The sequence below is a fragment of the Cricetulus griseus genome, chromosome 9 (genome assembly GCF_003668045.3).
Source record: "Cricetulus griseus strain 17A/GY chromosome 9, alternate assembly CriGri-PICRH-1.0, whole genome shotgun sequence".
Lineage (NCBI taxonomy): Eukaryota > Metazoa > Chordata > Mammalia > Rodentia > Cricetidae > Cricetulus > Cricetulus griseus.
In genome coordinates, this window is record NC_048602.1 from 26,156,687 (window position 1) to 26,228,775 (window position 72,089).

General features: G+C 38.5%; 1 protein-coding gene and 1 non-coding gene across 2 annotated transcripts; both read left to right on the forward strand.

Annotated features, from left to right (window-relative positions):
• Nucleotides 1-5,353: 5,353 nt before the first annotated feature.
• LOC100751913 (alcohol sulfotransferase A) lies at nt 5,354-29,882 on the forward strand. The gene is given in 6 exon segments (XM_027434005.1): nt 5,354-5,486; nt 6,948-7,156; nt 8,781-8,907; nt 20,932-21,026; nt 23,501-23,678; nt 29,770-29,882. Coding segments are annotated over 6 exon segments (855 nt in total).
• Nucleotides 29,883-57,792: 27,910 nt separating this feature from the next.
• LOC113831463 lies at nt 57,793-57,921 on the forward strand. Its single transcript, XR_003488636.1, has one exon. It is a non-coding gene; the product is annotated as a small nucleolar RNA SNORA61 (small nucleolar RNA).
• Nucleotides 57,922-72,089: the final 14,168 nt, after the last annotated feature.

Here is a 72,089-nt window from a genome sequence, read left to right on the forward strand (position 1 = left end):
ATACACTTCTGTTGACAGATAACCTCCTTTGTGCCAGACTGTGTGGAGACAGAGTTATCTTCATTAGAATTGATGGTCTCACTAGGAAGAGCAGTTGCTCATTTTTGGATTTCCTGTAATGAATCAGAAATTGACAGAATTAAAAAAGTATGTATTAATAAAAGGCTGTAATGAAATGCTAAAATGACTGAAGTGACTTGTTTAATAGGAAATATATGGAAAGTAAGAAGCAAAAGTTTTATCAGAGACATACAGAAGCAGATGGGACAGAATTTAGGTCATGGTTCCACAAGGGCAACTCTCATTATTTTCCAGCTAGATTCTTCCAGGATGAGACCACAATGGGATTTTAGTTTAATGTCTTTGAAAACATAGTATTTTTCATGTGCCATATATGATAAGAGGAAATATATATATATATATATATATATATATATATGTATGTATAAAATATGTATATACATAAATGTATATAATAGTTATGTCAAAAAGTTTGATCCGATTACATAAGTCATACATACATGATTTACTTATCATAGTGATTGTATATTGCATGCCTTTCTTTTGTAATTGAAGGTAACTTATATGTTAGAGGATTATTTTCATTGTACTAAAACTCCTAAGTCATGAGTCTGACTGGAAACCAGGTCATTGAAGGGAGAGGTCAACTTCATTACCCACCCAAACCTGTTTCATAAATTTAGGATAGAGTATGCTGATATGGACATGTTGTGTAACACTTTTGAAAAATAAAATGCTTGGGATACTTTTGGTCTTTTAAAATCCTACATATGATTGGTTCCTTCTTTTCAGTCTTGAAGGTATGACAAGATTAATGTTTCATTCATTTCTTACCATTACATACATAATTGTGTAAATCATAATTCATGAAAATCTGTATTATGTGTTCTGCTGGACTTATGTAGGAGGCATTCTCTATTTTAATTGTGTTTTAGTTGTGCTTCTTAGTGAACAAGAAAAATGTCTTGCCTTCCCTCTGAAGAGTTACTTTTTATATGGGAGACTTAGACATCTGGCTAGTTAGGATGAATATGGTTTCCAGCTTAAAGCAATAATTTTCACAAACAAATTTCATCATTATGATTCCATATTTAGATACTGCAGAAAATTCAGACCAGAGAGATGTTCATCACAATTCAGCCACTGTTTAGTTTACAGAGCTTTTATGATGACGTTGTCATGATCAAGACATGTGATAGGAAATGTATTCTGACAAACTTCAAATGTAGTGAACCTCATTAGTTCACAGTGCAGTTTCCTAGACAGAATGTTTGAGATATTAAGCATTTATACTGGTTTCCTGAGAAAACATTAATCTGAGACACAGAGGAAACAAGACCTAGGTAGAAGTCCACTATTTTGATAACAAAAAAAGAAAAACTAGAGAAGATCAGCACAACAAACTTTTGTGGGAACTAATGCCTCCCAAACTATGAGGCAGTTACTACCAAACAAAATTTAAGCCACCATGAATTGGGGTTATTCTGTCCCTTGAAACACCAGAATTTGAGATTTATAAAGAAGGAATGACGAGAAATGCACACTTGCAACCTGGCATACTTGGGCATAGAACTAAATATGTGTCTCTGTAAAGACATGTTTTTCCTACATGGACTGATTTATTTCAGTGGGAAGTCATATTGAATTTGCTGAGATTCTGGTGGCTTGGCTTCCGATCTGTTTTTTCAGGAGCCAGGCATGCTGTGAGAAACAATACCAAAATTTTTTCTCATAATGAAGATAAATAATGAAGCTAAGATTAGTCATGTATATTAAAGTTACTCTTCTTAATAGATAACAATCAAGTAGTCATATCAAATTATGGTATTCTATTTGAAAATGCTGTATTAATAGTTACTATCTAATTATAAATAATTTATATTTTCTTCTATAATACCATGGGGGATTTGAAATTAACTTTGATGACACAAAAGAAATGTAATGTGATAAGGAAAACATGATTTCCTGTATCAGTCTATTTGGCTTCACATCCACCTCCATCACTATCATTATGGGTAACATCTAAAGGATGATATTTCTATTCCTCAAATAGAAAAATCTCCCATGCTCTTGGATAGGTAGAATCAACATAGTAAAAATGGCAATCTTGCCAAAAGTAATCTACAGAGTCAACACAATCCCCATCAGAATCCTAACACAGTTCTTCACAGACCTTGAAAGAACAATACTCAACTCTTTATGGAAATACAAAAAAAACAGGATAGCCAAAACAATGCTGTACAATAAAGGATCTCCTGTAGGCATCACCATCCATGACTTCAAGCTCTATTATAGAGCCATAGTTCTGAAAACAGCTTGGTATTGGCACAAAAATAGACAGACCAATGGAATTGAATTGAAACCCTGATATTATCCCACACACCTATGAACACCTTATTTTCTGACAAAGGTGCTAAATACCATGGAAGAAAGACAGCATCTTCAACAAATGATGCTGGCACAGCTGGATTCAGACAAGCAGAAGGTTGCAGATAGATCCATATCTGTCACCATGCACAAAACTTAAGTGCAAATGGATCAAAGATCTCACCATAAATCCAGACATTCTGAATCTTCTAGAAGAGAAAGTGGGAGATACCCTTGAACGAATTGGCACAGGAGACCACTTCCTGAACATTACACCAGTAGCACAGATATTGAGATCTACAATTAATAAATGGGACTTTCTGAAACTGAGAAGCTTCTGTAAGGCAAAGGACACTGTCAGTAAGACAGAACGACAGCCCACAGAATGGGAAAAGATGTTCACCAACCCCACATCTGACAGAGGCTGATTTCCAAAATATACAATGAACTCAAGAAGCTAGCCACCAAAACACCAAACAATGAAATTAAAAAGTGGGGTGCAGAACTAAATTGAGAATTCTCAACAGAGGAATCTGAAATGGTTGAAAGACATTTAAGAAAGTGCTCAAAATCCTTGGTCATCAGAGAAATTCAACTCAAAACAACTCTGAGATACCACCTCACACCTGTCAGAATGGCTAAAATAAAAAATACCAATGACAATCTATGCTGGAGATGATTGCAGAAAAAAGAACACTCCTCCATTGCTGGTGGGAGTGTGAACTTGTAAGACCACTTTGGAAATCAGTATGGCGGTTGCTTAGAAAAATGGGAATCAGTCTACCTCAAGATCCAGCAATTCCTCTCTTGGGCATATACTCAAATAATGCACGTTCATGCAACAAGGACATATGTTCAACCATTTTCATAGCGGCATTGTTTGTAATAGCCAGAAACTGGAAGCAACCTAGATGCCCCTCAACTGAAGAATGGACAGAGAAAATATGGTACATTCATACAATGGAGTACTACTCAGCAGAAAAAATCAATGGAATCTTGAAACTCACAGGCAAATGGATGGAACTAGAAGAAACCATCCTGAGTGAGGTAACCCAGTCACAAAAAAGACAAACATGGTATGTACTCACTCATATATGTATTTTAGACATAGAGCAAAGGATTACCAGCCTACAATCCTCTTGTGATTGTGGACAGGAGGACAATTGAATCAACATTCCTGTGTTGCTTGGGCCAACAGTAGGTGAGCCTTCCTATAGTCTGTAATCCACAGGTCACATGCTATCAGCAAGAAGGCAGGTGTCCTGCAGCCCACTACTATGGATGGAGGACCTTGGGGCTGGCTGTCCATGCAACATCCTGTCATTCTCTATTATTCTTTAATCATTAATTCAGGTAAAATTTTATCCTTCTCAAGAACTCTGATGCTTTTGATGACTGGTAGTCTTGCCAGCTTAAAGCAAAACAGATTTCACAAACAGGTATTTTGGGATTTATCTATGTGAAGATAGGAAAGTGTAAGATGTATGAAGGTCTGGGAATGTAGTTACGAAGGTCTGATGATGGAAAGGTCTAACACGGTGGACAAATGCAAGTCATGAAGGTTTGTGAATGCAAGGTATAAATGTCTGAAAATGGAAGGTCTAAGATGATAACATAAGGTGTATGAATTAAAGTTATGAAGGTCTGAGGATAAAAAGACTTAAGTGATGATAAAGCGAGTTGAGACATTAAAAAAATGAAATGTGTTCCTGATTTCCCTATTTCTTATGCTACTCTTCATAGTGTGTTCTACAATACCACTGTACAATCATAACTACTAGGTCAAGATTAAGATGCTTTTCATTGTCCTAAAAAAATATGTCAATTTTAAAATGGTAATGCTTTCAGCCAAGTTGCTTCTAACAAGAATATGCTGCTAATGTGTCTAATACTTATGTTTCCACAAACTAAGGATTCTTGTAAGTTCCAGGGAGCTGAATTGGATCCAAACAAACAGGTCTAAAGGGTGGCAGGGAGTTCCATACAGCCTGGACTGCAATGAAACAACCAGCTACCCCAGGATGTGGCAGCACCCCAACCTTCTCACGTCCCCCAAAGATGGACAACGCAGCCCCCCCCCCGTCAGCATGAATCAGTCTTGAGAATTCAATGCCCTAATTCCTTAACCTGTCATGTCTAACAACCCACCTTTTTAAATAATAAGTAAAGGTGGGAATGAAAGGTTCAGGATTTAATGCTGATCAGCAATATCTCTATAAGAGACAGACTCCACCCCCTGACAACACTCAGGGCACACACAGGGACATGCCATCACCATATCACCCACCACACATGTGTGAGGACTCTGGGCATGCGTGGAACCTCAGTGTGCATGCACAGTTTTCCCTTTAAAAGTTCCAGCTTCCCTACTGGTTTCTTTCTACTCTCTCTCCCTGCTTCTGCTTCACTCTCTCTTCTCCAATCTATGAGCTTTCTCTGTCTCTCTATGGTGACCAGCCATGGCGGTCAGCCATTATTCCTGTTTCTCTACTCTCTTAGTCTCCCTACTCTGTTAGACCCTATAGTAAACTGGATAACATGTCTAAAAAAACAAGTAGTACTCTTATAAATAATTTGCATATGTTAAAATTTTGCATGATCTCTGATGTGTTTATACACATTTCAAGCCATTCTGAAAGCTAAATCACATTAGAAAACATTTAAAATTATGCCCCATTTCTATGTCTTTGTAATTGTTACTGAGTTTCTAGTTTGAGGTCATGAACTTAGGCTGGCAAATACTGTAGAATGATATTGGAATGAGTTCACAATTGCCTAATACCAGCCTTTGTCTGTTTGTTACAAAAATCTATTTCTCCCTGTCAATAGCTAGTTTTATGGTGAACTATGGACAGTTAATGATTTCTTTTGTCTGCACTATAAATTTTATCCCTTAAGGCTTGTGATAAGCTAAGCAGTTAGCTATAGCTGGAATCCTAAGAAAACCCACAAAGAGCTCTTTGGCATGTCAGACTACATTTGGTTTGAAGGAATACCTTTCCCTTCTATAGTGAATCGAAAAGAAACATTTGAAGAAATTCGACACAAGTTTGTGATCAGAGATGAAGACACAATCATACTGGCTTACCCCAAATCAGGTAAAGAACCATCAGTAAAAGAGATCCTACATTGTATGAGAAAGGGTAAGACTTTGATCCTCATTCATTTGAACGATAAATGAAGTGCTTTCTATCTATGGTGTTTAAAATGCTTTGTGAATATGGAAGGGTGTTTGTGAGTTCACTACTATTCAAACTAAGATGTCTAGACAGGTCTCTGTTGGTGAAGGATAAGTTAAGGCAAATTAGCAATGACAGTGGATCCGAAGGCAAACTGACATTTTGTTTCTCTGTGTGGAAGTAAGAGTGGATGATAAGTATAAATAGAAGAAATACCATCAAGAGAAATGGCGTGGATGAAATAATATGTGGAGAAGATACTGTCAGGCAGAAGAACTACCAGGAACCTTGTCCAGGTAGTGGAAACAGTCTCAAAACACAAGGAACCAAAAAGAGGCATTATGGGTGTTTTGGGGAGAGGTATTAGAAGGATGAGAGGAGCACTGAAAATTAGATAAGTATTAGGTTGTTGTATAGCATGAATAATAAAAACCCAGAGACAGAGGTCCAAGCTGAAGACCAGAAAAGCAAAACAACTATCCAGCAGCACTTACCTCTACGAAGGCTGAAATGAGATCCTGTCTTCCCTTTGACTGGAAACTGATTCTCTCATAATACCCTTTCCTTTTTACATATAAACCTCTCTAGTGCTGTGTTTAAACATGTGGGCTCTGTTACTCTTTTAGGCTGTTTCACTCTAGTCTGGCACAGGGTGGTCTTGGGATCACAGAGATCCATTTACCTCTGGCTCATGGGTCCTGGAATTAAAACTTTTTACATCTGTGGTTAACAAGTATGGCAGATTTATTTTCTCATCACCAGTCATGCTTTACATAGTTATAAACAATATATCGCAAAATTGATGTCACCAAAATTTAAATAACATGGAAAAGCCAAGGGTGTTGGAATGCATGAAAAAGATTCAGATGTAAGCCCAGAGAAAGAAGCTAGAGAAATACCCTTTGATAAATGAGCTTATAAAGACAAATACGAGATGGTGTGGTACCTAGACTCAAAAAAGATTTATTTAACTTAAATAGAAGCAATACTTATAGTTTCAGTGCATCACAGAAGTATCTCAACAGCATTTTATTTAATAAAACGAGCCAGTCTGAAGGACAGAAGCCATGACTGCACTACTTGGAAATATGTGAGACTGTCAAATTCCCTGCACCAGAATGTAGAAAGGTGTTGCTGCAGGATGGAGGGGTGTCCAATAGGCAGGTGGAGTTTATTGAGTATAGAGTCTCAGATTTCCAATTAAAATATTGAGAATGTAAAGGATGAACATAATTTGTACTTATACCATGTGGACACTGTGAACACGTGTTTGTGTCTGTGAAAGCAGCTGCACTATAAATTGTATGTGCATGTATTTTCCTTGAGGCTTTTTAAAAGTACTGTTGAAGTGAGTTACCACAACTTTTCTTTTTTGTTCAGGAAGTCACTGGCTGGTTGAGATTGTCTGCTTGATTCAGACCAAGGGGAATCCAGAGTGGGTCCAATCTGTGTCTGTCTGGGATCGCTCACCCTGGATAGAAACAGAATCAGGAAGGCAAAATTTAATAAATAAGAAAGGACCACATCTGATGGCCTCCCACCTCCCTTTCCATCTTTTCCCCAAGTCATTCTTCAGTTCCAAGGCCAAGGTGAGTGTCCAGTGGTTGAGAAATCTTGACCAAATGCTCATTGAACTTATTCTACTCTAGTGGACCTGGAGTTCTTCCTGACCTGCAGTCTGATTTTGTAGGGTGTGGGAGGGAATCTGGGATTCTCAGGCACTGGGTAATACTGATGTTTCTCCTCTTCAAAATACATCAGAGTACCAGGATGTCAACTGCCACACAGTGATCCTGGCCTGGTATATGAGATGAAGTTAAGTATCAACAAGAGCATTCAGGGAACTATATATACAAATCAAACAGATTTCAAACTCTCCTGTACAGTGAATACTACTCTTTTGCAATCATCAAAGTCAGTTAGCTAATTTTGGTTTTACATAAACACCGTGCCTATTGGTCGAATCACCCAAGGCATCCTTGCTCATAGGGGAACCATCCAGAGCAGGGGCCACTTGCTTAGTCATGGATATTGCTCAAAGGACAAGGCTCATCTGTACTCACTCTGAACTGTTTTGTCTAGCTGTCCATTGAGAACTGTTGCCACAAGAATCACCCATGTCACTAATAGAGGATTCCCCAGAAGGAATGAGAGACAGCCAGGTTCTGATATATCATAACATAATGTTAGTAGGAAGTTTCTTTGGAAATTCTTCCACCACAGAACCTAAAAATATTTTATGCTTAAACTACAAAGGTAAACCTGGAGAAATTATCTCTGTTGAAAATATCACAATCGAGTTGTGTCCTGTATTTCTGTCTTATCTGAATTTGGCAAAGAACATTTGGCAAAGATTGAGGCCTAAGAACATGAATTCTAGAATAACGTCACAAATTGCATTGGTACAAAAGGCAGATCTTATTTTATTAAAATTATTAGTTATTTTCAATTCACTTAATTTTTGATATGATAATCACAAACATGATTTATCCTTCCCCTTCCTCCCGCCAAGCTTACCCATATGCCTCTCCTTTGTGTCTTTCAAATATATGATCTCGTTTTATTAAATGCTGTTATCTGTCCATGTATCTTCCTATTTCTCAATATTTAAATACAACATACTCAGTCTGTACAAGGTTACTTGTATGTACGTTTCCATGGGTTAGAATTTAACATTTTATAGCCCATTGCTATGCTCTTCAAATGGGAGGTTAAACGCTCTGGCTCTCCATGTCTTCATTGCCTGAACATCTTGCTGTTCACTATTTGGCAATGATACATTGGCTTTATGATCTGCAATGTTCTTTTTTGAGAGTTACACTTACAGAAACCAATTGGCTTGTCATATTGCAGATAGATTTAGGACATTGTTCATCCTGTGTAAGCAAGGTATTCTTTCACCATGTATTCATGGTCTTTTACTCGTTAAGATATTGATCTTTACAAGTATAGAATCAATCTTGGATTTTTGTTATAATTGTTAATACAGTAATAGTGATATTAATCTTTTTCTTCTCCCACATTTTAAACCAAATATAATTGTATAACAATTTTCTGAGTACAAATATTTTGTACTATTATATGTATTTTGTACTAATAAAAATAACAGTTTGAGAAACCTCATGGAAATTTGATTGACATTTGATATAACATGTTCTAGTTAAAATGTGGGGAATGACATCATTGACTTTATTTACATGTTTTCCATTTAAGGTGATATATGTCATCAGAAATCCCTGAGATGTTCTTGTGTCTGGTTATTTTTTCTGGTGTAAGACAAAACTTGTCAAGAAGGCAGAGTCACTGAGAACTTATTTTGAATGGTTCCTCAAAGGACATGGTGAGTGTCCTATTTAATATAGGTGTTGGGGTGTCTCAGGTATATTTTTAAGACAAGGTGAGATATAGCTTGGACTGGCCTTGAACACTCCAGATAGTCAGGGATGACCTGGAGGCTCTTCTTATTCTGAATCTCCCTCTTGAGTTTTGGATTACAATCACCTACTATCGTGTCCTGTTAACTGAATGTTGGGGTTCAAGCTCATAATATCAAGAATATTATCTAACTTGGGTACATTCCTAGATGTTAATGTATTCTGTGAACTTAACTTGGTTCTCTGTTGTCTCTCTATGTTCAACCAGTATGCAGCTCCAAGGCTCATCACCATTTTGAAAGTAATGCTGAATTCATCCTTCTCTCACACATCATTGCATAACAGGGCTCAGCCACATCTTAACCAATGACACAGCATCCTGGCAACAGTAGGACATATTGTCTCCCCAGTACTCATTTGTGGGTATTAAATGAGAAAGTCTCAGAATAATCACTAGATTTTGAACACTTGCTTCATGCATGATGGGACTGTTTCAGAAGATGTATGAGGCACAACCCTGTAGGAAGAAGTTTATCATTGAATGTGGGAAAGGGAAGGATTTTAAATTTTAATTAAATTTATGCATTTATTCTATATCCTCACCACAGTTTTCCCTCCTCCTCTCATCTTTTTCCTTCCTTCCACCTCCTTCTGCACCCCTCTTCAAATTTATTCATCTGTTTCTGTTCGAAAAGGTTCAAAAAGGCCTTATCATTGGTGTCAACAATGCATGGCATAGCAAGTTTAGGTAGGACTAATCTTCTCTTCTTCTATTAAGGCTGGTCAATGCAACCTATTATGAGTAACAGGTTCCCAAAAGTCAACCAAAGCAATAAAGTCAAGGCCTGTTTCCACCACCAGGAGTCCCAGAAATATATCAAGATACACAATAGCCACTCATATACAGAGACCCTAAGTCAGTTCTATGCAGGCTCGTTAGCTGCCATTCCAGAGGCTTTGAACTTATACAAGCCCATGTAAGTTGTTTCTGTGGTTTCTAATGAGATGACCTTGACCCATGTGAATCATCCAATCTTTAGTATCTCTCTTCAATAGCTGTCCTTGATCTAGGCCCAGTGCTTGGCTGTGGGCCTCTGTCTCTTTTTCTGTAAGTCCCTGGATGAAGGCTCACTGATGACAATGTGGGTATTTCCAACCTGATTACAAGATATGGCCATTTAAGTCTAATTATCAAGCATTGGTAACATTCTTTGCTTGAACCATGCTTGTACATTCAGGGGAGTTTCCCTTCCACCAAGTTTCTATGTGACCCTAAAATGCCACCCTATGAAGATATCTCATCCATTTCTCTCTCCCTCCATCCATACCCCCAAACTGTTATGACCCCATCTACACCATCACCCATCAAGCCCATGAGATCTGCTCCAGGTTCCTTTCCCGGACATAACCATGAATCCCCGTCCTCCTTTGCATAATCCTTGTTATCTAACTCTCTGAGGATGTGGATTATAGCACAGTTATACATTACTGTACATCCAGTATAGACTTATGAGTGAGTACATATCATGTTTTTCTTTCTGCAACTGGGTTACCCTCATTCAGGATATTTTTTTTTCTATTTCCACCCATTTTCCTTAAAACTTTTCTGATGCCATTGTTTTTAACATTTGAGTAATACTCCATTGTGTAAATTACCTCCTTTTCTTTATCATTTCTTTGGTTGAGGGGCCCATAAGTTGTTTTCATATTCTAGATATTATGAAAAACACTGGTATGAACATAGTCCAACAATTGTCCTTGTGGAAAGATTGAACATCCTTTGAGTATATGCCCAAGAGTTGTATACCTGGGTTTTGCAGTAGATTGGTTCTCAGTTGTCAGTGAAGTTCTTAATTGGCCTAAGCAATAAAAACAGAAGTCATATATATAGGGAAATTCTGAGAGATTAGAGACAAGGAGCAAGCCACCACCACAACTTGCCTCATTAGCATCTCAGTAGATTAGAGGGCAAATTATTTTTCTAATGCTTATATCCTGTTTCTTCTGGCTGGCTCACTTCCTGTTCACATGTACAGACCTCCAGACCTCTATGGTTAGCTAGTAGCAGGATCCATTCTGTAACCTTCAGACAGACTTTATTTGTACAAGTAAGATATCACCACACTCAGTTTTGTGAGAAAACACCATGTTGATTTCTAAGTGGCTGTAAAAGTTTTCAGTACCACCATTAGTGGACGAATGTCCCCCTGTATCCACATCAAAAGGTTAAATTCTTATGTCATTTCCAGTTTCTTCTCTGCTTCCTACATGTAGTTAAAGTGATGAACTTTCAGATTCCTGCTGGGGAACCCTGCCTACCACTTGTTGTCATTGCCCTCTTTCCCATTATTTCTTCTCATCCTCTAGAATAAGAAGAAAAAATTAAGCTCTCTCTCGATGACTTATGTTACCTTTTCTCATGATGTTTTATCTCAACAACAAAAAATAACAAATGTAATTTTCAATCTAACACACTACTTATTTGTGTACTTTTTTGGTCTTCTTTTTTCACTTCTTTTTCACCCATATATTACCCTCACTGTCCACAATTTTGCTAAGATGCATCTTTCCAAATATTGTAAATATTATTTTCTTCATTGTCAAAAATATTTTCATAGGAAGTTATTCTTTTCACTTCATAATTAGTTTATTTTTACTGAGAGATAATAAGTACATATAATACAATGTTTCACTCTGTCATATTTATACATATGTGCAGGTATTTTATCACATTAATGGTCCACTATCCTCTCTTTTCCTGTTGCCATTCTTGCTGATCCTTTTCCTCTTCCTAACTAGCTCTTCATTATTCTTCCATGTCCCATTACTTCATGTGTGTGTTTGCAAACCAGTGAGTTCCATTGATATTGCTTACTAGATGACAGGGAAGGAGTCATTTACAGGAACATGGGTACCTTATTAGTAGCTATTCTACTGAAAAAAATCTCTTCCTCCAGCAGCAACCACTAACTACTTATAAACTCTGGAAGAAGGGATCTCATTAGCCCTGCACCCTAACTACTGTTAACTGCTTATAAAGCCCCAGGAAAGGTGTGGTTGTTTGTAGGTGACTCCTATCAATTTGATAGAGTATTTTAGGACACACTATTGTGTAGGTCTTGTGCACAGGTACTATTAGTTAAAGAGTGCCATGTCCATGTAATGTCTAGAAGACAATCTTCCACATCATTCTACCCAATATTTAGGATATTACATAATTTCTCTGCTTTTTCCCTCTGTGCTTTTAAATCTATATGGAATTCTAGATGTCTCATGAACACTGAAAAGGCATTTATTCTCAGCATTTTGGCCAGTTTTGATATTCTGAAATTACCTCTTCTCACTTCAAGAAGTATCTTCTTTGACCAAGAAGACTTTAGTGATATATAAGGATAAAAAATAGGTATTTAGAAGAAAATATGATGCTCACACCAAGTTCATTTAGCAGAATAACAATGATATTTTCAACACTAGCATCCATTCCTTCCCCATCATGTGGACTTGACCATGTTGACTGTATCAGCTTTGAACTTTTCTAAATCAGAAAATGATTCGTTACCCTGATGCCGCAATTCCTATTACTTCACTGTTTATCATGTCTTGTAAGGCTCTATAAAGTATAGGTCTGAGTTGCCACAGCTGAGTAATATTGTTGATGACAATCTCTAATTATCAGACTGCATAACACTTTCTGGTACTATGAGAGCTACTCAGCAGAATGGAATATTTCAGCCCATTCTCAGTTTGTTCCATTAGATACTGTGACAATTGTATGAAGATGTCCTTAGAAATAGGGTCACAACAACTAGTTTGTGGGGTATGTGACAACACTGACAATTGGATCCTCAGGCCATGTCTAGGCAACAACTCCTAGGGAGGTATTTCAGCACTAGCAATGAAGTTTTCATGTAATATTCTATGATTTCTGGGAGCTGTACTGTACTATGACTTAAATTTTTCAGTATTTTTAATGAGCTTACAAACTAATGACTTTCCATAGGCATTTTCATATAGTATTGTTTTTAATAATTTTATTTCTCATCATCTGACCACAGCTTCATATTACTCCATTCAGTCTTAAATTCCTTCCCTTCAAATTCATAATATAGGACTTCTGGAAACCTTAGCTTTGAGGAGGACTGGACTAGGGCTGGGCTATGGGGGAGAGGGGATGATGGAAGGAAGCAAGAGGGATAGGAGGAGGTGAAGGTTGGGAGGGGTGACAGGGAGAACTGAAGACTAATTGTAAAATGAAATAAAAAAATTAAAAAATGAGCAAAAGAACTCATTAGCTGTGATTCCATTTCAAAATGGACTTCCTACTTTTTTCTCTACTATTTTCAGGGATTTGGATCTTTTATTAAGAATATTCATGCATATGGGATTAGAGTGAATGCCAGTACCTCTCTCTCTCTCTCTCTCTCTCTCTCTCTCTCTCTCTCTCTCCCTCTATCTTTTTCTCCATCTCTCTCCCCTCTCTCTGTTATAAAGAATTAAGTTGTAAATTAAGTCTATAAAATGTAGTTGTCCCATTTATTTAAGAACTTTTCTTACTTCAAATGTATAATTTTGGCATTTTGTAAAAATTCAGGTGCCTGCAGTTATATGAACTTATGTCTTATGTCTTGGTTTTCAATTCCATGAATATACATATTTTTGTATCAGTGCTGGTTTTTATTACTATTTCTCTGCACTATAACTTCAAATAGGGTACTGCTTTTTTTCAAAGATTGGTTTGATTATCTGGGAGGTGTTCTTTCATTTGAATTTATTATTGAATTTGTTCTTTGGAAATTTCAAACCTTGTGTATATTATATTGCGATTATTGAAACCCTTTCCCCACTTTAATCACCCACTCATCTTTTTAACCCCATTCTCTACAATTTCCTTTTAAAATTTTATGTATGTTTATTTGTGACCATTTAATTGATGAAGATTAGGAACACCTGTGGGATTGTGGGTTTTGTGCTACCCATTGAAACCTAGTTGGCACTTGTAGGGAGTAGTAGATTCCCATGAGTGTTCTACCCAAGGCATCATGCACTATTGTTGGGCCAATCTTCTGCAGGTCCATTGCATGCAGACTCAGTCACTGTGAGATTATGCTACACTTGCTCCTATTGTGTGCACAAGTCAGGATTCTTCATCTCTTTTTTGCTATTTCTGGCTTTATTTTCTTTCCATTCCATCTTCTGAAATGGCACCTGTGCCTTAGAGATAGTTACTTAATGTTCCACTCAGCAGGCACATCCAACCATTCTGTATCCATTTTAAGATTTTTAAAAAAAATTGATAATGACATTAAAACCATGATTGGGATTCTGTTGAATCTGAACATTGCTTTTGGTATGATGACCATTTTCACAAAAATAATTGTTTTAGTCTGTGAGCAGGAGACATTTTCCATATGCTGCATCAGTTTCTGTCTTCAGTATGCTGAGCTTTTCATTACAGAGAACTTTGAATCCTGGTGTGTTTGTTTCTTTTCTATTGCTGTGATAAAACACCACTAATAAGGCAACTTATTGAAGGAATTGTTCGTTTGGGACATATTGTTTTAGATAGATAAGAGTCCATCATCACTCTGACAGGAAGCATAGCACCAGATGGGCAGGTATAGCAGGGGCAAAGCACTTAAGATCTTACACCTCTTTTCTCAAATAGGAAGCAAATTTCAAGAATCAGAAGCCAGTTTTTTGAAATCTTAAATCACACCCAGTGACATTGACAGTGTTCAGTCATCTGTACTGACCTGACCTTGGGTTTCTAGCAGGATACCTCCTCTGCTGCAGCCACTAAAACACCACCTGTATACATTCAATATGTTTCCCTTTAAAGTGGACCTACCCACCTTTTATCTTTCTCTCTTTGTCATTCTCTCTGTTTGACTGTTCCCTGCTCTCTCTACTTTGCTGTCTGTCTCTCTGTCTCTCCCCGTCTCTGACTCTCATTTCTCTTTTGTTGCTCCTGTCCCCAGAGGCTGGTCTCCCCACTACCTTCCATGTTTTCCCATCATCTTTCCCCCAATTAAATAAAACCTTCTGAATTTGCTGTGTTGCATGTTATCATTCTCTCTTGAGATGCATTTTAAATTACAACAAACAATGTGTGAACATAGGTGTTCTTCTGACTAACATGGACAATAATATCAGGTGTTGAGCCTTAATTTCTACCTTTTGTGACAGTGTCTTCCTTCTTCTTCATCCTTATGTGATCCAGATCAGCAGGTTCATAGCTCCTGTGTATTCTCCTGTCTCCACATCCAATATCGTATAAGAAACAGAAGGGAAACAGAAAGAGGCTGAGTTACCATCTTTTAATGATTCCTGAGTATTCAAACTCAGGTCATTACACATGCAAGGCAAATGCTTTCCACTGAGCCACCACCTGAGCCAAGCATTGAAAATTTTAAGTGACTTAATTTTGCCATGCTCTGATCAATTCTCTTCCTCTCTGTAAATATGTACCCCAGATTTCAATCAAATCTTAGATTCCTTGAATCATGTATCCTACTGCTGTCTCCATGGCTCATATCTCATCTTCTCTCCTCACTTAATTCAGCTGGTTTTTCATACACCAGGAAACAAAGCAAGTGTTCAATGGAGGCTGGGACAGATAGAGAAAACACAAGTCCAGGAACAGGGAAGATACTGTAACAGTTAAAATCATCTCACAGTAGCACTAGGAATATAAATAAAGCTCTGGGGTGAATGTGAAAGGCTATGTCTGCAAAGTCTCCTGTTTTCTGTGATTTGGAGCCTTGGATCTTCAGAAGTCACTATTTGAGAAGGAGTGCAACCTAACATCTGAATACCTGTGGGAGAGGAAAGTGTTAAGATAATTCTCCAGACAGGATTGTAATAAAAAGTTCAAACATGCCCATTGCCACACCCTTCTGGCTATCTTTACTGTTTTGGCCACTATTCAACAACTGCTGCCCTGTCACTGCAACCTGCTAGGAAGATGTCTTCTCATGGCATCAGAGGTAAGGCTATACGGAGAAGGGTTTTCTATTGAACTTGTTTTATAAACTCAGCAACTGTGTGTGTGTGTGTGTGTGTGTGTGTGTGTGTGTGTGTGTGTGTGTATGTGTGTGTGAAATGTCACTGCCACGAGAACAGTCATTCAGCATCTCAGTGATGGGGGGAAACCACTGAGTCTTTGAAATTGTCACTCAACTTGAATTTTCTTTCTCTGTGAGTAAAACTTTGTTCTCTAGAGTCAGTGAGATGGGCTCAAGTTAACTCTCTTGGACAGTAATAAATGGAAATAAACTTATACACACATTTAGTGTCTTCATATCATCTTCTCTCTCTGTTCTTTATCTTTTATATCTTATATACCCCATCAAAATCTTTCTGGCAACAAAAAATTATAATGTGGTATAATTATATTTTTCAAGGGAGTGGTTATAATATAATAAATATGTATAAGGCACATGCTTCCCATTTCCCTTATATGAATAAATATCCTATTATAAATAAGAAACAAATTATCCCAAGAATCCAGATGTGACAATGTCTAAACAACTTATCATAGATTAATAGATTATATTGCAAACAAAGTGTTTTACAGCCAGTTCTCTTACTAGCAGGCTGAATTTTGTAGTTACAAAGAAAGTACAAATAACTTTACCTCTTATATCAAAAGATAATCTTTGAAGGAAAATTGAAAGAACCACGAATCCAAATTTAAATATATATATATATATATATATATATATATATATATGTATATGTTTATGTATATGTTAAATATATATATTTAAGTTTACAAATATATTCAATTATCTATATTGTAATTCCTCATGATGCATACCCACACACCCTGTTCATTGGCAAAATTTTATATCAGGAATCTGATGACAGAAATATGTACCAGGAATTAATCAACATATTTGAACATCAACCCATCCTAACAAGAAAGGCACAACAAGTTATAATAACTCGGCTATTTCCTTGGCTATTGTTCCTTCATATCAATGACTCCCTCACACAATTATGTGACTTTCTAAGCTTTGGGATATTTCTCCAGGTTCTTCAACTCAAAGCTATTAACAATAACATCTTAACCTAAACTTAAGGTTTATGTATAGTTTAATTTTGGCTATGACACACACTGAAAGCCATGATCACAATTCTCAACATTCATATTTAAAACTCTTAGCTAACATAGCTTCTGGGTCACAATTATTTTCACAATCATTAACTTAAACCATAGTCTATATGTCTCTTCTAGAGCAAGAACTCTGTGTTATTTCCTTTTTCTTATTTTCTATCTTCTTCAGCTCCAGCTGTATCACAGGCAAGACAAAACCGTATCTTGCTTTTTCATATATTAGTTTTTCCTTAATCTTTGCTTCTTCCTGGTGGTCCATTCTTCTGAATTTTTTTCCTTGTTGAACCAGAGATAATTACTTTTTTATTTTTTTATTAGTTCATGTTAGGGAACAAGCTTGTTTCACATGTAAGTCCCTTCTCCCTCTCCCTCCCCTCACCCTCATCCCTCTTCCCCCACCCCAGACCTACCCCCCACACAATCCACCCTCCACTCCCCAGGCAGGGTAGGGCCCTCAACATGGGCTCTGTAAAGTCCACCAAATCTTCCTGTGCTGGTCCTGGGCCCTTCCCCATGTGTCCAGGGCCAGAGTGTATCCCTTCACGTGGGATGGGCTCTCAAAGTCCCTTCTTGCACCATAGAAAAATACTGATCCACCACCCGAGGCTCCCTGGAGTGCAGAGGCCGCAGGGGTCTGAATCAGTTTTGTATTGGTCTCACAGACAGCATCTGGGATCGATGTGCTCTCCCTTGTTCAGGCCAACTGTTTCTGTGGGTTTCTCCAACCTGGTACAGACCCCCCTCGATCTTCATTCCTTCCTTTCTTCAACTAAATTCCATATTTCAGCTCAGTGTATATCTGTGGATGTCTGTCTCTGCTTCCTTCAGCCACTGGATAAGGGCTGTAGGATGGTATAAAGAGTAGTCATCAATCTCATTTTAAGGGAAGGGCTTTTAGGTTATCCTCTCCACCATTGCCTGGATTGTCAGATTGTGTCATCCTTGTAGGTCTCTGGAGATCTCCCTAGTTCCAGATCTCTTCTCGGACCTATAGTGGCTCCCTCTGATATGGTATCTCTCATCCTGCTCTCTCTCCTCTATTCTTCCCCTGACTCAATATTTATGCTCCTCCATTTCCTCTCCTGTACTCCTCTTCTCCTGCTCTTATTGGGTCAGCTCCCTCTCCCCTACCCTCATGCTCCCAATTAGTTCAGGAGTTCATGCCCCTTCCCATTCCTGGGGTCCATTTATCCCTTAGAGTCCTTCATGTTTCCCAGTTTCTTTGGTGAAGAGGATTGTAGGCTGGTAATCCTTTGCTCTATGTCTAAAATTCATATATGAGTGAGTACTTACCATGTTTGTCTTTTTGTGACTGGGTTACCTCACTCAGGATGGTTTCTTCCAGTTCCATCCATTTGTCTGTGAATTTCAAGATTCCATTGCTTTTTTTCTGCTGAGTAGTACTCCATTGTATAAATGTACCACATTTTCTCTTTCCATTCTTCAGTTGAGGGCATCTAGGTTGTTTCCAGGTTTTGGCTGTTACAAACAATGCTGCTATGAACATGGTTGAACATATGTCCTTGTTGTATGAACATGCACTATTTGGGTATATACCCAAGAAAGGAATGGCTGGATCTTGAGGTAGACTGATTCCCATTTTTCCAAGCAACTGCCATACTGATTTCCAGAGTGGTCTTACAATTCGCACTCCCACCAGCAATGGAGGAGTGTTCCTTTTTCTCCACATCCTCTCAGCATAGATTGCCATTGGTATTTTTGATTTAGCCATTCTGACAGGAGTAAGATGGTATCTCAGAGTTGTTTTGAGTTGCATTTCTCTGATGGCCAAAGATTTTGAGCACTTTCTTAAGAGTCTTTCAGCCATTTCAGATTCCTCTGTTGAGAATTCTCTATTTAGTTCTGCACCCCACTTTTTAATTTCATTGTTTGGTGTTTTGGTGGCTAGCTTCTTGAGCTCATTATGTATTTTGGAAATCAGCCCTCTGCCAGAAGTGGGGTCAGTGAAGATCTCTCCCCATTCTGTGGGCAGTCATTTTTTCTTACTGACTGTGTCCTTTGCCTTGCAGAAGCTTCTCAGTTTCAGGAGGTCCCATTTATTAATTGCAAACCGCAATGTCTATGCTACTGACATAATGTTCAGGAGGCAGTCTCCTTTGCCAATTTGTTCAAGGGTAATTCCCACTTTCTTTTCTAGAAGATTCAGTGTGGCTGGATTTATGGTGAGATCTTTGATCCATTTGCACTTAAGTTTTGTGCATGGTGACAGGTATGGATCTATCTGCAGTCTTCTGCTTGTCCGAATCCAGTTGTGCCAGCACCATTTGTTGAAGATGCTTTCTTTCTTCCATGGTATAGATTTAGCATCTCTTTTTGTCATGGAATATCTTGTTTTCTCCATCTATAGTGATTGAAAGTTTTGCTGGGTACAGTAGTCTGGGTTGACATCCATGCTCCCTTAGTGCTTGTAGGGTATCTATCCAAGACCTTCTGGCTTTCAGTTTCCATTGAGAAGTCGGGTGTGATTCTGATTGGTTTGCCTTTATATGTTACTTGGCCTTTTTCCTTTGCTTCTCTTAATATTTTCTCTTTATTCTATAGATTTGGTGTTTTGATTATTATGTGTCAGGGGACTTTTTTGTGGTCCAGTCTGTTTGGTGTTCTGTAAGCTTCTTGTACTTTCATAGGCATATCCTTCTGCAGGTTGGGGAAGTTTTCTTCTATGATTTTGTTGAATATGTTTTCTGTACCCTTGAGCAGTGTTTCTGTCACCTTCTTACATACCTATTATTCTTAGGTTTGGTCTTTTCACGGTGTCCCATATTTCCTGGATATTTTGTGTTAGGGATTTATTGGATTTGAGGTTTTCTTTGGTTGATGAATGTATATCCTCTAGCCAGTCTTCAATAACTGAGATTCTCTCTTCCATCTCTTGAATTCTATTGGTTATACTCACATCTTTAGTTCATGATCCTTTATCCAGCCTTTCCATTTCCATCATCGCCTCATTCTGTGTTTTCTTTATTGTGTCTATTTCAGCTTTCATACTTTGAACTGTTTCAAGAGCTTCCTTCACTTGTTTGGTTGATTTTTCTTGGGTTTCTTTAGATTCTTTAAGAGATTTGTTTCTTTCTTGAATTTTTTGGTTTGTCTTTTCCTCCATTTCGTGTAATTTTTTGCTTGCTTTTTCTTCTATTTCTTTAAGGGATTTTCTTGTTTCCTCTTTAAAGGTCTTTATCATCTTGCTGAGATAATTTTTGAGGTCCATCTCTTCTTCATGCTCTGTGTTGGGCTTTTCAGGTCTTGCTGGTGTGGAGTCCCTAGATTCTGGTGATGTCATATTGGTCTTTCTGTTGTTGAGTGAAATCTTATTCTGTCTTCTTCCCATATCTTCTTCCAGTGAGTGCAGGTGGGGTCTTTCTATCTCCTCTTGTGACCCAGTGGTGTGTGCGGGCCAGGGATTCAATGTCAGCAACTCTGGATAGTCTCACCTCTCCTGGTAGTCTCCTCACTCTGAAGGAGTCATGCCTCTAGATGGGTCAGGTCAGCGGAACAAGATGGAAGAGTGGGGTGTTTCCAGATTCAGGGAACTCCTCCCTGCCTATGTGTGTCTACCCCAAACAGGTACAGGACCAGAGAGATCGGGGTGAATGGGGTTTTGGATGTGATTTGGGTAAGACAGAGGGTCACTCACCTTGTTATGGATCAGCTAGGCGGAACCCATTCTTCTGGATTTTATTGCTACCTGATGATACAGAAATGTGGCCATCTGCAAATGTCACACTGAATACTCTAAATACTGGTTTGAGTTTTCATTGTAAAACTATGTGACATATGCAGAAAAGTGATGACTATCAGCCAGATCTTACTTTCATTGTTTATAATCAACACTTTTTCTCCCATCACACAGTGCCATTTGGATCATGGTTTGAGCACACTCGTGGCTGGCTGTCCATGAGAGGAAGTGAAAATTTCCTTCTGCTGAGCTATGAAGACATGAAAAAGGTAACTGTCATTCTTATAACAACCTCATAGCTTCGCACCAACTCACCCTATGCAGGACCCCACATTCGTCCATACCCCCATTCCACATACTTTGTCAGAGGTAGGCTCAGGAGGAGTTTGTAAAAGTGACATTATGCCCGATGTCCTTTTTTGACCTGCATCTGGCATTTCCTATCCAGCCCACTTGTCTATCACCCTCATCTTCTATACCCTACTCAACACTGAGTTAGGGTGGAATAGCTCACACTTGCACAACAGATTTTTAAACTCTCTTTAGGCAACACTTCCATATATCTGTTAACCAAGTGGTGAGTGAGAAATGGGTCAATCAGGGTAATTCCACACTTGTTCCCAAATATATGCCATCATCTTTGATCACAAGAAGAAGTACAAAGGGATGAAATCCATCTCTGAATCCTGGGAGAGTACAAGTGCTGGAGTCACATGAGCCATAATGAGTGAGACCAGGTGTGACAGGGTGTGTCCAATCAGGGTGGATGGTGTCCTGTGCTGTTCATTACAGAGGTTCTGTGAGGTGGGCTAGAATACCCTGGACATTTCAAAATTACATAAAGAATATAAAGTATGTTTCAATATTATATAAGTGCATATGTCTAAATAGACTGATAGGCTATACATTTATCTGATCATGGAAAGTTTCATTTAATTGAAATGCCACACAGAAGGTTAGAAATATGGTTAAATACTATGTGAGAGACTCAAGTGTCTCTTACTTTAAAAATTTAAAAAGTATATATCTTTGCAGGGAGCTATATGACAGTAAACCTCGCACTGGGAGATAGATACTGATTCGGGAGTTCTAGGTTGTACTTAGTTGTATGGTGAACTTGAGATCAACCTTGGATATAAGAGACATAATTTCAAAAGACCATAAGAATAATAGTTTATAAGTACATTTTATTTTCATTTAGTTAAAAATTCTTCATCTAATGATGGAAATGTAATAACACCAAATATATAAGATCCAAATTATTCTTATCTGATCAGCAGCTCAAAAGTTTAAGTAGTTTGGAAGTTTTGGGGTAAGGCAACCATCATTATATATCACAGATAAAGGTATCAATTTTACTTTTAACTGTGAAAGAAAAGATGCACTAAGTGCAAATCTGTCAGAGAAAATACTAGCTCATCTTTAAAACTGTTCAAAAATTTAGTAAAGGAGGATAAGATACAGTCTTACAGGTTTTGTTTCCCTTATAGAAGTAGACTCAGGTGATGATGAAGGTTACTGATAATTGTGCCCTCTTTGGTTTGGCTTTTATTTTTTCTTATAATATTTTTATTGTTAAAACATATTTCAATTTAAACTTATTGTGCTCATATTATTTCCCTCCTGTATTTCCTGTCACATGTTAACACCCTGCTTACCCACACAACCTTAAATTCTTTCTCAAATAAAACAGAAAAAACAGTAAAGCATTCCTGCCCAAAATAATAAAACCCTGAAACAGAAAAAGTTAAGACACTGAACTGTAACCAAATAAAAGAACACATGCACACAAAACTGTGGAGTCTGTTATATGTTGGTCAACTGACCCTGACAATGAAGACTGCCCTGGAATTGTTAATATATCCAGGGTTACTCCATTGGAGAAAACTGATATTTTCCTCTCCTACCAGGTATAAATGACAGTTCACTTGTTAACCTTTACCCTAGTGGCTATATTTTCATTCATTCATTTTAAAAATTATAACAAAATAAGGTAAAATATGATGAAACAATAGTATCACTTCAAAGTTGGACAAGACAAACCAACAGCAATATAACAGCACAAGAAAAGGTACAAGTAGACAACCACATGTTCACACATTTAAGAAGCCCATAAAACACTAAGCTGGAAGCCTTAATTTATAGGCAGAGAAGCCATACAGGCTGGTGTGGCACTATGCATACTGCACCAGACTATGGGTTCATACAAGCTTTCCTCATGGAGATGTGGAGGACCTTGTTTCTTTGTTGTCCTTCCTACTATCTCACCCTTAAACTTTTTCTTTTTTGTCTAAATAGTTCTGTGTGCTCTAATGGGAGGGATTTGTTGGAGACACACCTTTTGGGACTGATTGTTCAAAAGCATCTCACTGTGTGTACTGTCTTCCTGTGAGTTCTTAGGCAGTGTATATGTGGAATTCAGTTTTAAGGGAAAAGAAACTTTGGAGGTTAAGATATATGCGAGACTTTTAGAGGAATTTGGATGAGGTACTCTGTAGCAGATATTCTATTCAGAACCATAGATGAAACTAGAAGTCTGGATTTGGATGAGCAAATTGAGAAGTGAAGATCTCCATTTACCCTACCTGCTTCCCTGCACAGCTTTACCTATGCTTTCATGTTTCATGGTGCCATTTCTTTCTTCATGTCCCTTTTCTCATCATCCATCAAAAGTCCCCATCTCCACATTTGTTCTCTCAGATATTTCTTTTCTTGTCCCCATTTTTGTTTCTTCTTTATTTAGGACACAAGGAGAGCAATAGAAAAAATTTGTGACTTCCTAGGAAAGAAATTAGAGCCACAAGAGCTGGATATGGTCCTCAAGTACAGTTCCTTCCAAGCCATGAAAGAAAATAAAATGTCCAATTTTAGTCTCATGCCAAAAGATTTGATTACTGAAGGTTTTGACTTCATGAGAAAAGGTAAAGAATTATTCTGGCTTCAAAATATGTCAGAACATTTGGTGGTGTTCTTGTTCCAAGGAGAGTCCAAGAAAGAGTTGGGAATGTTTCATAATTCATTGCACCTCAAATCATAGTTTCTCAAAGACCTTATAGGGGAAATGGTGATGATGTGGGCTTCAAGAACTGTGAAAAATGATTTGTTCTGGGAGAGAACTTAAGGAATGTTTAGGGTCATGTCCAATACTTTTAATGGTAAACAAAAGGGTAGACATATTGCAGTGAGGCTTTATAAGGATCCCTGTATCTCAGACCTCAACTGTATAGAGAATATTTAATGCATGGGACCAATATATATTTGGGATGATAACCACAGAAAACACTTCCATTAACACCTGGAAAAGATGATGAACATGTCAAAGATTGTTGACCCACACAATAAAGTATAATAAAAATTTTCACCAGTGTTAGAATCTGATGCTATTTGCCAACCTAAATTTGAATTGCTTCAGGCTCAGTACCATTTTTCTGAATTGTCTCTCCGGGGATGGGAATATCCATCTTATCTAAGTCTGTGCTCCCTCTCTATTCTGGGAACAGATTGTGGTTGTGATTTCATAGCTGTAATATTGAGGAAGTATTTCGCTAGAAAGAATCACACCAGGAGTCTCACCTACACTTAATTAGTGAATAGGTGTTGGCATAGGGCTCAGGATTGAAGAAGAAATGAGTCAGATGTCATGTATGTTTGGATGAGTAAAGAAGTTGGCCATAAAGACAGGATGCGGAGAGCTATGGGTTTACTTTTCTTCTGCCAATAATTTACATGTTCCAGGCTTAACACTCACTCTTCCTCCACCATAGAGTGTGAAGATCAGGTCTTAGGATTTAAAGACATGAAGAGCATAAATTGAAATAAGTAATTTAAAGTTGTCAACAGGTTACTTTCAAAAGAATATGTCTGATGTCATCATAAGAGGAAGTTTGGAGTCAGATTTGAGCATACATATACGTCGCCTCAAGAATACGATCATCTATACACTAAGGACTAAGGCCTCTGGAAGAATCCACTGCTGTTGACAGATAACCTTCTGTGTTCCAGACTCTGTAGAGACAGAGTTATCTCCACTAGATCTTCAGGACCCACAATGAAAAGTAGTTGCCAATTATTGGATATCCTGTAATGAATCAGAAATTTACAGAAATAAAAAAGTGTTTACTCATAAAAGGCTGTAATGAAATGCCAAAAGGAATGAAGTGACTTGTTTAATAGGAAATTCTATGGAAAGTAACAAGCAAAAGATTTATCAGAGACATAGAGAAACAGATGCAATAGAATTTAGGACACAAGTCTATGAGGACAACCACTCATGTTTTTTCCAGCTAGATTCTTCCAAGACAAGACCATAATGGGATTTTAGTTCAACCTCTTTGAAAAACACAGTATTTTTTATATATCATATATGCCAGGAGAAAATATATATATACATATATTTTTTTTCATATATATATATATATATATATATATATATATTAGTTCTGTCAAAAAGGTTGTTGAGACTCCATAAGTCAAATAGAATTGAATTATCATAGTGGTTATATGAGACTTTCTTTTGCATTTTAATGTAACTTATATTTTAGAAGATTATTTTCATTGTACTAAAACTCATAAGCTATGAGTCTCACTGGAAACAAGGTCACTGAAAACAGAGGCCAACTTAAATCCCCACATCTCCTTGATTCATGACTTTAGGATAGAAGATGCTGGCATGGATATGAAACACTTTTGAAAAATAAAATGCTTGAGGATATTTTTGGTCTTTTCAAATCCTACATATAATTGGTTCCTTCATATAAGTCTTCAAGGTATGATAAGATCAAAGTTTAATTGATTTATTACCATTACATATCTAATTCCCTAAATCATAATGCATGAAAAGCTATGTTATATGTTATTCTGAACTTAGCTGGGAGGCATTCTCTAACTCCATTTTCATTGTGCTTTAGTTTCTCTATTCGAGGATCAAGAAAAATGCCTTGTCTTGCCTCTGAAGGGATACTTTTTATCTGGGAGACTGTGTCATCTGGCTAGTTAGGATTAAAATGGTTTTAAGCTGGAAGCAATAATTTTTCAAAAACAATTTGGTCATTGTGATAACATATTGAGATACTGCAGAAAATGCAGATGAGAGAGATTGTCATCCCAATTCAGCCACTGTTTAGTTGACAAAGCTTTTATGATGACATTGTCACAATCAAGACACGTGATGGGAAATGTCTTCTGACAAATTTCAAATATATTGAACTTAACTTGTTCACACTGGTGTTTCCTAGACAGAATGTTTAAGCCATTAATCTGAGACATAGAGGGAACTAGACCTAGGTGGAATGAAAGCCAGAGAAGTTAGGGGCACCAAAATTTTAGCAACTAAACTTCCAGAACTGTGAGGAAGTAACTTCCTAACAAAAGTTAAGACACCATGAGTTGTGGTTATCCTGTCCCCTTACACACCAGAATTTTAGGAGCTTTTATACAGAAGGAATGAAGAAAATACAAGCTCGTATGCTGCAGAGGATTTTGACATAGTTGGACTTAGAACTTCATGTGTACCTGTAAAGAAATGTTTCTCTCATATATATTGATTTATTCCAGTGGGGAGCCATATTAAATTTGCTGAGATTCGGGTGGCTTGGCTCCTAGACTGTCTCATCAGGAGCTAGGCAGGCTGTGAGAAACAATTTCAAAATTTATTCTAATAATGAAGATAATAATGGAGATGAGAATACTAATGTATATTATAGTTACACATATTACCAGATGACAATCTTAGAGTCATATCAATTAATGGTATTTTATTTTAATATGATATATCAATAATTACCATTTAATTATGAATACTATATTTTATTTTATAGTAGCAAAGAGGATTTGAAATTCACTTACATGATACAAAAGAAATGTACTGTGATAAGGAAAAGCATGATTTTTATTGTCAGTCCTTTTGGCTTCAAATATATATGCATCACTATCATTTCAGATAACATCTCAAGGACTAATTTTCCTCATCAGCAAAGTAGGAAAAAGGTCAATACATTCTTCACTCAATAATGAATGCTTTCAAAAATTCCATATTGAATATGTGCCTCATAAAATGTATTTGTTAATGATCCTGCTGTTTCTATTGTGTGGAACAATTTGAGGAGAATTTGTATTAGCTCTTCTATGAATTTCTGGTAGAATTCTACACTGAATCCATCTGGCCCTGGGGTTTTATTGCTGCGAAAATTTTAATGGCTATGTCTATTTCATTAGTGGTTATATTTCAATTTAAATTCCTTATTTATTCTTGATTTAATTTTGGTAAATGATATCTATCGAGAAAATTGTCCAGCTCCTTTAAATTTTCCAATTTTGTAGAGTACGGGTTTTCAAAGTATGACCTGGTGATTCTCTGTATTTACCCTCTGTCTCTTGTAATGTCCCCCTTTGATTTCTGCTTTTGTTAATTTGCATACTCTCTCTCTCTCTCTCTCTCTCTCTCTCTCTCTCTCTCTCTCTCTCTGTCTCTCTCTTCCTTTTGCTTAGATTGGAAAAAGGTTTGTCTATTTTGCTGAGTTTTTCAAAGACCCAACTCTTTGATTCATTGATTCTTTGTATTGTTTTCTTTGTTTATATTGAACTTAACTTGTTCACACTGGTGTTTCCTTTACTGATTTCATTCTCTCAATTTGACTATTTCCTGGCTTCTACTCTTCCTGGATGAGTTTGCTTCTTTTTGTTCTAGAGTTTTCCGGTGTTCTGTTAATTCTCTAGTGTGACTTTTCTCTAGTTTCTTCATGTGGGCATTTAGTGCTATGAACTTTCCTCTTAGCACTGCTTTCAGTGTGTCCAAATAGGTTGGATATGTTGGGCCTTCATTTTCATTGAATTCTAGGAAGTCATGGATTGCATTCTTTATTTTTCCTTTACCCAGGAGTGACACAGTTGCGCATTGTTCAATTTACATGAGATTGTAGGCTTTTTCTGCAATTTGTGGTGTTGCTGAATTCTAATTTTACCATGGTGGTCCAATAAGATACAGGGACTTATTCGAGTTTTTTGTACCTGTTGAGGATTGCTTAATTGCTGAGCATGTGGTTGATTTTAGAGAAGGTTCCATGTCATGCTGAGAAGAAGGTATATTATTTTGTGTTTGGATGGAATGTTCTATAGATGTCTCTTAAACCCAATTGGGTCATAATTTCTATTAGTTCCTTTGTTTCTTTGTTAAATTTCTCTTTGGTGGTTTAGTCTAGTGGAGTGGGGGTGTTGTAGTCTCCCACTATAAGTGTGTAAGTTTTCTGTGTGACTTGAATTTTAGTAATATTTATTTTCCCTAATGTGGATGCCTTTGTATTTGGGTCATAGATCTTGTTGGATTTATCCTCTGATGAATATGAAATGACCTCTTTCATATCTTTTGATTCTAGTTTAAAATCTTACTTGTCAGATATTAGGATTGCTACCCCCACTTGTTTCTTGGGTCTATTTGATTGGAAAATGTTTTCCCAACCCTTAACTCTGATGGCTTTGATGTTGAGGTATGTGTCTTATATGCAGCAAAAGGATGGATTCAGGCTTCCTATTCTGTTAGCCTGTGTCTTTTTATAGGTGTGTTAAGGCCATTAATATTGAGGGATATTAATGACCATCGATTGTTCATTCTTGCTTGTTTTCTATTTATTTTTGGTGGTGTTATTGGGTGTGAATTTTTCATGCATGCTTTCAACAATTCCATGTTGAGTATGTTCTATATTTCTGTTGTGATTTGATAGTGAAGCCTTTGGTGAAACAGTTCACTTTTCAAACGTTTTAGATACATATTTCAGGCTTTTATACAAAATGGAAGTGTGTAAAATTTTCACACCTATGACATAAAATAAACAGGGATGGGGGCTTCAGAGTTCTAGATGTCAGGAAGATAGGAAGAAGGAATCACAGTGTCATTAGTAAGGGAAGAAAAGTGCAAGAAGTCACCATTTAGATAACACTGGATTTCTAGGGTGAAGTAACACACAATGCAAAGTGAGTAGTTAGAAAATTTGACATCTCTCTAGTCAAAACTAAAGACACACTAGAATACACGGTAAAAACACATGTGTATCTTCATGCATCACATAACACATATTGACTGGAACAGATATCTTTCGATGTTCTTAGCTGGCAGTACCTGATTCTCCTGAATCTGATGGAAGGATCAGATGATTTGCATATAGCTCACAGCAGTGTGTACTTCCAGCTTCAGGGCCTCTGACACCTAAAACCATCAGAGGCAACTGTATTCATGAGCACCTATGCACACATAATTAAAATTAATGATAAAGGATGTTTTAAAAGTTTCTTGCATGCTTTGCAGAACTTTTGTGAGGAAACACTAAAATGTAAAAAGAACAATTGAAAACTGCTTGGATAATTAATATAAGAAAATCTGTTGGTTGGATAGTGTGATAGAAGCAGGTGTAAGCAGATGCAGAAATCGTCTGGACACATGAAAATGTAGAGCCAGTTTTGATGCTGTTAATGGCATAACTGATATCTTAAGATAGAAGAAGGTAAGACATTATTTCCTCACAGGCATATGAGTCTATTTGCATAAGATATTTTCTCCAGGAAGTCCCTCGCAGTTCCACTATTAACTGTGTGGTACTTGTTAAGCAGATGCTAAGGACATGTGACGGAAGGACTGAGATCAGTGTTAAGATCATCATTTAAAAAGGCTAGAGAGATGGCTCAACAGTTAAGAGCACTGCCTGCACTTCCAAAGGTCCTGAGTTCAATTCCCAGCAACCACATGGTGGCTCACAATCATCTGTAATGAGATCTGATGCCCTCTTCTGGCCTGCAGGCATACATGCAGGATGAACACTGTACACATAATAAATAAATCTTTGGCCGGGCGTTGGTGATGCACGCCTTTAATCCAAACACTCGGGAGGCAGAGGCAGGCGGATCTCTGTGAGTTCAAGGCCAGCCTGGATAGGCTCCAAAGCTACACTGAGAAACCCTGTCTGGAAAAACAAACAAACAAAAAAGATCATCATTAACCCATCTGTCTGCTTCACATTTTTTCAGGCATAACAGGAGACTGGAAGAATCACTTTACAGTAGCTGAATCTGAAGCCTTCAATAAAGTATTCCAGGAAAAAATGGCTGGATTTCCTCCAGGAATCTTTCCGTGGGAATAACTTCTTACGATTTCTATATAGACATTCCGGTTTGCTTTTATGTACTTGTAGATGTGAATGACTGCATGTGGTCATAGAATAAATCATTTACTGAATTTTGTGGGTGTTTTTTTAATATTTGTAGTAGCATTAGCAATAATGGTAGTAGTATTTGAGTAATGGTAGCACTAGTGAGTGTGTGTGTGTGTGTGTGAGAGAGAGAGAGAGAGAGACAGACAGAGACAGAGACAGAGACAGAGACAGAGACAGAGAGAGACAGATTGAGAGAGAGCGTCTACAAGAAGACCAAGAGAACCAAAGGGTACATGGTCAATCTGGATTTTCAGAAAGGAGAAAAGTGTAATATCTTTTTATGGTTAAGCAGGAGGTTTTTCTGGTTGATATGATGGAGAATGCGGCCAGTAGAATCTTTAAGAGTCCCGAGCAGGGAAAGAAAGTATTAGACTGAACATGGTCCTCAGAAGTAGTAGGCCGTGAGGTGGGGAGAAAAAGAGGAGGACAAGCAAAGAAAGAACTGAGCGAGAAATAGAGATATATAGAGAGAGTCTTCAAGAAGACAAAGAGAAACAAAGGGTGCATGGTCAAACTGGCAGGGTGTTATAGGAACCAGAAACTGGGGAAGGGAACCCTGTGATGTGTGGAAGTTTAGGGTAGAGGCTGGGAGAGAAGAGATAAAATTAACCAGCATATGGATTCCTGTTTAGAATCAGTAACAGGTATTTTTCCATGGATCTTGGAGAACAGCATGCATTTGGGTATTGTAATAAGCCCCACATTTAGCCATTTTCCCTGAGTTTCCTTTGGGCCTGGCTTTCCAGCCTTTTGTTGATGAAAATGTCAAGGCAATCTTTCTGTAACTCCTTCATAACTGAAGTTAGGATATTATCAGGACCTGGGAAGTTTGGAGTGCAGGTCAAGGGTTAGGAGAAAGGAAAGGAGTACAGGCTTCCCAGTTTTTGTTTGACCACCTGGTGCCAACAAAGTGCAGGGAACTTTGCAGCAATCTGAAAATTCTGCTTAAAAACAAGGCTTAGGCCAATTAGAAATTCCATTGGCAGCACCTACTTTACATTGGTTTTCACATATCTAGGGTTGTCTGTTGTCAGTTTGGAGCAGTTTACAATGTCTATGTGATTACAAAACTGATGGGACAGAAATAAATAAGAGAAAGAAGGTAATGTTAAGGAGCTTGTTGGAAAATATTTTCCTTGCTTGTGCCCTTGAAACTTCCAGACCACACTCCTTGTAGTTGCTGTGGGAGTAGTCTTAAAAGTTTGGGTAGCAAAGAAAGAATGTGAGAAAGAGCACACAGTACCCACTAGGTAGACGGGGAAGTTTAAAATGCTGATTGACAGGGTAGATATGTGGAGTCTGTTGGACCTGTGACAGCAAGCCATGACTCCTTGAAATGTACATGGTTTTCCCAGGTTTACAAAAAGATAAATATTTTGGATGCATAAGCATTTGTACTTCTTTTAAACTGCACTGAAATTCTTGCTATAGAGAAAGCAGTTAGCAGGCATCTAAAACTGCTGTAGTTGACTCTAGTAGACTCATGCCTTAATATCACAGCAAAAACTATGATTTGGGGTTAAAACCATGAACAGTTTTTCCTTTGTTCAGAGGTATGGATATATAAATATTAGAATGAGATGTTTTCAACACAATGAGAAGCATGGTTAAATCTGTACCCACAAAGCAACAAAATGAATTCTAAATTTTTGAGTTTGTGACTATGATAATAATAGTCAATATTTTATCAGGGCTGGATTAATAGTTTGTCATAATTCCTTTGTTTAATGTTGAGTCTCTAAACCTTTAAAATATTAATATAATAATAGCATAGAAATAGATTAAGCAGTATGAAATATTACTCATTTTCCCATACCATATACACTACGTCGTAAATCAATTTCTTAGATGCTCCCAGCTAAATCATTCGCTTCCTCAGACCATTACAGCTTGCCTTTACACACTCTAATTTACTTCTTTAGACCGTCTTCCATAGAATTTTTCTATTGCTATTAAGAGACTGTAATTATGGTAACTATTAAAAGAGAAAGCAATTAAAATTTTATACATTTAGTCCATTATCTTCATTGTGGGAAGCATAGAGGAATGCAGACAGATATGGTAGTAGAGAAGCAGCTGGGAGATCTCTATCTTGATCACAGGAAAGAGGAAGTAAACTGTCTCCCACGGTGGGCATATCATAAGAATATAAAACAGCAAAGCCTTCTATCTAAGCGAAACACCTCATCCATCAAAGCCATACTTCCCCATACCTACACTCTCTATAGGACAAATATTATGAGTAGGTTCCTGGCATGAAGGCTGGAAAACTGCTAAGGTTCACATATTCCCGCTGGTGCATGAGCAGAATTTCAACTCAACATGCAACCTAACAGGGCTACAATGAGAGCTTTCCTATGGACAATGTAGTATAAAAAGTTTGACATTAATAAAAACAGAGGCTACTCCACCAACAGAGTAAAATCCATAACATAACATAATGAGGGAAAAAACAGCAAGGAAGGGATATTAACTGATATTATTTGTTTTTGTTGCTTTGGTTACTGTTGTCATTTTGTTTGGTTTTATTTTAGTTTAGTTTTTGAATTTCACATTGTATTCCAACCACATTTATCTCTCTGGCCCCTCCTGCTGCCATTTTGCTTCAATGGATCCTACCCACATCCACTGCTCCCAAAGTGTAAGGTCTCATATGGGGAACCAACCATGCCTGGCCCATTAAGTTGAAGCAGAACCAACACACTCCTCCTATATATGAAGACTGCAAATTGTACCCCACTATTGGGAATGGGCTCCAACAAGCTAGCTCAAGAACCAGGGATTGAAGTTGTTACTACAGTCTAACTGGTGTTATTGTATTTTTTAAATTTTTCTTTTGTTTATGTCTCATTTTTAGGTTAGTGTGCAGACTGGTGAATTTCAGATGTTCTCATGTTTGCCACTATTCTTTGCCTGCTGTATGTTATTATTACCTTAGTTTTTTTTAATCATGTTTGATATTGTAGGATGCTGTTATGTTCACATGAGTGAAGTGGCCATGGAGGGCAGAAGTGGTAATTATATCACTTAGAAGATAAAGTTACACTTGATTTATTGACTACACGTTGTAGTTGCTGGGAAGAGAATTCAGCTGTTAGCTTTTCTTTCATAGTTTGGTAGACTAGGCAGAAAATCCATCTGTTTTTGTCTTTTCTTTTCCGGGAAAATTATATCTATATCTTACTGTTTGTAGAGAGCAATATAGACTTAAGATTCCCTAAAATGCAGTTGCCTAATGGAGTGTTTAATAAAAAATGTTCCTCAGGCTTATATGAAGTGACAAAATCGGAAAGTGTGGCCTTGTTGGAGTAGGTGTGACTTTGTAGGAGGAAGTGTGTCTCTGGAGATGGGCTCACAATTTCAAGCACTCAAGCCAGATCGAAAGTCAAACTCATTTCTGATGCCTGCATACTTGGAAGTAAAACTTTAAGCCACCTCTTCTGGAGCATAACTGTGTGTCAACATTCTTCCCACCATGATACCATTGGGAGTAAATCTCAGAAAGTATAAGCAAGCCTCAATTGAATATCTTTCTTTTATAAGAGTTAATGTGATCCTGGTGTCTCTTGGTAACAATCAAAATCCCATGTTCTGTACGACTTTCAAAGCTTTGAAGATTATCTATCCATCTGAGATATATCTCTGTATGAAAGGGAATGTCCTTCTGTGTGTATGTTTATATTATTGGTTGTTGAATAAAGCACTGTTCGGCCAATGAGGCAGAAAGCTAGGTGGGACTAGGAGTCAAGGAGGATTCTGGGAAATGCAGTAAAAAGAAGTCTTGTGATCCAGGCAGGGAGAGACATAGCAGGCAGACTCAGGATATAAGCAGGGACAAGAAGGAAATCACTCTCTTCCTCTTCCTCTTCCTCCTGCTCTCTCTCTCTGGAGCCACCATGTGAGCCCACCAAGAGAGGATGCACACCATCAATGTCCTTGATCAGATAAGTCTTTATAAATATATAGATTATGGCTATGATTGATACTTAAAACAGAGCAAGCCTATAAGAAATCCTGGTCAATTGGCCAGCAGCATTGTAAACTAATATAAGACTCTGTGTGTAACTTGGGGGCCCTAAAGTGGCAGGGCAGAACTCAGGTGGCTGGCAGAAAGACTTATCATTACATCTGTATATCTGGACAACCTAACTAACATAACTATAAGTTTTGACTATTATAGGTGACTATCTATAATATCTATTTAATTATACATTACATTTTTAAAATATTTGTATAAACACAATAACTAAGCAAAAGTAGAAATATAATGCAACAAAATAGACCTTAAATTTGTATCAATAAGCCAAAATCCACACCAATACAAAGTATTCATTCCTATATCAATTCCCTTTTCTCCTTTAGAAAGATATTTGCTCTGATCATTATCCACTTATGGCCAACACAATTTAAATGAAATAAACATTTATAAACAATATTTTGAAATTTGGTCTTCATTCTCTCCAAACTGCTTCCTGCTCTTTGGTGGCACAGTCAATGACATGTGGATCCTGAGAAATACAGAAACCTGGACATAGTAGTCTGCTAGGCTGCAGAATCCCAGCTGTATTGGATGTTGGATCTCAAATGCCACTGTTTTAAGGGTTCTTGCTTCATCAAACCATATTAACCTTGAAAGAGTCCATAGCTTCTTATTTTCTGTGGAAAAAAGCAAAGCCTCTTTTCCAAATAACATGCTCTTAGACTTAAATCTTGAAGTCAAGGCATTTTTAAACATATACAAGTGTGTGTGTGTGTGTGTGTGTGTGTGTGTGTGTGTGTGTGTGTGTGTGTGTTCAAATAATCCAGCAACATTTATACTTAAATGTATGCTAGCAGATATTGTTCCTTCCTCAGAAATCAAACAATTTAAAGGGAACACAATAACATACAGTATCCAGAATCTCTGTGTACTTTCCATCTTTATGTGGCTTTTTGGGGGCGTTCTTTTTTTATTAGTTCTAGTTAGGGAACAAGCTTATTTCAAGTCCTTCTCCCTCTCCCTCCCCTCACCCCCACCCTCCTCCCACCACCCCAGCCTACCCCCACCCCATCCACCCACCACTCCCCAGGCAGGGTAGGGCCCTCAACGGGGGCTCTGCAAAGTCCACCAAGTCTTCCTATGCTGGTCCTGGGCCCTTCCCCATGTGTCCAGGGCCAGAGTGTAACCCTTCACGTGGGATGGGCTCTCAAAATCCCTTCTTGCACCAGGGGAAAAATACTAATCCACCACCAGAGGCTTCCTGGAGTGCAGAGGCCTCCTTATTGACATCCATGTTCAGGGGTCTGGATCAGTCTTGTACTGGCCTCCCGGACAGCATCTGGGGTCGATGTGCTCTGCCTTGTTCAGGTCAACTGTTCCTGTGGGTTTCTCCAACCTGGTACAGACCCCTTCGTTCTTCATTCCTTCCTCTCTTCAACTAAATTCCCAATTTCGGCTCAGTGTATATCTGTGGATGTCTGTCTCTGCTTCCTTCAGCCACTGGGTGAGGGCTCTAGGATGGCATAAAGAGAAGTCATCAATCTCATTTTAGGGGAAGGGCTTTTGGGTTATCCTTTCCACCATTGCCTGGATTGTCAGCTCGTGTCATCCTTGTAGGTCTCTGGAGATCTCCCTGGTTCCAGATCTCTTCTCAGACCTATAGTGGCTCCCTCTAGCTCTACTATAGAGCCATAGTTCTGAAAACAGCTTGGCATTGGCACAAAAATAGACTGATAGACCAATGGAATTGAATTTATGTGGCTTTTTAATATTAATCTATTTCTTTTACTTTCATTTGAGACAGGGTTTCTCTGTGTGGTTATTCCTGTCCTGAAATTCACTCTGTAGACCAGCCTGCCCTTGAAATCATAGAGATCTGCTTGCTCTGCCTCTAGAATGTTGGGATTGAAGGTGTGTGCCACCAGCCTCAGGTACTCTATGTTTTTTAACCACTTTATCATTTTTCTTTTCTCTCCTAAGCCTATATGTATTTTTAAGCACAGTGTAAAACCTTTGGAGGATTTTTTCATCTGAAAAAATTTTTTCATCTGTTTTTACTGTATATCTCTATCTTTTTTGGGCCACACATCTTTTATCTACTAAACAGCATTGCTAAAAGAGCCTTGTGGTTGTTGTGACTTATGCTGAGTAAGGAAGCCTCCCTCAAAGAAATTACAAGCCTCTGCTTTTCTCAGGCAAACAGAGCCCACCAGATAAAATGCTCCTACCAAGAATTTCTACTTGCCTATGTTCTTTTGTTTTGAGAATCGTTTTGTAAGTTTTTGTCAGGTTTTACATGGAAATTTGTCCTTCAGCTGTATTTTGTTGCTGGTGGTTTTTCTTGTCCCACCTGGTCCTACCTGTGCTTAAGCCCCCAAATAAATACGGAGATGCTATATTAATTATAAAATTCTTGGGTGAGCCTAGGGCTTCTAACTGGCTAGCTCCAACTTAAATATTAAGGCATTTGTATTAAACTATGTATTTCCATATGATATTGGCTTACTGGAGAATGTCCAGACTTTCTACTCCTTTGTCAACCACATGGCGACTGTGTTTGGCAACTGTGTTTGGCAGGCACATTCTGTCTAATTTTCCAAGAATTCTTGTTATTGTACTGCCACCAATCTTCCTGGCTCATTGGCCAGACAGTTTTTTATTCATCAAATATATATATAAATCTTTGAGTCAACAGGAAGTTGACTAACACACTGGGTAGCATCCTGATGATAGGAAACATCAGAGCCTTCCCCAAAATAACATATTTCCTCCAGTGAAACCATACCCACTTCCGCAAATTCCCAACTCCTAGTAGTGACGTTCCCTATGAGATAATGGGGGCCAATGATATTCACCATCTACCATCTTCCTTATTAGTTGTAATGCATATACTGTGCGTCTATATGTTCAAAGCATGCAATGTGCTTTATGAGTCTACATGGCGTATGCTGAAGAAATTCCCTATAGAAATAGAAGGAACTTTGGATTTTTGCACAGTATGGAAAGAGTGAATTATTATGGGTAGATTGTAAGTTGGGATAGATAAATTTTGCATTGTAACATGACCATAAGATTATTAGGTCCTGGAAATGAAATGTAGTGTGTTTCAAACAGTTTCCTGGCACCTGGATACAAGCTAAAGCCATGTAAATGAAGAGAGCTTCAATAAAGAAAATTACTCCATTTGTTGTGGCTGTAGGCAAACATGCAGCACATTTTCTCAATTAATATTTGATGCAGACCATTACAGATGGGGCTAACCCTGGGATGTTGGTGCTGGATACTCGAAGAAAGCAGGCTGATCATGCCATTAAGAGCAATCCAGTATCCTCCACGCCCTCAGCATCAGCCCTTGCCTCCATGTTCTTGCCATGTTTTGAGTTCGTGTCTACAATACTTTCACTAATGTCAAAGTGTAAGAATAATAAATGCTTTCTCTTCAAGTTGCTTTGGCCATGTTGTTTGATTATAGCAAGAATAACTCTCACTACGACTGAGATTCTTTTTGGAATCAAGGGGTTATGCCATACCATACCTAATCATGTTTTTTTAAGGATTGCAGAAGAATTTTGGAACTGAGAGGATAAAAGCCATTAGTTGTTCAAAGCCTGGTGATTTGTTCTGTTGAGGCTTGGGGAACAAAGAACATTGAGAGAATTGAAAACAATGGAGGCTTGGCTTGTAAAGTTCCAGAGAAAAGTTTGAGTTACTTAAAGTCTATCCAGGTCATTGTGTATTTTGAGCTAAAATCAGGGGTTGTGGTTAGGTGGAGGTTGGGAGGATTTTGATGACTGCTTTTATTTTATGAGGGGTTATAGGTCAATTTAAACTGTTTATCTGATCTTGATTTAATTTTGGTAAGTGATATTTATCCAGAAAGCTGTCCATTTCCTTTAGATTTTCCAATTTTGTGGAGTACAGGTTTTCAAAGTATGACCTGATGATTCTCTGGATTTCCTCAGTATCCATTGTTAAATCCCCCCTTTCATTTCTGATTTTGTTAATTAGCATGCTCTCTCTCTGCCTTTTGGTTAGTTTGGATAGAGGTTTGTCTGTCTTGTTGATCTTCTCAAATAATCAACCCTTTGTTTCATTGATTCTTTGTACTGTTTTCCTAGTTTCTACTTTATTGATTTTGGCTCTCTGGTTGATTATTTCCTGGCATCTACTCCTCCTTGGTGTGTTTGCTTCTTTTTACTCTAAAGCTTTCAGTTGTTCTGTCAATTCTCTACTGTGACTTTCCTCCAGTTTCTTCATGTAGGAACTTAGGGCTATGAACTTCCCTCTTAGCACTGCTTTCAGCATGTTCCATAAGTTTGGGTATGTTGTGTCTACATTCTCATTAAATTCTAGGAAGTCTTTAATTTCTTTTTTTATTTCTTCCTCAACCCAGAAATGGTGCAATTGGGTGTTATTCATTTTCCATGAGTATGTAGGTTTTCTACAATTCATATTGCTGTTGAATTCTAGTTTTAATGCATGGTGACCTGATAAGATACAGGGGGTTATTTCAATTCTTTTGTAACTGTGGAGGTTTTCTTTGCTCCCAACTATGTGGTCAATTTTTGAGAAAGTTCCATGTGGCACCGAGAAGAAGGTATATTCTTTTGTTTGGATGGAATGTTCTATAGATATCTGTTAAACCCAGTTGGGTCATAACGTCTGTCAGATCCTTTGTTTCTTTGTTAAGTTTCTGTCTGGTGGTCCTGTCTAGTGGTGTAAAGGGGGTGTTGAAGTCTCCTACTATAAGTGTGTGTGGTTTTATGTGTGGTTTGAGCTTTAGTAATGTTTCTTTCACAAATGTGGGTGCCTTCGTATTTGGAGCATAGATGTTCAGGATTGAGACTTCATCTTGATGGACTTTTCCTGTGATGAGAATGAAATGCCCTTCTTCATCTCTTTTGATTGATTTGAAAGTCTAATTTGTTAGATATTAGGATTGCTACACCAGCTTGTTTCTTGAGCCCATTTGATTGGAAAATCTTTTCCCATCCTTTTACTCTAAGGTATTGCCTGTCTTTGAAGTTGAGGTGTGTTTCTTGTAGACAGCAGAAGGATGGATTCTGTCTTTGTATCCATTCTGTTAGCCTATATCTTTTTATGGGTGAGTTAATACCATTGACATTTAGGGATATTAATGTCCATTGTTTATTGGTTCTTGTTTGTTATGGATTTATTGTTGGTGGTGTCATTGTGTGTGGATTTCACCCTCCTGCTTCTTTTGTGTTTGGTAAAATTAGATTATCTATTGCCTGTGTTTTTGTGAGTGTAGTTATTTTCATTGAGTTGGAGTTTTCCTTCCAGAACCTTCTGTAGTGCTGGATTTGTGGATATGTATTGTTTAAATCTGTTTTTGTCATGGAATATCTTGTTTTCTCCATCTATAGTGATTGAAAGTTTTGCTGGGTACAGTAATCTGGGTTGACATCCATGCTCCCTTAGTGCTTGTAGGGTATCTATCCAAGATCTTCTGGCTTTCAGTTTCCATTGAGAAGTCTGGTGTGATTCTGATTGGTTTCCTTTATATGTTACTTGGCCTTTTTCCTTTGCGTCTCTTAATATTTTCTCTTTATTCTGTAGATTTGGTGTTTTGATTATTATGTGTGTGTGGGGGGACGACTTCTTTTTGTGGTCCAGTGTGTTTAGTGTCCTGTAATCTTCTTGTACTTTCATAGGCATATCCTTCTGTAGGTTGGGGAAGTTTTCTTCTATGATTTTGTTGAATATGTTTTCTGTACCTTTGAGCAGTGTTTCTTCACCTTCTTCTATACCTATTATTCGTAGGTTTGGTCTTTTCATGGTGTCCCATATTTCCTGGATATTTTGTGTTAGGGATTTGTTGGACTTGAGTTTTTCTTTGGTTGATAAATGTATATCCTCTTCAGTAGCTGAGATTCTCTCTTCCATGTCTTGAATTCTATTGGTTATACTCACATCTTTAGTTCCTGATCATTTATCCAGCCTTTCCATTTCCAGCATTGCCTCATTCTGTATTTTCTTTATTGTGTCTATTTCAGCTTTCATGCTTTGTACTGTTTCAAGAACTTCCTTCACTTGTTTGGTTGTTTTTTCTTGGGTTTCTTTAGATTCTTTAAGAGATTTGTTTCTTTCTTGAATTTTTTGGTTTGTCTTTTCCTCCATTTCATGTAATTTTTTGTTTGCTTTTTCTTCTGTTTCTTTCAGGGATTTTCTTGTTTCCTCTTTAAAGGTCTCTATCATCTTGCCGAGATAATTTTTGAGGTCCATCTCATCTTCATGCTCTGTTTTGGGCTTTTCAGATCTTGGTGAAGTGGAGTCCCTAGATTCTGGTGGTGTCATATTGGTCTTTATGTTGTTGAGTGAAATCTTATTCTGTCTTCTTCCCATATCTTCTTCTAGTGGGTGCAGGTGGGGTCTCTCTATCTCCTCTTGTGACCCAGTGGTGTGTGTGGGCCAGGAATTCAATGTCCGAAACTCTGGATGGTCTTGCCTCTCTTGGTAGTCTCCTCACTGGTTGTGGATCGGTTGGCGGAAAGTGATGGAAGAGTGGGGTGTTTCTAGATTCAGGGAGCTCCTCCTTGTCGGTGGGTGTCTACCCCAATCAGGTAGGCCCAGGCCCGGGGAGGTCGGGGTGAATGATGGTTTAGATGGGGGTTGGGTAAGGGCAGAGGCTCACTCACCTCGTTCCTGGGTTGGTCGGCAGAAAGGGATGGAAGACTGGGGTGCTACCAGAGTCAGGGAACAGGGAGCTCCTCCCTGCCTGGGCGTGTCTACCCCAAGCAGGCCGGCGCAGGCAGGCACAGGCCAGGTGGGGGGTGAGAGGTCGGGGTGAATGGTGGTTTGGGCGGGGTTTGGGTAAGGGCAGAGGCTCACTCACCTCGTTCCTGGGTCAGTTGGCGGGAAGGGCGAGTAGTAACGGTTTTAAATCATGTAAGGATACACTTATCATAACCCAAAATACACAGAATCAATTCAAATAACAGTCAGTTACCTTTGCTTAGTAAATATTTGAAGTGAATGAAATCAGGCCACATGTTGGCTCACTCAAAGAGGTAACTTTAGTTCTAGGGACACTACATAAACCTGGTGTACTTAATATGCAAGCACAACACATAATCACATAATATAAAACCATATGTCTGCTCAGTAAGTTATATGAAGCCCAACACCAGAGAAATATATTTCAGCTTTCTTGTTTAAAATAGTTTTGTGCATCTGCATGCACTCATAGCTCACAACAGGGTATGTGATGTCAGAGGAAAACCTGTTGGGAGGAGGTAGTTTGTTTTGCTCTCACCTTCTTAGTAACGAAGGTCACATACCTATGTCAAAATCCTGTGGCCTCCTCTCTCTTTCTACTTTTATTTTGAACAAGGTCTCACTAACTTTCACACACAGCTCTGATTTGCAGTCTGGCTTCTTCTAAAATGAGTGTCTGGCATTCCAGACCTATGACTCAAGGCCTAATTTGCCAGCTTTTGAGGAATATCCACATTGTTTCAATAGTGGCTGTACAAGTTTGCTCTCCCACCATTGAGAAATAAATGATGCTCTTTGGCCACATCCTCACTAGCATAAGCTGTCCTTGTTCTATTGATCTTGGGCACCATGATTAGGTAACATAAAGTCTCAAAGTAGTTTTAATGTGCATTGATCTGACTGGTAAATATAGTGATATATTTATTTTTCCCAGATAGAGTATGTGTGTAGCATTGGCTATCTTACAAACCAGGTAGACCTGCCCAGACTTGAACTCAGAGGTCTGACTGACTGTCCTTGCTGAGTGCTGGGAATAGAGCTGTGAACCGCCACTGCTCACTCAGCCTGTTGTCTGTCTGTTTGTTTTTTAAGGCAAGGTCAAATAGATGTGGCTATCCTGGAGATCTTTGTGTAGATCATGCTCAGATGACTGTCACAAAATTTCACCTTTCTCTACCTCCTGCACTCTTGGATTAAAGGAGTAATCCTCCATACCAACCTGTTTAATTCTGTCCAAAATAGTGGGTCAGGCATTTGTGTTTTATTATTTGAGAATTTCTCTTTACTTCTATGTTCCATTTTTGAAATTAGAAAAATATACTTGTGTTCTTTAATTCATCTTTTAAAGCTGGTTTCTTTTTTTGTGTTTCCGTCTCTTCTTGAAACTCTTTTGATAGAAAAGGCTGAACCAGGACTCACAGAGATTCACTTACCTCTACCTGCCTGGTATTAACATTAAACCTGTGTGAGTCACCCCACCCTGTTTGGAATGCTTGTTCTTGTAGTTCATCTTAATTTTTTGTTGTGTATTCTTGATATTACTCCACTGTCCATCCTTGCTTTGTAACAAAAGGTTTTCAGTGGAGACACAACACAAAAATCTCTTTTCCTCCCAGACAGGGAAACAGTCACAGAAAAAATTATAGATACCACAAAAGTCCAGTTTTTGGAACCATATTTTTATTTGGGTTCCTTACAGGATTTTAAAATCACTTTTAATGATTTATTTTAATATTCATTGGTGTTTTGTTTGTATGTATGTCTGGGCAAGGGTATCTGATCCTGTGGAACTAGAATTGCTGAAGTTTTGTGATGCATCTTGTGTGCTGGCAATTGAACCCGAGTCCTCTGGAAGAGCATCTGGTACTCTTACCAGCTCAAGTAATGATGTCACTAGGCTGAGACAAAACATTTCTTTGTATTGTTGACTGGCATGAAACTCACTTTGTAAACTAGGCTGGCCTTGGTTAGTGCTAGGATTAAAGGTATATGTGTCAACACACCTTTTTAGGGTTGCTTATTATTATGGTTCATTAAAAAATGTTTATATACTAAAATATTACCCATATGTTAGATCTTGTGTGATGAATCTTGCCTTTTTATGTCTTTCAAATTCTTTTAAATTCTAATTTTTATTTTTAATTCATTTTTTTAAATTTAAAGGAATTGTATTTTACATACCAATCCCAGTTCTGTTTCCCTCCTGTCCTCCGTTCTCCGCACCTTCTCCACATCCTACACCCCATCCATTCCTCAGAGATGGTGAGGCCTCTCTTGCGGGATCATGAAAGTCTGTCACAGCATTTAAGGCAGGACCAAGGCCCTCCCACAATTGTCTAGGCTGTGAGAGTATCCCTCCCTAAGGAATGGGCTACCAAAGCCCATAAATGCACTAGAGATAAGTACTGGTTCCACTGGCATATGCCTCATAGACCGCCCTAGCTCCCCAAGCTCCCCTACATTAAGGGGGCCTGGTTCGGTCTTATGCAGGTTCCTCAGCTGTCAGTTTGGAGTTTATAAGCTCCCACTCAATCATGTCAGCTGCTTATGTGGGTTTCTGCAGCATGGTCTTGGCCCCTCTGTCTATAACTGGATTCCAGGAGTTTGGTTCAGTGCTTAGTTGTGAATCTCTCCTCCTTCCATCAGCTACTGGATGAAGGCTCTATGATGGCATTAAGATAGTCATAAATCTCATTATAGGGATGGGGTATTTAAGGTAGTCTGTCCACCATTGCTTAGATTCTTCATTGAGATCATGCTTGTGGATTCCAGGAAATTTTCCGAGTTCCAGGGTTTCTCATTAAGCACATAATGGCTCCCTTTGTTAATGTAGCTCTTTCCTTGTTCTTGCCACAATTCAACCATCCTGATCCCTCATGTTCTCTTCCCCACTTCCCTAACTCTACTATTCTTTCTCCTCCCTCTCCTCTGTACCCCATGTTCCCAATTTACTCAGTAGATCTTGTTTGTCCCTTTCCCCTTCTGAGGGAGTATGTGAAAGTCTCCTTAGTGTCCTCCTAGATACCTAGGCTCCCTGGGTTTGTGGATTGTAGGCTGCTGGACCTTTTTTTCTATGTCTAATATCCACTTATGAGTGATTATATACTATGTTTGTCTTTCTGTGTCTGGGTTATCTCACTCAGGACAATTTATTTTCTATTTCAGTCATTTTTTCTTCAAATTTCATGATGTTATTGATTTTTACTGTTGAATAGTAAACCATTGCATAAATGTACCTCATTTTCTTTATCGATTCTTTGGTTGATAGGCATCTAGATTACTTCCCAGTCAGGTTATTACAAATAATGCTGCTATGAAATCCTTGAACAGATGTCCTTATGGTATGAACCTGCATCCTTTGTGTATGTACCTAAGAGTGGAATTGCTGGATCTTCAGGTAGATCATTTTCCATTTCCACATAACCAAAATGCATAAAAGACTGCCCAGGCCTCCCAACTGGCACTTACATTCAGTGAGCATATTTTGGTCCTATGCTGGTTCCCCAACTGTCAAACTGGGGTCCATGAGTTCCCACTATCTAAGGTCAGTTTTTTCTGCAGGTTTTCCCACCTTGGTTGTGACCCCTTTGTTCATCACTCCTCCCTCTCTGAAACTGGATTCAAGAATATGGCTCAGGGCTTGGCTGTGGATCTCTATTTCTGTTTCCTTCAGCCACTGGATGAATGTTCTAGGATGGCATTTAAGGTAATTATCATTCTCATTATATGGGAAGGGAATTTAAGGTAGCTGCTCCACTATTGCTTAGTGTCCTAGTTGGGGTCATCCTAGTGGATCTCTGTGTAATTCCATAGTGCCAGATTTCTCTATAAACCCATAGTGGCTCCATCTATTAATGTGTCTTTTCTTGCTCTCCTCTATTCCTCTCTCCACTCAGTCTTCCTGATCTCTCATGTTCTCCTCCCTCTCCTCTTCCCCCCTCATTTTCCTCCTTCCCTTCCCCTCCATCCATGCTCCCCATTTGTTCAGGGGCTCTTGTCCCTTTCTGCTTCCCAGGGGGACCATGTATGTCTCTTTTACATTTCTCCTTGTTTCCTAGATTCTCTGGAAGTGTGGATTGTGGACTGGTAATATTTTCTCTATATCTAATATCCATATGTGAGTGAGTACATACCATTTTTGTCTTTATTTGACTGGGTTGCCTCACTTAGGATGAATTCTTCTATTTCTATCCATTTGTCTGCAAATTTCAAGATTCGATTGTTTTTTGTTTTTTGTAGTTTTTTTTTTTTTTTTTTTTTTTTTGGTGTTGAGTAGTAATCCAACGTGTAAATGAACCACATTTTCAGTATCCATTCTTCAGTTGAGGGGCATCTAGGTTGCTTCCAGATTCTGGCTATTACTAATAATGGTGCTATGAAAAGAGTTGAACACATGTCTTCGTTGTATGAAAGTACATCATTTGGGTATATGCCTAAGACTGGAATTGCTGGATCTTGAGGTCGACTGATTCCATTTTCTGGAGAAACTGTCAACTGATTTCCAAAGTGGCTGTACAACTTTGTTCTGCCACCAGCAATGGAGAAGTATTCCCCTTTCTCCATATCATCTCCAGCATAAAATGTTATTGGTGTTTTTGATTTTAGTCATTCTGACATGTATAAGATCTCAGAGTTGTTTTGATTTGCATTTCCCTGATGGCTGAGAATGTTGAGCAATTCCTTAATGCCTTTTGGCCATTTTAGATTCCTCTAATGAGAATTGTCTATTTAGTTCTGTACCCCACTTTTTAATTGGATTATTTGGTGTTTTGGTGACTAGCTTCTTGAGTTCTTTGTACATTTTGGAAATCAGCCTCCTGTCAGATGTGGGGTTGGTGAAGATCTTTCTGTGGGATGCTGATTTGTCTTGTTGATTGACTATGTTCCTGCTTACAGAAGCTTCTAAGTTTCAGGAAGTACCATTTATTAACAGTTGATCACAGTGTGTGTGCTAATAGCATTATATTCAGGAAGTAGTCCCCTGTACTGCTACGATAAATCTTTCCACCAAAAGCCAAGCGAGCCCTAAACCATGTGGGCAGTCTCCAGTAGCCTCCTGAGTTCTGCCCAGCACGTAGATGGACAAAATAATACAGAGACTTATATTATGTACAAATGCTGCTTGGCCAATGACTAGGATTTCTCATCTGCTAGCTCAGTCTTAATCATCATAAATCTATATATTTTATAAGACTTATCTTATCAGACGCCTTCCATTGGCGTCCTCCCTTGCCAGTGGATCACATTGAGAATCTGGAGGAAGAACGGAGGGGAAAAGGGAACACTTCCTGTTTGTCCTTGCTTAAATATGAGTCTCCTTGCTATGTCACTTCCTGCCTGGATCACCACTTCAATACTACATTTTCCAGAATCCTCTTTGACTCCTCGTCCATCTAACTTGCTGCCTCATTGGCCAAACAGTACTTTATTCAACAATCAATAAAATGAACATACACAGCACATTCCCCATCACTGTACCAATTCATTCAAGGGTACTTCCACTTGCTCTTCTAAGATGTTCAGTGTAGCTGGATTACATTGAGTTCTTTGATCCATTTCTAGTTAAGTTTTGTGCAACTGGTGATAGATAATGGAACTATATGCAATCTTCTACATGTCAGCAATCAGTTATGCTAGCACCATTTGTCAAAGATGATTTTTTCCCATTGTATAACTTTAGCTTTTTGTCAAAATTCAGGTTTGTGTAGGTGTATGTGTTAATGTCAGGGGTTTCAATTAGATTCTATTGGTTTACCATCTGTTTTGTGCCAGTATCAAACTATTTTAATTAGTATAGCTCTATAGTAGAGCTTGAAGTCACGGATGGTGTTGCCTCAGGAAGTTCCTTTATTGCACAAGATTGTTTTGGCTATCCTGGATTTTTTGTTTTTTCCATATGAAGCTGAGTATTTTTCTTTCAAGATCTTTGAAGAATTGTTCTGGAATTTTGATGGGGATTGCATTGAATCTGTAGATTGCTTTTGGTACCATTGCCATTTTCACAATGTTTTTCCTAGGTCTCTCCAAGACCAGGAGAGATCTATCCATTTTCGGTATCTTCTTTAATTTATTTCATTAAAGACTCAAAGTTCTTGTCATACAGGACTTTTGCACACATATTTTATGTTGTTTGTGGCTATTATAAAGGGTGGTGCTTCTCTGATTACTTTCTCATCCCATTTATCTTCTATATAAAGTAGGGCTCCTGATATTTTGAGTTAATCTTGAATCCTGCCACTTTGCTGAAGGTGTTTTTCATATGTAGGAGTTCCCTGGTAGAATTCTTTGTGTCAGCTATGTAAACTATCATATCATCTCCACATAGTGAAATTTTGACTTCTTCCTTTCCAAATTGTAACCACTTGATCTCCTTTGGTTGTCTTATTACTCTAGATAGAACTTCAAGAACAATATTGAAGACATATGGAGAGAATGGACAACCTTGTATTGTTCCTGTTTTAGAAGAATCACATTGAATTTCTCTCCATTTAGTTTGATGTTAGCTGTTGGCTTGCTGTATATTGCCTTTATCATGTTTTGATATTTTCCTGTTATCCATGTTCTCTCCATGACCTTTATCATGAAAGAGGTTGGGATTTTGTCAAAGGCGTTTTCAGCATCTACTGAAATGACCATGTCTGTCTGCTTTTTCAGTTTGTTTATGTGGTGGATTACATTGACAGATTATTGTATGTTGAATCATCCCTGCATCTCTGGGATCCCACTTTCTCTTCTAAAAGGTTCAGGGTGGCTGTATTTATGTTGAGGTCTTTGGTCCATTTTGACTTAAATTTTGTGCAGGGCAAAAGGCTTGGGTCTATCTGTAGTCTTCTACATGTTTGCATCCAGTTATGCCACCACCATTTGTTGAAGATGTTCTCTTTGTTCCAGCGTATATATTTGGATTGTTTGTCAAAAAATCAGGTGTTGGTATGTGTGTGGGTTAATTTCAGGGTTTTCAACTCTATTCCATTGGTCTACCTGTCTATTTTTGTGCCAATACCAAGCTGTTTTCAGGACTATAGCTCTGTATTAGAGCTTAAAGTTAGGGATGATGATGCCTCCAGAAGTTCCTCTATTGTACAGGGTTGTTTTGGCTATCCTGGGTCTTTTGTTTCTCCATATAAAGTTGAGAATTGTTCTTTCAAGGTCTGTGAAGAATTGTTTTGGGATTTTGATGGGGATTGTATTGAAACTGTAGATTGATTTTGGCAAGATTGCCATTTTTACTATGTTTATCCTGCCTATCCAAGATCATGGGAGTTCTTTCCTTTTTGGGGTATCTTCTTTAATTTCTTTCTTTAGAGACTCAAAATTCTTACGGTACAGGTCTTTCACTTTTATGGCTAGTGTTACTCCAAGGTATTTTATGTTGTTTGTGGCAATTGTAAAGGGTGATGTTTCTCTGATTTCTTTCTCCACCAATGTGTCATTGGTGTATAGTAGGGCTGCGGATTTTTTTTAGTTAATCTTGTATCCTGCCACTTTGCTGAAGGTATTTATCACCTGTAGGAGTTCCCTGGTTGAGTTTTTCGGGTCACTTATGTAGACTATCATATCATCTGCAAATAGTGAGAGTTTGACTTCTTCCTTTCTGGTTTGTATTCCCTTGATCTCCTTTTGTTGTCTTATTGGTCTAGCTAGAACTTCAAGGACAATATTGAAGAGGTATGGAGAGAGTGGACAGCCTTGTCTTGTACCTGATTTTAGAGGAATTGCATTGAGTTTCTCTCCATTTAATTTGATGTTGGCTGTAGGCTTACTGTATATTGCTTTTATTATGTTGAGGTATGTTCCTGTTATCCCTGATTTCTCCAGGACCTTTATCATGAAGGGATGTTGGATTTTGTCAAAGGCTTTTTCAGCATCTAGTGAGTTGATCATGTGGTTTTTTTCCTCAGTCTGTTTATATGGTGGATTACATTGGTGGATTTTCATATGTTGCACCATCCTTGCAACCCTGGGATGAACCTACTTGATCATGGTGGATGATTTCTCTGATGTACTCTTGGATTAAATTTGCCAATATTTTATTGAGAATTTTTGCATCAATGTTCATGAGGGATATTGGTCTGTAGTCCTCTTTCTTAGTTGTGTCTTTGTGTGGCTTTGGTATCAAGGTTATTCTGGCCTCATAAAAAGAGTTTGGTAATGACCCTTCTGCTTCTATTGTGTAGAATACTTTGAGGAGAATTGGTATTAGCTGTACTTGAGTTTCTGGTAGAATTCTGCATTGAAGCCATCTGGCCCTGGGCTTTTGTGGTTGGGAGACTTCTAATGACTGCTTTAATTTCATTTGGGGTTATAGGTCTATTTAAGTTGCTTATCTGTTCTTGATTTAATTTTGGAAAATGAAATCTATCCAGAAAATTGTCCATTTCCTTTAGATTTTGAAATTTTGAGGAATATAGGTTTTAAAAGTATGACCTGATGATTCTCTGGATTTCCTCTGTGTCTGTTGTTGTGTCCCCCCTCTTCATTCCTGATTTTATTAATTTGCATGTTCACTCTTTGTTGTTTGGTAAGTTTGGATAAAGGTTTGTCTATCTTGTTGATTTTCTCAAAGAACCAACTCTTCAATATATTGATTCTTTGTATTATTCACCTAGTTTCCATTTTATTGATTTCAGCCTTCAATTTGATTATTTCCTGGTGTCTGCTCCTCTGGGGTATATTGGCTTGTTTGTTTTCTAAAGCTTTCAGTTGTGCTGTTAATTCTCTAGTGTTATTATTCTCCTATTTCTTCATGTGGGCACTTAGGGCTATGAACTTTCTTCTTAGCAATGCTTTCAGAGTATCCCATAGGTTTGGATATGTTGTGTCCGCATTCTCACTGAATTCTAGGAACTCTTTAATTACTTTTGTTATTTCTTCCTGGACCCATGAATTGTGCAATTGGGTCTTACTTAATTTCCATGAGTTTGTAGGCTTTCTGCAATTCGTATTGTTGTTGAATTCTAATTTTAAAGCATGGTGGTCTGATAAGACACAGGAGGTTATTTCAATTTTTTGTACTTGTTGAGGTTTGCTATGTTGCCAAGTATGTGGTCGATTTTAGAGAAGGTTCCATGTGGCGCTGAGAAGAAGGTAAATTGTTTTGTATTTGGGTGGAATGTTCTATAGATATCTGTTAAGTCCAATTGTGCCATAACTTCTATTAGTTCTTTTGTTTCTTTGTTACATTTCCATCTGGTGTTCCTGTCCAGTGGTGAGAGTGGGGTGTTGAAATCTCCCACTATAAGTGTATGCGGTTTTAGAAGCAGTAAATTTTAAACTGCCTGCCTGTATTGGCAGTTTGTCAGTCATTTTTCTGTGTCCTGCAGAATGTCTACCAGACTCTTCCATGAAGCAGGAACCCTGAAGGACTATCCTATCTTGTTTTTAAAAATTCAACAGTCATTTTATTGTGTGTCCTGTATGTCTAGTTTATACAGCATACATTGAAACAGTCCAGGCAAGGGTAGTTTCTTGCCCAGATGGCTATTCCTGCCATGTCAAAGGCAAACCCCATAATGAGTTTCTTCAATGGCCATCTTCTTCTCTGACATAACTGGTATTGCTGGGAGCAGTTGTGTGTCACAGTCATGAAAAACCCTAAACCATTTTAAATGCCATATTCTGTAGGTTTTTGAAAGGTTTGAAGAATGCCTATCCATTTGAAATATATCTATATAGCTAACCTAACTAGAAGTTTTGACTAATATAGATAGCTATCTATAATCTGTACTTATTTATACATTACATTTTAAATGAGTTACAGAAACATAATACCTGGGTAAGAGGAGAAATATACATATAACAAAATTGATCTTAAATTTGTATCAATAAGCCAAAATATATTATCAGTGTAAAGTATTCATTTCTATACCATATTCTCCTTTTTTCATTTATAAAAAGATTGATTATGATACTTAACAATGTATACCCAACCCCATTTGAATGAAAACAAACATTTATAAGCAATATTTGGGGTGTTTGGCATCATTCTTTCCAAACTGGTTCCTTCGGTTTTTGGGGACTCTGTCATGGGGATCCTAAGAAGACCCAGAAACCTGACCAAATCCTGGTTGTAGTGATCTGTGAGGTTGCATTGCCCCAGCTGGCTTGGATGTTGTATCACCTGGGCCACTGCTTCAGGTGGTCTTGTTTGATCAAACCATATTAGTCTGGAAGGAATCTACAGCTTTTCATTTTCTGTGGAAATAAAAGCATAAGTTCTTTTCCAAAGTAACCTGTCCTTAGACTTAAATTTTGAAGTCAATGCATTTTCAAAGTTTATAAGTTGGATTAATTCAGCAGCATTTATAATGAAATGTCTTTTAGCAGTTGTTGTTCCTTCCTCAGTAATTAAACAATTCAATGATAAGACAATAACATACAGGATCCAGACTCTCTGTGTCCTTTCCATCTTTATGTGGCTTTTTACTAGTCTTTTGTTTGTTTGTTTTTTGTGTGTGTTTCAAACTATCTGGTAGAAAACAATAGCCAACTTCTGGCTACCATGACTAGTGCAACAATTAACATGGAAATGAAAGTGTCTCTGTAGAATGTTGACTTCAAGTATATACCCTAGAATGTTATAGCTGAGTCATATGGTAGGTCTCTTTTCAATTATTTTTATAAAAGGAAACTCCATGCTGATTTCCATAGTGGCTGCACAAGTTCACATTCTTATCACCAGTGAATGAGGGTCTTTCTCTATATCCTCACCTGCATTTATTGTCATTTATTTTCTTAACCATGGTCATTCTGACTGGGATTATAGAGACTTTCTTTTTTGCAGATTTTTTTATTAGAATTAGAAACAAGATTGTTTTACATGTCAATCCCAGTTTCCTCTCCCTCCCCTCTTCCCCTATTACCCCCCAACTAAAACCTTACCTATCATATATCCTTTCTGCTCCCCAGGGAGGGTGAGGCCTTCCATAGGGTGTCATCAGAGTCTATCATATCCTTTGGGATAGGGCCTGGGCCCAACCCCGTGTTTCTTGGCTCAGGGAGTATCCCTCTATGTGGTATGGGCTCCCAAAGTCCACACCTATGCTAGGGATAAATACTGAACTACTACAAGATGTCCTGTAGATTTTTGAGGTCTCCTCACTGAAACCCACATTCCTGGGGTCTGGATCAGTTCCATGCTGGTATCCCAGCTATCAGTCTGGGGAGCAAGAGTTCCCCAATTTCAGGTCAGCTATTTCTTGGGTTTCACCAGCCTGGCCTGGACCCCTTTGCTCATCTGTCCTTCTTCTCTGCAACTGGATTCCAGTTCAGTTCAGTGATTAGTTATGGGTGTCTGCTTCTACTTTGACCAACAAACCAAAAAATATATCAACAAACTTTTCAAGAAAACAGTTCAAGATCTAAAAACTGATATAGAAACAATAAAGAAAGCACAAACTGAGGAAATGCTGGAAATAGGAAAGCTGGGTAATTGATAAGGAATTACACATGCAAGCATAACCAACACAATAAAAGAGATGGAAGAGAGTATCTCAGGAGTTGAAAAGTTTGTTGATATCTTATATTTTTGATTTGTTCTTTCTTCCATTTCTTTAAGGGATTTTCTCATATCTTCTTTGAGGACCTCTATCATTTTCATGAAGATGTTTTTAAGGTCATTCTCTTCTGTTTCATGTGCATTGTGATGTTCAGGTCTTGCTGGTGTATGTTCCCTAGTCTCTGGTGGTGTCATATTGGTTTTTGTTTTTAAATGTATTTTCATATTGTCTTCTTCCCGTCCTTTCTTCTGGTGGGTGTAGCAAGAGTCTCTTCCTCTCCTGGTGGTTATGGGACCAATGTTCCCTTCTGATAGATGCAAACGGCTCCAATACTCTGATGTCTATCCTCTTCTTGTGGATTGAGGCAGGACTGTTACCGAGACCTTGGCAGTATCTGGTTGTGTTGGATCCCACTGGTGGAGTTCAGATCCTGTGACCAGACCCCTAGCAGGGCAGGGGAACCAGAACCAGAAGCAGCCCCTGGCCTATCTGGGTCCGTGGATGGAGCTAATCTTTTTCTTTTGTGAGACAGGGTTTCTCTGTGTATTTTCACCTGTCCTGGTATTCACTCTGTATACCAGGCCAGCCTTGAAATCACAGAGGCCTGCTTGCCTCTGCCTCCTGAGTTCTGGGATTACAGTTGTGTGCCACCAGTGCAGCTAGTCTATTTTTAGCCACTTTATCCTGTTTCTTTTGTTTCATAATCCTAGGTATATTTTTAAACACACTGTAAACCCTTTAGAAGTTTTAATTTCCCCTCTGAATCTGCCTTTAAAGTATATCTTTATCTTTTTCTGTCCACAAGTCTTTATTTGCAAAACAGCATGGCAAAAGACCCTTGTGGTTTTGCTGCTATGGTGAGTCAGGAAGCCACTCTTAAAGGAGCCATGACCTTTTGCTTGTCTCAAACAGATCTTGACCAAGAAAAATGCTGCTACCAAGAAGCTGCGCTTGCCTTTGTTGTTTTAATTTTAGAATCCCTTTTAAAGCTTTTGTCAGGTTATATGTGGCAATTCTTCCACCCCAAAAAATTTCCAAAAAATTGCTGGCACTATTTTTTTGACTTTTTTTAAAATTTGAATTACAAACAAGATTGAATTACATGACAATCCTACTTTGTTATGGGATTTCCTGGCTGGTTCCACAGCCACCTTGACCTCCAAACTGTATTAATTATGAAACTGACTTTGTTTTTTGCTTATGTGGTTTTTCAAATATTTGTACATATGAATGCCTGCCTGAATGTATGCACTATCTATAGCCTGTAAGGCTAGAAAATGTCTGAGGATATTTTGAGAATGAAACGACAGACAGATGATATCCCACTGGTCTGGGTTTGGAACTGAACACAGGTCCTCTACCAGAGCAACAAGTGCTATAATCACTGAGTTCTGATGTTTTTAGTCATGTGTGAGATGCCCTGTCACAGCCCATAATACACAGAGTCTATTGCAATGAAATATTCCCTTTGCTTAGTGTATATTAGAAGTGACTGGATTCAGGTCACACGGTGGCTCACTCTAAGCAGTAACTTTAATTCTAGGGATACTGCATAAACCTGATCTACTAAATATGCAAGCATACATGCAATCACATAATATAAAGCCATATATATATATATATATATATATATATATATATATATGTAATAAATTATATGAAGCACTGCACAATACAAGTATATCCTCACTTCCTTCTTTAAGATAGGTGTGTGTTTCTTTCAGCACTCATAGATCAGTCCAGGCATGTAGAAGTCAGAAGAAACTTGTAGGAGTTGCTTTTTTTCACTCCCATAGTCTTAGTCCATGTGATGTAACACAGTTCAACAGTCTGTGGCAAATTCCTTTAGCAGAAGTGCTCCCTCTTGTGGCCATGTGTACACTTCTACTTTTTGTTTTTCACAGGGTCTACAATCCCAGACAGCTCCGAATTTCAGTCTGGCTGCCTCAGACATAAGTGGCTGGCATTTAAAGACCTGTAACCCAAATCTTGTTTTGTCAGCTTTGGGGGGAATATCCATATTGTTTCTATAAATTCTGTTCAAGTACACTCCCATAAGCAAGAAATAAGTGGTCCTCTTTGCCCACATCTTCGCCAGCATAAGATATCTTGTTATGTTATCTTCACCACTCTGACTAGGTAAGATAAAAATTTCAAAATAGTTTTAATTTGCATTGCCTTATTGCTAAAATTGATACATACGCATACACATACACACACATACACACACATACACACACATACCACACACACACACACACACACACACACACACACACACACACACACCATGTGTATGTTATATGGATAGAGTTTCTGTTTGAAGCCTTGGCAATCTTGTAAACCAGGTAGACCCAGCTTGATTTCAACTCAGAGATTTGCAGGCTTCTTCCTTCTGAGTATTGGGAATAAAAGTGTGAGCTACCCTCAACCAGCCCGGTGTTTGGTGTTTGGTGTTTGGTGTTTTGAAAAAAAGTTCTCAACAAATAACTGACTTTTCTGGAGCTCTTTCAGTCTGGCTTTGCCTTCACAAACATCCTCCTGTCTTTGCCTCCTGAGTGCTGGGATTAAAATTGTGAACCAACGCAAGCCTATTTAATGTTCAAACAGTTCTTTTCCCATTTGTGTTCTCTCTTTTGAGAATATCTCCTTAGTTCTATACACCATTATTAAAATTTCAAACAGACAATCTACTTGTTTTCTTTCTTTTCAAATGTTTTCTTTTTGTATCACTGGCTTTCTTACAACTCTTTATGTAGAACTGGCTGGCCCAGGACTCGCAGTGATTCACCTGCCTCTTCCTGCTTAGTACAAGTATTTAAAGTGTGTGTGTTGCCATTCCCTTTTAGAGATGCTTGTTGCTGAGGTTACTTAATTTTTTGTTATATATTCTAAATATTGTTCCACTATCACATCTAGCTCTGTGGCATAACTTTGTCGGTAGAGATTGAACACAGAATGTCTAATCACTCCAGATAGGAAACCAGTGACAAGAAAAATCACAGATACCCCAAAGTCCAATTTTGTTAATGATGCATTTTATTTAGGATTCTTACAGGTTTTTAAAACCTTTTTAGTGATTTATATTCAGTTCCTTGGTGTTTTGCCTGTGTTTATGTATGGGTGTAGGTGTATGATCCCCTGGAACTAGAGATACTGGCAGTTTTGAGGTGCATTGTGAGTGCTTGGAATGAAGCCAGGTCCTCTGGAAGAGCAGCTGGTGCTCTTAACAGCACTAGTAAGGTTTCCTCCAAGACATATTTTCTCTGTGTATCCATTTGTGTCCTGCAATTCACTCTGTAGACTAGGCTGGTGCATGCACCTTCACCACCCAGCTCCTACAGAGTTTTAAAACTTGGTAAAACAACCACAGTATAGCTTAGGATCTTTGTTCAGGTCATAAGTACTTAGATTAAATGGACACCATATCTGTGTGTGTGTGTGTGTGTGTGTGTGTGTGTGTGTGTGTGTGTGAGAGAGAGAGAGATAGATAGATAGATAGATAGATAGATAGATAGATAGATAGATAGAGATAGAGAGAGAGAGTTTATTCATGTACATACATATTCATCCATTTTTATGAAAGAGATAAAGCCTGAAGTTGTGAATGACTGCAGAGTGGAGAAAAACTGGTTGAGTAGAAAAATATTATTATATATGAACATTTAGTTTTTTTTCAACTTTTTTATTTGAATTAGGAACAGGATTGTTTTACATGACAATCCCATTTCCCTTCTCCCACCAGTACCTCCCCTACCCGCCCCCCACTAAAACCTTATCTGTCACATATCTTCTCTGCTCCCCCTGGATGGTGAGGCCTTCCATAGGGTGTCATCAGAGTCTTTCGTTTCCTTTGGGGTAGGGCCTAGGCCCACCCCCGTGTGTCTTGGCTCAGGGAGTATTCCTCTATATGGACTAGGCTCCCAAAGTCCACACCTATGCTAGGGATAAATACTGGGCTTCTACAGGAGGTCCCATAGATTTCCGAGGTTTCCTCACAGAAACCCATGTTCCTTGGGTCTGGATCAGTCCCATGCTGGTATTCCAGCTATCTGCATCTGGGTTCCAGTTCAGATCGGTGATTAGTTATGGGTGTCTGCTTCTACTTCCACCAGCTGCTGGATGAGGGCATATAAGTCAGTCATCAATCTCATAATCAGGGGAGGGCATTTGAGGTAGCCTCTCCTCCGTTGCTGAGATAGTTAGCTGGTGTCATCTTTGTAGATCTCCAGACATTTCCCTAGTGCCTGATTTCTCTGTAAACCAAAAGTGTCTCCCTCTATTATATTTCCATTCTTGTTATCGTGTATTCTTCCCCTGACTCATATTTTCTGCTCCCTCATGTCCTCGGCATCCCTCTTCCCCTCTCCTTCTCATTCTCCTAGCTCCTTCCCCCCTCTTCCTGTGCTCCCAATTTGTACTTAACAGGACAACCAGGGCTATCCAGACAAACCTTGTCTTGAAAACCCCCGAGCAATTTTTCTGAAAAGCCAGTACAACATTTGCATACCAAAATGACTGACTAGTTAAAGTCTTTTGTAGAAAACTCTGCAAATGGCCCATCCATGTGTGATGTGAGTCCATAATCCTCACATTAGATAATTTAATTTTAGAAGTTAAAATAATCTTCTTGGACTAGTTATGTCTCTGAGGTGTATGGTACACTCATGAGGTCAAAGTTGAGGCCTGAAGTACCATCTCTACACATACCATATATTCGCCCTCATTAGCCTATAGCCATGACTTCCTCACATGATTTAAACCTATGTTGTTTTCTCTATATGTTTCTTTGTATACTCAAGACTGGATAATGAATATGAGACCTGTTTATACTAAATAATGGAAAGAGGTATCCATTGATATAAACTTGTTATGTCCATCCCCTCTTTCTTTCAAATGAAATGTTCTGGTCACCAATCCCTGATTGACATCAAAGACAACCTATAGCCCAGGCAGTCCTTGAAATTGCATTTCTCTTGACTCAGCTGCCCAATTAGCTGAAGTGACAGGTTCATGCCCCTGGGTCTGGCTCTTATATAACTTTTGATTACATTAGGAACTTATGGTTATTCTTCTCGTTTAAGCACCTAAGATTTTGTCTATTGTTTCTTGATGATTTTTTCCTTTTAAGTCATGATCTACTGTAACCAAGGAAGATTTGGAGCTGCTGTGTAGTCATGGTTGGATTCAAGTCCTGATCCCCCTTTTTCTATTTCCTCACAAAATGTAATCAGCCCTGTCTACTAAATACTCATTTAGGCTAGGGGCAGTCTATGAACTGAAACCAAGCTACCATCAGGCCTATGCCTTTACCCCTTTGCAGGAAAATCCATTGACTTTTGGACCAGAGTAAGGCTCTAGATATCCCAGATAGATGGACCAGATGGTGTCAGCATTGGTAAAATCATTACAGGCAAGAATGTCACAAGCTGAGCATGCCCTTCTCCATCAACTGGGGGTGACCAATACCAGCACAAAGAAGGCAGGGGCAGTTGGACTCTAGAGCTTGGAGTCCAGCCATAAGTACAGAGTGAGATACAAGACAATATTACCTATATAGAGAAACCCTGATTCAATTAAAAACAAAAAGGAAGAAAGAAAGAAGTAAGAAAAACTAGAAATCACCCTCTGGTTCCCTTTCCCATCAACTCTTGATGCTGGTCTTGGTGGTCATAAAGGACGGAGAACACATTGAAACTGGCCTCCTAGCAATGTAGTGTGGTATAGAGCACTGGGTCAGATTCATACATGCCTGTCTGGGGTCTTGGTAAAATGGGATAGGGAGTTAAAGATGTCTCTGGGCATTTGTAGCATTGTTGACTAAGCACCTGGATTTCTGAAATGATTTGTTGATTTTTAGAGCCTTGTCTCCAGTGAAGTTCCCATCACTTACTATTTGATCTACAGTAGGTTTGAAAAAGACAAGACCAATCTGGAAGCAAGCAGGAGCTTTTGCTAATACATTGCAACTTTTGGTGTACACCTTTAGTTCAAGTTCAGTCTGAGCTACAGAGCTTATTCTAGGACAGACAACAAAGGATACTCTCTGAGAACCCTAGATTGAAAAAATGCTTTGATTTGACATGTAATTGGGTCAATAAAGGTTTTGGGAAGTGTAAATAAGGAAACAATCAAGATATAAACAAAGATCAGATGACAGCAATTGGAAGGAAAGTGAAGAATGCCTGGTCAACAAGATGAGTGGAGTCACATTTCCTGCAAAGGACAGAAGCAAGTGGACACCAAGTTTTTTCTGGGCTGGAGAACCAAGAGGGCAGGGAGTCCAGTGCTTTGTCCAAAGACCCATTAGTTTGTAAGTTTCCGTATCTGCCCAATAAAGAAAGACCCATGATATCCATAGGATTGTGGCCACAGGTGAGAGGGTCTGCTGGATATGAGTGGATAAAGTGTAGCAAGACTGGGAAAATTCTGGACGGCAAAGACATTTAAGTTCGTGAACTTAGAGTCAAGTATCAAACACTAGGAAGGACCAGGTCAACATGGGAGAGCCAATTGATATCCAGAGTGAGTTGACCACAAATGCTAGTAATGTTTTGATGATTAGAGTTAGGTGGGGCCACCTGAGATTGCCTGCCCCAGGCTGTCTTCACACCATGATTGGAAACAGGGCAACATAGGTAGGATAGAGAACCTGGTACTTGTAAATTCTTGGGAAGCTTCCTCCCCATTGCCAGCCTCCTTCGGCTGACAGTCTTGTGTTAACACAAGAGTATTTGTAAATTTAGTCTACTATATAGAAAACTTATAGCTAAAGGAAATAGAATGACAGGTAGAAAGAGTGGATGAAGCAACAGAATCAAACCTACTACAGAGATAGTCTGGAACAAATTTTCAAATGCTGGGAAGACTGGATGAGTAAACGCTCAGGAGTGTGTAATTAATCTAGCCATATTTTTCCTCCCAGGCTCTCCAGTATAGGAGAATACTCCAGTGGGATCCCATCCTAGTATGCTTCCACATCCACTGTGCCTGGAGTTCCCCAATAGAGCCATCATACCCATGACACATATTTTGCTTAAATGCACCAAGGTGCCCCATTGCATGCATGTTACCAAATTTCTTCATATTCAGCCAGAGAACCATATTTCCACATGCCTCCAGAGTCTCCAAGGAATTTATGCCTCCAAATGTTTTAAGTTCCCAGGTGCATCCACTATCCCCAGTGCAATCAATTCTCCACCTCCATTAAGATCCAAAAGGTACTCAGGTCAGAAGTTTACCCAGGAGTACTACTGAAACAAAATTTCTGATGCAACCATCTTTCCAATATACACAGGTCCCCAAACACTGGGAAAATTCCCAGTGATCCCAGTCTCCAAATGCTGTCATGTTGCTCAGGAAATTTTGGTTGGCTGGGTTCTATAGGCTCTCTAGCACCCACAGATGAATGTTGCCCTTGTCAAGTTTGCACCAAGGCTCCTTGGAAAGAGTAGAAAATTATAATGTGTATAAGGAACAAAAGCTCTTGTTCCTAGAATTTTTTGTTCTGTTGCCACACTCAACACACTGTGTTTTTTTATTGTTTTTGTTTCAGCTTTCATGCCTTAAACTGTTTCCAGTGCTTCCTTCACTTATTTTGGTTGTTTGTTCTTGGCTTTCTTTACATTCTTTAGGAGATTTGTTTACTTCTTGAATTTTTTGGTTTCTCTTTTCCTCCATCTCATGTAATTTTTTTCTTCTATTTTTTAAGTGATTTTGTTGTTCCCTCTTTAATGGACTCTATCATCTTGCTAAGATAATTTTTGAGGTCCATCTCTTCTTCATCCTCTATGTTGGGTTTTTCAGATCCTGCTGCTGTGGAGTCCCTGGATTCTGGTGGTGTCATATTGGTTTTTCTGTTGTTGAGTGTGTCCTTACTCTGTCTTCTTCCCATCCCTTCTTCCAGTGAGTTCTGGTGAGGCTCTCCCTCTCTCAGGTGGCTGACTGAGGGCTCAGCCTCTGGCTGCATCGGGATGGCAGAGGGTGGTGGGTGGACAAGGGTGCTGTGTGTCCGGACTCAGGGTGGGCCTTCTGGTCTGGGCAGGTCCACTCTTTGGGGGGGGGTTCAGGCAGAAGTGAGCAGGGATTGATGAGGGAGTTTGTGGAGGGCAGAGCAGCACCCAGACTCACCTGAGGCTGAGGCTCAGGCACCCACTGCAGGACAGAGGGCAGCGAGTAGACAGGGGTGAGGTGTGGACAAGTATCTTTTTTAAAAAACTTCCAACACAGAACCACTGTAAATTATTATCTAGATTTGTATTATTGCCTTATTTTGCTGCCAAGTATAACATTCTTTTGGGGGTTTGTTTTTGTTGTTTTAAAAACAGGATCAGGTATATTTCAGGTTGTCCTGAAATGCATTATGTACTTGAAAATGACATTGAACCTCTAATCTTCTCTGATTTCTACTACCAGAGATTTGGCATTACAAATGTGTACCACCACATTTGGCTTGTCTTTTAGCTTTTCTTTTCATGAGTCTATCTATGTGTGTTTATGATGCAAATATCTAAAGATTGATGTTCTTGTGCTAAAGATGGCCAATAACACGAGGTCTTGAGCCTTAATTTCTACCTTGTTTGAGACAGTGTCTTTCTTCTTGTTCATCCTGTGTGTACCAGATTAGCAGGTCCAAAGCTTCTGGGCATTCTCCTGTCTCCACATCCCATATCATAGAAAGAACACTAGGGAAACAGAAAGAGGCAGCATCAACATCTTTTAATGATTTTTGATGATTGAAATTCAGGTCATTACACATACAAGGCAAATGCTTTCCACTGAGCCAAGCATTCAATCATTTAAGTGACTTAATTTTGCCATATACTGTGCAATTCTCTTCCTCTGTATAACTATTTACTCCAGATGTCAATCAAATCTTAGATTCCTTGAATCAATATTATCCTTCAGTTCTGACCCTGGCTCGTATGTATCTCATCTTCTCTCCTCACTTGATTCAGTTGGTTTTTCATACAATGGGGAACAAAGCAAGTGTTCAATGGAGGCTAGAACAAGAAGAGAAAATACAACAAGCACAGAAACAGGGAAGATGCTGTAACAGTTAAAATTGCATCACAGTAGAAGGAGCAATGGCAATAAAGCTTTGGGGTGAATGTGAAAGGTTATGCCTGGAAAGTCTTCTGTTTTCTGTGTTGGGGGGGGACTTAGATCTTCAGGAGTTACTACTGAGAAATAGTAGAACCAAACATGTGAATATCACTGGAAGGGGATCTCCCTCAGAAAGGGTTAAGAATATTGTCCAGACATGATGGTAATAAAATGTTCAAACATGTCCATTCCAACACACCTTTGGCTATGGCTATATTTATTGTTTAATCACTATATACCAACTCATGCCTCTGTCACTGCAACCTGACAGGAGAATGTCTTCTCATGGCATTGGAGGAAAGGCTATAAGGAGAAAGGTTTGCTAATGAACTTGATTTTAGCAGCTCAGCTACTGTGTGTGTGTGTGTGTGTGTGTGTGTGTGTGTGTGTGTGTGTGTAATGTCGCTGCCATGAGAATGAGCCTTCAGCAGATCAGGGATTGGTGGAAAACCGCTGTCAGTGAAATAATCATTCAATTGGAATTTTCTTCCTGAGTGAGAAAACTTACTTCTCTGGTGTCAGTGATGGGCCTCAAATTAACTCTCTAGTAATGTAATAAATAGGAAACACATATACACACCATTAGTGGCTTTATATAACTTTCTCTAAGATCTTCTTTATCTTTTACAATTTTTATACCCAATTAAAATCTTTCAGGCAACACAAAAATTATGATGTGGTGTCATTCTATTTTTAACTGAATGATTCTAATGAGAATACACAAACACATTTTCCATTTCCCTTATACGATTAAACACCTTACTATATAAGGAAAACAAATTATCCAAAGAACCCACATGTGATCATATCTAAATAACTTATCATAGATTAATAGAATGTAAGCAAGCAAGCTATTTTCCCAGCCAGTATTTTAATAGCAGGCTGCATTTTACACTTACAAAGAAAGAATAAATATAAAATATATTTATAAAATAAATATATATATAATAAATATAGAAATTTGTTGATTAACAGGTGAGTGGTATGCACCTGACCCCTGTGGAGGCCTAACTCCTTCAGAGTGAGGAGACTACCAGGAGAGGCAAGACCATCCAGAGCTGCAGACATTGAAATCGTGGCCCCCACACACTACTGGGTAACAAAAGGAGATAGAGAGACCCCACCTGTACCCACTAGAAGAAGATATGGGAAGAAAACAGAATAAGATTTCACTCAACAACAGAAAGACCAATATGACACCACCAGAATCTAGGGACTCCATTTCAGCAAGATCTGAAAAGCCCAACACAGTGCATGAAGAAGAGATGAACCTCAGAAATTATCTCAGCAAGATGATAGAGACCTTCAAAGAGGAAACAAGAAAATCCCTTAAAGAAATAGAAGAAAAAGCAAGCAAAAAATTACACAAAATGGAGGAAAAGACAAACCAAAAAATTCAAGAAAGAAACAAATCTCTTAAAGAATCTAAAGAAACCCAAGAAAAAACAACCAAACAAGTGAAGGAAGCTCTTGATACAGTTCAAAGCATGAAAGCTGAATTAGACACAATAAAGAAAATCACAGAATGAGGCGATGCTGGAAATGGAAAGACTGGATAAACGATCAGGAACTGAAGATGTGAATATGACTAATAGAATCCAAGAGACAGAAGAGAGAATCTCAGCTATTGAAGACTCGCTAGAGGATACACATTCATCAACCAAAGAAAACCTCAAGTCTAAGAAATCCCTAACACAAAATATCCAGGAATATGGGAAACTGTAAAAAGACCAAACCTAAGAATAAAAGGTATAGAAGAAGGTGAAGAAACACTGCTTAAAGGTACAGAAAACATATTCAACAAAATCATAGAAGAAAACTTCCCCGACCTACAGAAGGATATGCCTATGAAAGCACAAGAAGCTTACAGGACACCAAATAGACTGGACCACAAAAAGAAGTCCCCCCAACACATAATAATCAAAACACCAAATCTACAGAATACAGAGAAAATATTAAGAGTAGCAAAGGAAAAAGGCCAAGTAACATATAAAGGCAAACCAATCAGAATCACACCCGACTTCTCAATGGAAACTCTCAAAGCCAGAAGGTCTTGGAGAGATACCCTACAAGCACTAAGGGAGCATGGATGTCAACCCAGACTACTGTACCCAGCAAAACTTTTAATCACTATAGATGGAGAAAACAAGATATTCCATGACAAAAAGAGATTTAAACAACACATATCCACAAATCCAGCACTACAGAAGGTTCTGGAAGGAAAACTCCAACCCAACGAACATAACTACATTCACAAAAACACAGGCAATAGATAATCTAATTTTACCAAACACAAAAAGAAGTAGGAGGGCGAAATCCACCCAATGACACCACCAACAATAAATCCAAAACAAACAAGAACCAACGAACAACGGACATGAATATCCTAAATGTCAATGGTCTTAACTTACCCATAAAAAGATATAGGCTAACAGAATGGATACGAAGACAGAATCCATCCTTCTGCTGTTTACAAGAAACACACCTCAACTTCAAAGACAGGTGATACCTCAGAGTAAAAGGATGGGAAAAGATTTTCCAATCAAATGGGCTCAAGAAACAAGCTGGTATAGCAATCCTAATATCTAACAAATTGGACTTTAAACTAAAATCAATCAAAAGAGATGAAGAAGGGCATTTCATACTCATCACAGGAAAAGTCCATCAAGATGAAGTCTCAATTCTGAACATTTATGCCCCAAATACAAAGGCACCCACATTTGTGAAAGAAACATTACTAAAGCCACACATAAAACCACACACACTTATAGTAGGAGACTTCAACACCCCCCTTATGCCACTAGACAGGACCACCAGACAGAAACTTAACAAAGAAACAAAGGATCTGAAAGAAGTTATGAGCCAACTGGGGTTAACCGATATCTATAGAGCATTCCCTCCAAACTCAAAAGAATATACCTTCTTCTCAGCGCCACATGGCATCTTCTCTAAAACTGACCACATAGTAGGCAACAAAGCAACATCCATAATTACAAAAGAATTGAAATAACCCCCTGTATCTTTTCAGATCACCATGCATTAAAGCTAGAATTCAGCAACAATATGAATTGCAGAAAACCTACATTTGCGTGGAAAATGAATAACACCCAATTGCACCATTACTGGGTTGAGGAAGATATAAAACCGCAAATTAAAGACTTCCTAGAATCTAATGAGAATGTAGACACAACATACCCAAACTTATGGGACACTCTGAAAGCAGTACTAAGGGAAGTTCATAGCACTAAGTGCCCACATGAAGAAACTGGAGAAAAGTCACATTAGAGAATTGACAGAACAACTGAAAGCATTAGAGCAAAAAGAAGCAAGGAGGAGTAGACGCCAGGAAATAATCAACCTGAGAGCTGAAATCAATAAAGTAGAAACTAGGAAAACAGTACAAAGAATCAATGAAACAAAGAGTTGGTTCTTTGAGAAGATCAACAAGATAGACAAACCTCTAGCCAAACTAACCAAGAGGCAGAGAGAGAGCATGCTAATTAACAAAATCAGAAAAAAAGGGGGGATATAACAACGGACGCTGAGGAAATCCAGAGAATGTTCAGGTCATACTTTGGAAACCTGTACTCCACAAAATTTGAAAATCTAATGGAAATTGACAGTTTTCTGGATAAATATCACTTACCAAAATTAAACCAAGATCAGATAAACAGTTTAAATCAACCCATAAACCCTAATGAAATAGAAGCAGTCATCAAAAGCCTCCAAAAAAAGCCCAAGGCCAGAGGGCTTCACTGCAGAATTCTACCAGAAATTCAAACAAGAGCTGATACCAGTACTCCTCAAACTGTTCCGCACAATAGAAGCAGATGGGATATTGCCAAAATCTTTCTACGAGGCTACAATCATTTTGATACCCAAGCCACACAAAGATAAGACTAAGAAAGAGAACTACAGACCGATATCCCTCATGATCATCGATACTAAAATACACAATAAAATATTGGTGAACCGAATCCAAGAACATATCAGAAAAATCATCCACCATGATCAAGTAGGCTTCATCCCAGGGATGCAAGGATGGTTCAACATACAAAAATCCATCAATCCACCATATAAAAAACTGAAAAAGAAAAACCACATGATCATCTCACTAGATGCTGAAAAAGCCATTGACAAAATCCAACATCCCTTCATGATAAAGATCTTGGAGAGAACAGGAATAACAGGAACATATCTAAACATGATAAATGCAATATACACCAAACCAATAGCCAACATCAAACTAAATGGAGAGAAACTCAAAGCGTTTCCTCTAAAATCAGGAATAAGACAAGGTTGTCCACTCTCTCCATACCTCTTCAATAGTGTACTTGAAGTTCTAGCTAGAGCAATAAGACAAGAAAAGGGGATCAAAGGGATACAAATTGGAAAGGAAGAAGTCAAACTTTCAGTATTTGCAGATGACATGATAGTCTACATAAGTTACCTGAAAAACTCTACCAGGGAACTCCTACAGCTGATAAACACTTTCAGCAAGGTAGCAGGATACAAAATTAACTCAAAAAATCAGTAGCCCTACTATGTACAGATGATAAATCCAATGAGAAAGAAATCAGGGAAACATCACCTTTCACAATATCCACAAGCAACATAAAATATCTTGGGGTAACACTAACCAAAAAAGTGAAAGATCTGTACAATAAGAACTTTGAGACTTTAAAGAAAGAGATTAAAGAAGATACCAGAAAATGGAAAGATCTCCCATGCTCTTGGATAAGTAGAATTAACATAGTAAAAATGGCAATCCTACCAAAAGCAATCTACAGATTCAACGCAATCCCCATCAAAACCCCAACACAGTTTTTCACAGACATTGAAAGAACAATACTCAACTTTATATGGAAAAATAAAACACCCAGGATAGCCAAAACAACTCTTTACAATAAAAGATCTTCTGGAGGCATCACCATCCCTGACTTCAAGCTCTACTATAGAGCCATAGTTCTGAAAACAGCTTGGTATTGACACAAGAATAGACAGACCAATGGAATTGAATTGAAGACCCAGATATTAACCCACGCACCTACGAACACCTTATTTTTGACAAAGGTACTAAATCTATACAATGGAAAAAAGATAGCATCTTCAACAAATGGTGCTGGCACAATTGGATTCGGACATACAGAAGATTGCATATTGATCCATACCTGTCACCATGCACGAAACTTAAGTGCAAATGGATCAAAGATCTCTCCATAAATCCAGCCACACTGAATCTTCTAGAAGAGAAAGTGGGAATTACCCTTGAACAAATTGGCACAGGAGACTGATTCCTGAACATCATGCCAGGAGCACAGACACTGAGGTCTGCAATTAATAAATGGGATCTCCTGAAACTGAGAAGCTTCTGTAAGGCAAAGGACACAGTCAGTAAGACACAACGACCACCCACAGAATGGGAAAAGTTCTTCACCAACCCCACATCTGACAGAGGGCTGATTTCCAAAATATACAAGGAGCTCAAGAAACTAGCCACCAAAACACCAAACAATGAAATTTAAATGTGGGGTGCAGAACTAAACAGAGATTTTTCAACAGAGGAATTGAAATGGCTGAAGGACACTTAAGAAAGTGCTCAAAATCCTTGGCCATTAGAGAAATGCTACTCAAAACAACTCTGAGATACCACCTCACACCTGTCAGAATGGCTAAAATCAAAAATATCAATGACAACCTATGCTGGAGTGTGAACTTGTAAGACCATTCTGGAAATCAGTATGGTGTTTGCTCAGAAAAATGGGAATCAATCTACCTCAAGATCCAGCCATTCCTCTCTTGGGTATATACCCAAATAGTGCATGTTCATACAACAAGGACATCTGTTCAACCATGTTCATAGAAGCATTGTTTGTAATAGCCAGAACCTGGAAGCAACCTAGATGCCCCTCAACTGAAGAATGGATAGAGAAAATGTAGTACATTTATACAATGGAGTACTACTCAGCAGAAAAAATCAATGGAATCTTGAAATTCACAGGCAAATGGATGGAACTAGAAGAAACCATCCTGAGTGAGGTAACCCAGTCACAAAAAGACAAACATGGTATGTACTCACTCATATATGAATTTTAGACATAGAGCAAAGGATTACCAGCCTATAATCCTCTTCACCAAAGAAACTAGGAAACATGAAGGACTCTAAGGGATAAACGGACCCCAGGAATGGGAAGTGGCATGAACTCCTGAGCTAATTGGGAGCATGAGGGTCAGGGAGTGGGTGCTGCCACAATAAGAGCACAAGAAGAGGAATAGAGGAGAGGAAATGGAGGAACAGAGATATTGAGTAGGGGGAAGAATGAGGGAATAGAGCAGGATGAGAGATACCATACTACAGGGAGCCACTATGGGTCCGAGAAGAGATCTGGAACTAGGGAGATCTCCAGAGACCTACAAGGATGACATGATCTGACAATCCAGGCAAGGGAAGAGAGGATAACCTAAAAGCCCTTTCCCTAAAATGAGATTGATGACTACACTTTATGCCGTCCTAGAGCCCTCATCCAGTGGCTGATGTAAGCAGAGACAGACATCCACAGAAATACACTGAGCTGAAATCTGGAACCTAGTTGAAGAGAAGGAGGAATGAAATTCGAAAGGGGTCTGTACCAAGTTGGAGAAACCCACAGAAACATTTGGCCTGAACAAGGGAAAGCTTATCGACCCCAGAAGCTATCTGGGAGGCTAGTACAAGACTGATCCACCCCCTGAACATGGATGCCAATAAGGAGGCCCGTGCACTCCAGGAGCCTCTGGGAGTGGATTAGCATTTTTCCCTGGTGTAAGAAGGGACTTTGAGAGCCCATCCCACGTGAAGGGATAAACTCTGGCTCTGGACACATGGGGAAGGGCCTAGGTCCAGCACAGGAAGATTTGGTGGACTTTGCAGAGCCCCTGTTGAGGGCCCTACCCTGCCTGGGGAGTGGTGGGTGGATGGGGTGGGGGTAGGTTGGAGGTGGGGAGGAGGGATGGGGGTGAGGGGAGGGAGAGGGAGAAGGGACTTACATGTGAAACAAGCCGTTCCCTAACTTGAATTAATTATAAATATATATATATATATATATATATATATATTATATATATATTTGACTATATATATAATATATAATATATATATATAATATATATATATATATATATATATATATATAGTCACAAATAAAATATCCTGGGATACCATGTAGGAACCAAATGTAACACCTGTATGAGAAGAAATTTAAGTCCCTAAAGAAAGAAATTGAAGATGATATCAGAAAATGGAAAGAGCTCCCATGCTCTTGGTTAGGTAAAATAAACATAATAAAATCAGCAATGTTAGCAAAATCAATCTACAGATTCAACTCAATCTCCACGAAAATCCCAGCATAATCCTTCACAGAACTTGGAAGAACAATACTCAACTTCATATGAAGAACACAGAATACTTAAACAGTACTGTGTGATAAAGAAACTTCTGGATACATCACCATTCCTGACATAAAGATCCAGTATAGATATATAGTCATAAAACAGCTTGGTATTGGCATGAAAACAGACAGTTGGGTAAAAAAAAATTGAGTTGAAGATGTTGATATTAATACACACCTATGAAAACCTGATTTTTAACAAAGAAGCCAAAATGGTAAAATGGAAAAGAAAACCTCTTTAACAAATAATGCTGGCATAACTGGATATTAACATGCAGAAGATTGCAAATAGATCCATATCAATTTCCATACACAAAACAAAAACCCAAGTGGATCAAAGACCACATGAATCCAGCTACATTGAACTTGCTAGAAAAGGAAGTGGGGAGTAACTTGGAATGCACTGCAACAGGAGACTACTTCCAAATATGATACCAGGAGCACAGACACTGAGATCACAAAATCAATAAATGGGACCTATTGAAACTGCAAAGCACTGCAAGGCAAAGGACACTACCAATAAGACAAAATGACAGTCTTCAGAATGGGAAAAGAACTTCACCAGCCCCACATCTTACAGAGGGCTGATCTCCAAAATTTATAAAAGACACAAGAAACTACACACCAAAATACAAAATAACCCAATTGAAAAATGGGGTACAGAACTAAACAGATAATTCCCACCACAAGAATCTCAAATGTTGAAAAGACATTTCAGGAGGTGCTCACCATTGTTAATCATCAGGGAAATGCAAATCAAAACAACTGTGAGATAACATTTTACCCCTGTCAGAATGGCTAAAATCAAAATACTGAGAGTAGTATATATTGGACATGATGTGGAGTCAGGGGAACACTCCTCTACTGATGGTGGGAGTGAAAACTTACACAGCCAGTTTGGAAATAAGTATGGTGGGTTCTAAGAAAACTGAGAATCTGTCTATCTCAATAAAAAGAGATACCATTCTTGGGCAATTACCTAAAGAACACTGAATCATACCACAAGGACTTTTGCTGAACAATGTTTATAGCAGCATTTTTCATAATAGCCAGAAACTGGAAACAACCTAGTTCACAATCACACCAGACTTCTCAATGGAAACTTCGAAAGCCAGAAGGACCTGGATAGATATCCTACAAACACGAAGACAGCATGGATGCCAACCCAGACTACTTACCCAGCAAACTTTCAATCACTATAGATGGACAAAACAAGATATTCCATGACAAGGGTTCGGCGGTGGCAGATTCCAAACACCGAACACCAAGAGGCAGCCCGGCCTCCATCCACCCACCCAGGTAGGCCAGGAACTGTTTCTAGCTCCTGTTCGTCATCAATGCTCAGAGCCTTCTGACAAAAGTGACCTGCGTGCCAGACGCAGTTCAGCAGTGGGATCTGACACACCGAGGCCCGGTGACAGCTCTGCCTCCAACTGCCGATCCGGCGGGACCCGGCAAACCCGAACACTGTCAACAACTGGGTAACAGTGACACTTCTATCCACGAGAAGAGGACCGGCATCAGAGTATTGGATCTGTTTGCATCTACCAGAAGAGAACCTTGGTCCCACACCCACCAGGAGAACAAGAAACTCTTGCTACATCCACCAGAAGAAAGGATGAGAAGAGGACAAGGTAAAACCACATCCAACAACAGAAAACCCAATATAACACCACCAGAGACTAGGAACCACACACCAGCAAGACCTGAACATCACGATGCAGATGAACCAGAAGAGAATGACTTTAAAAACATCTTCAGGAAAATGATAGAGGACCTCAAAGAAGACATGAGAAAATCCCTTAAAGAAATGGAAGGAAAAAGTAAACAAAATTTACAAGATATTAACAAATCTCTCAAGGAAACAGTTCAAGACCTAAAAACCAAAATAGAGAAAATAAAGAAAGCACAATCTGAGGGAATGCTGGAAATAGAAAAGCTGGGTAAATGATCAGGAGCTATAGATGTAGGCATAACCAACAGAATACAAGAGATGGAAGAGAGAATCTCAGGAGTTGAAGACACAGTAGTGGAAATAGATTCATCAACCAAAGAAAATCTTAAGTCCAACAAATCCCTATCATGAAATATCCAGGAAATATGGAATACCGTGAAAAGACCAAACCTAAGAATAATAGGTATAGAAGAAGGTGAAGAAATCCAACTCAAAGGCACAGAAAACATATTCAACAAAATCATAGTAGAAAACTTTCCCAACCTAAAGAAAGACATACCAATGAAAATACAAGAAAACTACAGAACACCAAATAGACTGAACCAAAAAAAAAAAGTCACCTCGACACATAATAATCAAAACACCAAACATACGCAACAAAGAGAAAATATTAAGAGCAGCAAAGGAAAAAGGTCAAGTAACCTATAAAGGCAAACCTATCAGAATCACACCTGAATTTTCCTTAGAAACTCTGAAAGCCAGAAGGTCCTGGATAGATATTCTACCTACACTAAGAGACCATGGGAGCCAGCCCAGACTACTATACTCAGCAAAGCTTTCAATCATTATAGATGGAGAAAACAAGATATTCCATGACAAAACCAGATTCAAACAATACATATCCACCAATACAGCCCTACAGAAAGTACTGGAAGGAAAACTGCAACCCAGGGAAGTTAACTACAACCAGAAAAACATAGGCAATAGATAATCCCAACTTACCAACAGTCAAAAGAAAAATGGATAGAATCACACACATAATCTCACCACCATCACCAAATCAAAAACAAACAAGAATGAACAATAATCAATGGTCATTAATAGCCAGCAACATTAATGGCATTAACTCCCCTATAAAAAGACACAGATTAGCAGAATGGATAAGAAGACATAATCCTTCCTTCTGCTGCATACAAGAAGCTCACCTCAACCTCAAAGACAGACTGTACCTAAGAATTAAATGTTGGGGAAAGATCTTCCAATCAAATGGACCCAAGAAACAAGCAGGGGTAGCAATCCTAATATCCAATAAATTGGACTTTAAACTAAAATCAGTCAAAAGAGATGAAGAGGTCATTTTCTACTCATCAGAGGAGAAATCCATCAGGATGAAGTCTCAATTCTGAACATTTATGCCCCAAATACAAAGGCATCCACGTTTGTAAAAGAAACATTACTAAAACTCTAATCACACATAAAACCACACACACTTATAGTGGGAGATTTCAACACCCCACTCTCACCACTGGATAGGAACACCAGACAAAAACTTAACAAAGAAACAAAAGAACTAATAGAAGTTATGGCGCAATTGGACTTAACAGATATCTATAGAAATTCCACCCAAATACAAAACAATTTACCTTCTTCTCAGTGCCACATGGAGCGTTCTCCAAAATCAACCACATACTTGGCAACATAGCAAACCTCAAC